The sequence below is a fragment of the Pelodiscus sinensis genome, chromosome 26 (genome assembly GCF_052426305.1).
Source record: "Pelodiscus sinensis isolate ZL-2025 chromosome 26, ASM5242630v1, whole genome shotgun sequence".
Classification (NCBI taxonomy): domain Eukaryota; kingdom Metazoa; phylum Chordata; order Testudines; family Trionychidae; genus Pelodiscus; species Pelodiscus sinensis.
Genome location: NC_143077.1, coordinates 13,510,373 through 13,571,320, shown reverse-complemented (window position 1 = coordinate 13,571,320; position 60,948 = coordinate 13,510,373). Strand labels below are relative to the sequence as shown.

The 60,948-nt window shown below is 56.1% G+C and overlaps 3 protein-coding genes across 5 annotated transcripts; 1 reads left to right on the top strand and 2 right to left on the bottom strand.

Annotated features, from left to right (window-relative positions):
• The first annotated feature begins 4,593 nt into the window (after nt 1-4,593).
• Nucleotides 4,594-14,220, top strand: IFI6 (interferon alpha inducible protein 6). Of its 3 annotated transcripts, none has more exons than XM_075909145.2 (5): nt 4,594-4,732; nt 7,821-7,919; nt 9,503-9,562; nt 10,176-10,337; nt 12,423-14,220. In XM_075909145.2, the coding sequence occupies exons 2-5, from the start codon at nt 7,853-7,855 to the stop codon at nt 12,527-12,529; spliced, it is 396 nt and encodes a 131-aa protein (XP_075765260.2). In that variant the 5' UTR covers nt 4,594-4,732; nt 7,821-7,852; the 3' UTR covers nt 12,530-14,220. The 3 variants fall into 3 exon arrangements, with proteins under 3 accessions (XP_075765260.2, XP_075765261.2, XP_089629530.1); XM_075909146.2 differs by lacking the exon at nt 4,594-4,732 and adding an exon at nt 4,859-4,894; XM_089773404.1 differs by lacking the exon at nt 4,594-4,732 and adding an exon at nt 8,271-8,466 and having other exon boundaries at nt 7,815-7,919.
• A 1-nt stretch (nt 14,221) lies between these two features.
• Nucleotides 14,222-30,571, bottom strand: LOC102456929 (ryncolin-1-like). The gene is made up of 8 exons (XM_075909142.2): nt 30,365-30,571; nt 27,771-27,908; nt 26,502-26,555; nt 26,122-26,154; nt 24,162-24,289; nt 22,647-22,776; nt 21,465-21,599; nt 14,222-16,752 (listed from the first exon to the last, which is right to left on the bottom strand). The coding sequence occupies exons 1-8, from the start codon at nt 30,465-30,467 to the stop codon at nt 16,505-16,507; spliced, it is 969 nt and encodes a 322-aa protein (XP_075765257.2). The 5' UTR covers nt 30,468-30,571; the 3' UTR covers nt 14,222-16,504.
• A 5,978-nt stretch (nt 30,572-36,549) lies between these two features.
• Nucleotides 36,550-53,289, bottom strand: LOC102458104 (digestive cysteine proteinase 1-like). Its single transcript, XM_075908780.2, has 11 exons — nt 53,158-53,289; nt 51,943-51,999; nt 48,357-48,449; nt 47,506-47,678; nt 46,651-46,891; nt 44,845-45,046; nt 43,823-44,016; nt 41,727-41,818; nt 41,065-41,226; nt 39,660-39,849; nt 36,550-37,139 (listed from the first exon to the last, which is right to left on the bottom strand). The coding sequence occupies exons 1-11, from the start codon at nt 53,228-53,230 to the stop codon at nt 36,952-36,954; spliced, it is 1,665 nt and encodes a 554-aa protein (XP_075764895.2). The 5' UTR covers nt 53,231-53,289; the 3' UTR covers nt 36,550-36,951.
• Nucleotides 53,290-60,948: the final 7,659 nt, after the last annotated feature.

The following is a 60,948-nucleotide window of genomic DNA, read 5'->3' as shown; positions in this document are numbered from 1 at the left end:
AGCCTTCTTCCTCTTCCCCCCCCCCCCCCCGCCCCATACCTGCAGGCTACATCAACACTGCAGGCTTCTTGTGCAAGAACTGTTTTGCACAAGAGTTCTTGCACAAAAGGTCTTGTGCAAGAGCACGTCCACACTGCCGTGTTTTTCTTAAAAGACTTGTGCTGCGCTGCTACACAATATATTTGCTTGCTTTGAGTGTTGGAACCTAAGATTAGGCAAAACCCTGGTTTCTTCCTATGCATTTAATAAGACTTCTTTAAAATACTGCCATCTCTCCTTCCCCTTCATGTAAGCATCCCAGGAAATCGTGCCCATCAGTTCTCTGAGGGAGTCAAAGTCCGCTCTTCTGAAGTCCAGGGTGTGTATTTTGCTACTCTCCTTTCTTCCTTTGATCAGGATCCTGAAATCTACCATCTCATGATCACTGCTTCTCACGTTGTCACCCACTTCTACTTCCCCTACTAGTTCCTCCCTGTTTGTGAGCAGCGGATCAAGCTGCGCATGGCCCCTGGTCGGATCCTTCAGCACTTGAGTCAAGAAGCTATCCCCAACGTTCTCCAAAAACTTCCTGGATTGTCTGTGTACTGCTGTATTGGTCTCCCAACAGATATCAGGGTGGCTAAAGTCGCCCATGAGAACCAGGGCCTGTGATCTGGAAGCTTCTCTCGGTTGTCCAAAGAAAGCCTCGTCTACCTCATCCACCTGATCCGGTGGTCTAGAGCAGACCCCAACCGCAACATCACCCCTGTTGCTTCCACCTCTAAACTTAACCCACAGACTCTCAACAATCTTTTCTGCCTCTAAATACTGGAGCTCCGAGCCATCATGCTGCTCTCTTACATTCAGTGCAACTCCTCCTCCTTTTCTCCCCCGCCTGTTCTTCCTGAACAGTTTATACCCTTCCATGACAGTGCTCCAGTCATGTGAGTCATCCCACCAAGTCTCCATTATTCCAATCAAATCATAGTTCTTCAACTGGGCCATGGCTTCTAATTCTTCCTCTTTGTTTCCCAGGCTTCTCGCATTTGTGTATAAACAACTTAGATAACCAGTTGATCTCCCTACTTTCTCCATCCGAATCAGGGGTCCTCCTTTGTTGCTCATTCCTCGTGTTTCTTTCTGGTGTCTGACTTCCTTACTTACCTTGGGGCTTTGGTCATGGTCCCGCAACGAACCTAGTTTAAAGTCCTCCTCACTAGGTTTGCAAGCCTGCCTGCGAAGATGCTCTTTCCTCTCTTGGGGTATGTCTACACTACCCTCCTAGTTCGAACTAGGAGGGTAATGTAGGCATACCGCACTTGCAAATGAAGCCCGGGATTTGAATTTCCTGGGCTTCATTTGCATAAGCGGGGAGCCGCCATTTTTAAAACCCCGCTGGTTCGAACCCCGTGCAGCGTGGCTACACGGGGCATGAACTAGGTAGTTCGAACTAGGCTTCCTAGTTCGAACTACCGTTACTCCTCATTTCACGTGTTCGTGCCCCATGTAGCCGTGCTGCACGGGGTTCGAACCAGCGGGGTTTTAAAAATGGCGGCTCCCCGCTTATGCAAATGAAGCCCGGGAAATTCAAATCCCGGGCTTCATTTGCAAGTGCGGTATGCCTACATTACCCTCCTAGTTCGAACCAGCGGGGTTTTAAAAATGGCGGCTCCCCGCTTATGCAAATGAAGCCCGGGAAATTCAAATCCCGGGCTTCATTTGCAAGTGCGGTATGCCTACATTACCCTCCTAGTTCGAACCAGCGGGGTTTTAAAAATGGCGGCTCCCCGCTTATGCAAATGAAGCCCGGGAAATTCAAATCCCGGGCTTCATTTGCAAGTGCGGTATGCCTACATCCCCCGCTAGTTCGAACTAGCGGGGTAGTGTAGACATACCCTTGGTTAGGTGGATCCCATCTCTTCCTAACAATCCTTGTGCCCGGAGCAGAGTGTCATGGTCGAAGAAACCAAAGCCCTCTCTCTGACACCATCTGCGCAACCACGCATTGACTTCCTCAATTCAACTGTCTCTATCTGGACCTTTTCCTTCAACTGGAAGGATGGACGAGAATACCACTTGCGCTTCTAATTCCTTGATCCTTCTTCCCAGCACTACATACTCTGCTGTGACCTGCTCAAGGTCATTCTTGGCTGTATCATTAGTTCCTACATGGAGAAGCAGGAAGGGGTAGCGATCCGAAGGTTTAATCACTTCTGGAAGACAGTTGAGCCCTTTAGAGACAACAGACACATTTGCACACAGTGCCCCAGCGCTCGGCCCTGTGGGGCTCACCTGGGTGTTTAGAACAACAGGATTAGCATTATCTGGGCTTGCTGATCCACTTGCTACTCCTGGGCACTCTCGTCTGATGTGTCCAGGTGTCGCACACAAGTGACACACAGGTGGCGGGGACCAGTGGCAGGGTAGGGGAGAGCAGGGCTTCGTGCCTCGAGGGAGAGGAGTGGACCTGGCAGTGGCCATGGGCGGCCCATGCCTATATGCAAACTAGGCAGCTGCCTAGGGCGCCAAGTTACATGGGGCGACAAATTCCAAATACCCTGCCACTTCCATTTCCTCTTCCCCTTCCGGTGCCTTACCTGGAGCAAGGCTTCCCTGCAGCCAGGAGGGGGGTAAGTCCTGGGAGAGGCGGCGTGCGGGGGGGTTTTCCTTGTGCCATGGGAGGGAGGGTCGGCCCTGGGGGGTGGAGGAATGCGAGGGTTTCCCCTGTGCCTTGGGAGGGGGAGGTGTTGGCCCTGTGGGAGGAGGAATGTGGGGGTTTCCCCTGTACCGTGGGAAGGGGGGTCGGCCCCAGGGGAGGCAGGCACTGGCTTCCCCGGCACCACGGGAGGGGGGTTCGGCCCTGAGGGAGGAGGAATGTGGGGGTTTCCCCTGTGCCATGGGGGGGTTGGCCCCGGGGGAGGAGGAATGCGGGGGCTTCCCCTGTACCGTGGGAGGGGAGGTTGGCCCCAGAGGAGGCAGGCGCCAGCTTCTCCTGTGCCGAGGGAGGGGGGGTCACCCCGGGAGAGGCACATGCCGGCTTCTCTCTGGAGGAGGGGGATCTTGGGAGGAGGCGGGTGCATGGGACTCTCTCCCCCGACTGGCCCCCAGTTCCCTCTCCCTGGCCCCCAGTCCCAGAACTCCATCCCCAGCCCCTCAGCCCCCAGCCCCCGCCCCCGCCCCCCTCTCCCCAGCACAGAACCAAAACCCTCACTGATATCTGTCCTTGGGGTTGGGGGGGGGCGCCGATTGCTTGGTTCGCCTAGGGCGCCAGTTGCAGGCAGCTAGTCTAGGGCCGCCCCTGGCAGTGGCAAGAGCAGCCCAGGGAGGAAGCAGCCGGCAGTGGGGAGGCAAAGCAGGTTCCGGCTGGACCCTTCCATGCCCAGCTGGAGCTGCAGATCCTCAGGCGGGGCATGGAGCTGTTGCATCTGGCTGCCCAGGGCTGAGTCAGAGCCGTCACCACGTGGGCCACTGGAGCAGCTGCCACTCGCAGTGCGGGCCACATGGACTGCAGCTCCATTCAGGCTAGGGCCAGGGCCGTGGGGTGGCTGCTCCTGGGATGGGGCAGGAGCTTGTCCCCTGGGAGCAGCTGGGGCTGTGGCTGTGCAGCTCTGCCGGGGGGGTGGGGCGGGACTGACATTTTTGGTGTAGGCCCACGCAGGGGGGCTCCTTACAGGGAACTCTGGTGATGGGGTGGTGGAGAAGGGGGGGCTCGGAGCATGCTGAGCGGCCAGGGAGAGGAATGGGGAGTCCTCTCTCCCCGCCACACCCCTGAGCAGCCTCACTCCAAGCCCCGCGTGCGCAGACCCATCTCAGAGCCTGCACCCCCAACTAGAGCCCCCCACCCCCCGCACGGCCAGCCTCCTCCCACACTCCAAAGCCCTTGTCCCTACCCTGGCCACACCACCTCCATATTAACCCTCATAATAAAATTCATTCCACACAGGTAGCAAGGAAAAATGAGAAGGAACTTTGGCAGGGGGGAGGCAGAGCAGGGGTGGGGAGTGGCGGGGTAGGGGGTGAGGGGAAGGGGGGATGGCAGAGTAGTGCGGGGGCTGGCCCAGGCCCCACATTCCCCTAAGAACAGCGCTGTTGGGTGCAGGGGGTGGGGGGAGAGCAGCCGATGGATGGGGGCTGGGCCACCAAGCTGCGGCTGCTTCATGTGTCCCAAATGTCATGGTGTCCTAGGCGGCTCCTTATTGGGCGTGATGACCCTGTTCCTGGCAACCAGGCTGCAGAGACAACTGGATGCTGCTGCTCTTGTGGAGACGGGAGGGACCCACTTGTTCTTGCAGCTGCGTCCGGAGCCCGAACCCGCCTCGCCCCCGCTATCAATGTGTCTAGCTGGGGGCGGGGGGCTGATGTGCAGGGTACAAGCTTGTAGGATCCGGTGCAGGTGGGGGGCTGGAGGTACCTAAAGTGCCGGCGCGTGCAAAGGGACCGGGGCGGGGGGAGCTGGCGGGGGGATGCCTTGTGCCATAGGGGGTCCGATGTTTGGGAGTTTGAACTGGGGGACGCCCCTTCGAGCATCAGTTTCAGTTTCCTGGACTCGTTCGTGCACTTCGAGCAGAAACCCAAGAGCCTGTGGATGGGAGAAATGAAACTTAAAGGGGGGGGGGGGTAATGGAGTCATCTGGGGAAGGGGTGGAGCAAAGGGATGGGGATAAAAAGGCGCGTCCGGCTCGTGTCCTGTAGCAAATCGACACCCTCCTCTCCAGGGCGGCCGCGTGTCCCGCGCCCCGTCCAGCTGGGCAAGGTAAGGAGCCAGCCAGCCCTCTGCGCAGCGCACTGGCGGGGGGGGGGGAGGCGTTGGGCTTGTAACCTCCCCGGCGGGAGGGGGGGAATTTCCCCGGTCCGATGGGCAGGGACCCTGTTTGTGGCTTCCGCTGCGGCACGGGCAGCGCAGGCTGAGCCCGGGGTAAGTGGCGGCGTCTCCGAACGTGAAGTCTTTACATCGGGAGTCGGCGCCTTTTAAACCATGAAAATCCAGATCAACAAAGAGCCGGATAAGAAGGCAGGAGGCGGGGCGGGGCGGAGGCTGGGGGGGGGGGAGGGTGGGTGCCGGACTTGGGGCAGGGATGGAGGGCTCAGGGCAAGGGGTTGTATTTATGGGGGGGGGGGGTAGCTAGGACAGGGGCAGTTGTGTCCGGAGCCCGACCCCGCCCCCGCTGTCAATGTGTCTAGCGGGGGGCCGGGGGCTGATGTGCAGGGTACAAGCTTGTGGGATCAGGTACAAGCGGGGGGGGCGGAAGTACCTAAAGTCCCGGCGCGTGCAAAGGGACCAGGGCGGGAGGAGCTGGCGGGGAGATGCCCTCTCCCAGCGCAGCGACCGCGGCTGGTGCCACAGGGGCCCGGTGTTTGGGAGCCGATCCGTGCGCGTGTGAACTGGGGGAGGCCCCTTCAAGGCTTCGTTCGTTTCCTGGACTCGTTCGTGCGCTTGGAGCAGAAACCCAATAGCCCGTGAATGGGAGAAACGAAACTTAGAGAGCGGCGGGGGGGGCGGGCTGCAGGGGGGGGGCGGGCTGCAGGGGGGGCAGGTGATCAGATGCAGGAGTCAGGGTAGGGGACGGGGGCTCATGGCAGGAGCGGTGGAGCAGGGCTGAGAGCAGGGGGGTGGGGGTGCAGGGTAGGGGGTTGGGTGTGTGGTGGGGCTTAGTACAGGGGGGCGTAGGAATTAGGGAGGAGGTGGAGGGTTAAGGGCAGGGGGCTGGGAGATCTGGGGAGGGGCTTACCAGGATTGCCCATGAAGGCGAAGATGGTACTGCTGGGGGGGGGGGGCACAGTTTCCACTCTTCCCTCTTCCCCCCCGATATCTCTTCAGGGGGGCAGTGGCTTCTGGCCCTCCCCCAGTGTGTCCTGGAGTGTGTGTGTCGGGGGTGCTGGGCTGTGGTTCCTGGTCGATTTCCCCCCCCCATCTCTGTGACCACTGTGCCATTCCCCCCCCCCCCCAGCATCTCCTGGGGGTGGAGAGGCTGCCAGGCTGCGGTTCACAACCCCTTGGTAAGAGCAGCATCACGCCGGGCAGTGCGGGACTAGCTCCCCTGGACATACGGCTACCCAGGCAGATGCTCTGGGCCAGGCACTGGGAGGTTGCTAGCTGCTGTCCGGGGGCGGATGCGGATAGACAGAACAGGCGGGAGTGGATTGCGGATCGGCTGTGAGATGTTTCCAGCCGATGTGGATGGGTGGGTTGGGGATCCACGTTGTGCTAGCCACACGGGACTCTACCTGGGAGTTCTCCAGCGGTATTGCGGGGGCATTCAAGTCCTCCAGACCAGTGTTGCTCAGCCTGGAGGATGCAGCCTGCAGGGGGTCACAGGCTGGGATCAGGAGCGCTGCAAGTGCAGGGCTGGCATTAGGGGGTGGCAAGCTGGGCAGCTGCTGGGGGTTCCATGCCAGAGGAGCCCTGCAAAGCTAAGTTCTGGGCTTCAGCCCTGCCACGCTGGGCTCAGGGGTCAGACAAGGCTCCCCAGTGGCCACACTCTTGTCTCATCCCTCCAAAAAGCAGCCCCTCCCTTTGCATATTATGGAAAACAGTCCCTTTCCTGGGACTTCGGTTCTCCTGGCACAGCCCAACCCCGACCTTGCTTTAAGTTAAGAGAAGAGGAAACTTCCTACCAAACTTGGTGGCCCGAGCTCTTGCAGTTTAGGAGGAGTTCTTGAACAAAGGGACTTGCAGACAGACACACAGACAGGTGCACTCTAAGGCTGTGTCTACATTGGCACCCTTTTCCGGAAAAGGGATGCTAATGAGATCAGTCGGAATTGCAAATGCCCTGGGGATTTAAATTTTCCCTGCGGCATTTGCAGGAACATGGCTGCCGCTTTTTTCCGGCTCGGGGCTTTGCTGGAGAAAAGCACCAGTCTAGACAGGGAACTTGCGGAAAATAAACCCTTTTCCGGAAGATCCCTTGTTCCTGATTTTAAGTAGGAATAAGGGATCTTCCGGAAAAGGCTTTATTTTCCGCAAGTTCCCTGTCTAGACTGGCACTTTTTTCCGGCAAAGCTCCGAGCCGGAAAAAAGCGGCAGCCATGTTCATGCAAATGCCGCGGGGAAAATTTAAATCCCCGGGGCATTTGCAATTCCGACTGGTCTCATTAGCATCCCTTTTCCGGAAAAGGGTGCCAATGTAGACACAGCCTAAAAGTACAGCTCCATGGATTGTGTTGAAAGTGAAAGTCGGCAATTGTTCAGTCCGTGTGCTGGGCCCCTTCTGTATTGCCATGTGCTGCGTTCTAAGCCAGCATAGGCACCAAGGCTGTGGCTTTCCTGGGACTGGAGCACCCATGTAGAAAAATATAGTGGGTGCTGCTGGGGGAGGAGAAGCAGGGTCAGAATAGCCTCGGGTGAGGGTCGAAAGGGGGCAGCAAGAGGCAGGGTGGGAGTGGATACCTGGGGGAAGAGGTGGAGTGTGGGTGGGGCCAGGAGCACAGTGGTGAGTCGTGCACCCCCTGGGGAAGCAGAATGTCAGCACACAGCAAGTCTTTTTAAGAGAGGGGTAACTTGTGGGGCCCAAATCAGCCTCCTGGAAGGGGTACAGGAACTGGGAAAGGCTGAGACCCACTGGGTCAAAAGGGACCATCTAGCCTTAACGTCCATGGGCTGGCTTATAACGCACAGCCCTGTGGAACAGGCAGCCGGTACTGCCGACGCGCGGGTGGTATGATCTGTGGACTGTCTCTGAAGGGCATGGGAATGGGACCCCTTTGGGGAAGGCTCGATCTCCGTCTCCCCTCCGGCAGAGGGGATGGCACCTCTCTCCTCCATGTCCCTGCCCCCCGTGAAACGCCAGGCAGCGGCGCGGTGCCAGGGCACAGAGATGGTTTCCCTTTTGTACCTGCAGGTGCCTCACGGGAGGAAAACTCAAGCAGAACCATGTGGCGCCAATCCCAGCTTCTCTTCCTGCTGAGTCTGCTCCTGTCCGGCGGCTCTGCGTATGCAGGTACCTGTAGTGTTGCTTATCTCCCTGGCCCCTTAAAATCAAAATGAGGTTGGTGCTGGGGCCAGGGCCTGCATGGATGGTCCTGGGGCCTGCATGGTTCTGCCGGTGTCCCTACCCTGGAGGTGAGGCCCCCTGCTCCGTGCAGTCCTTGCTCTATTCCCAGCACCCCCCTAAACTCCCAGGGGCATGGTGGCTGCTTAGGCGACAGCCACAGTGTCACAGGCTGGCAGGGTGTAGCCCGAGAGTACCCCTGAGCGCTCTAGTGAAGACACGACAACGTCTCAGGGGCTCCCAGCCTCCTGAATCTCTCCAGGCCTGGCCTCTGCCCACACATCTGTGTGCTTGTTTCAGGTGGTTTTCCTGTGGTGTGTAACGGCAGCTCGTCTCCTTCCGAGCCCTTGGGAGGGGGCAAATACTCCTAGAGCGGCGCCAAACGTGAAACCAAAGGGAGAAAACGCTGGGCACTGGGACCTGATCCTGCCACTGGGTCCCTGCACGCACGTGGCTCTGAGCACAGGACCAGGGTGTGGAAACAGCCTCGGCTTAGGTGCCCCTCTGGGTGTTTCAGGGAAATCTGGCTTTGATTGGACCCGTGTAGCAAGTACAGAAGGGGGTGGTGGGAATTATGACACAGAGAAGAGTGGGAGGGGATGGGGGCATCGTACGAGACCGTGTTGTTTGAGGAATTAAAGGCTGTGTTGTGATAAATACGCACACGCTTTATAGATTCTGAGCCTAACTTGCACCGCAGCCTTTTCTGGCTGGAAGGCCCAATGGGTCAGAATCCAGATCACTGCTTCACCTAGGACAACATAGCGACATGCTCGTTGTAGTGTATAAAGGAAGTTGCTACCCTCTGCATGCAGAGAAGGCGTGTCGGTGTTCCCACGCGTGGATCCGACTGCAGGGTTGTGGCTTAAACAAGCCTCTCTCCCCTGCCAGGATCCATTCTTAGCTTGTACTAGAAGATTTACCCAGCGTTGCTCAGGTCCTTCAGGGCAGGGGCTTGAGGATGTGGGAGGCTCAGGGCAGGGGTGGGGATGTAGGAGACAGGGCAGGGGTTGGGAGGTGTGTGGGGAGACTGAAGGGAGGGAGTCGGGTGGCCACTGGCTGCTCACTGAGGCTGTCCCAGCGTAGTAGGGGCTGGACTGCCAGCTGCCAGCTACTTTGTGGCTCTCTGGAGCTGTCGGGTGAGCGGGGGTGCTTGCTTGCTGCCCCCCAGTGGTCATTCTGGATTATAACTGTGCCTGCTATTACAACCCTCCCTCTCCGTTCGATGAGAAACAATCCCATTCCGCACACATCCCATTGCCCAGCCACAACCAAACCCTGACCTTGCTTTAAGGTATGATAAGAGGAAGCTGTCTGCCAAATGTGGCGGTCCTAGCTCTCACTGTTTAGGAGGAGTTCTTGAACCAATAGACTCACAGAGGGGTGGACGGACACGCAGACACAGACAGATGCACAAACTCTCTTCAATATATAGTAGATGTGCATAAAGCAGCAAACATTAGAAACATTTCCAGCCTTCTCTGACCCAGAAACCCCAGTAAAGACAAAACTGTCTCTGCCTGTCTCTGTAGATGAGGAAGAGGACGGCTGCGGATTCATGGATGCTCTTCCTTACATGGTGGTGGGAGGAGGTGAGTTATTAATGCCCCTCCCCAATGGAGCCTGGGCATCCAGGGACAGGGGGAAAGGTGCATGGCCCTGGAGTAGTCCCGTCCATGCAGCGCAGGGTCATAATGGTGTTGAGTTTGTTTGTTCTCTCCACAGCACAAGGCGGGGCAGAGGTGGGAACATTTTTTGGCCACTGACCCACAGAAAAATCAGTCGGGGGCCACACACAAGTGAAAAGAAATAAACCCCTCACTGATGTGCCCCCAGCTGAGGAAAGACTCCTCACATTCCCCTTGCACATCCGAGCCTGGGGGGCCCAGCCTAGTCGATTTTGTGTGCTCCAGCCCCACAGTGGGCAGTGGGGTGGCTGGAGCGCCAGCCTGGGCTCCCCAAGGCTGGAGGGGGCCCTGAACCTCGCGGGCCGGATCCAGGCACCACATGCAGCCCCCGGTCCTGAGGTTCCCCACCCCTGAGGTCGGGGGAGAGCGGCTGCTGTCTAACGCTGCAGACAGCCCTTAACTCGCTAACCGGGCTTTCCTCCTCTGTGGCGAAGCCTCGCTTGGGCCGGCCGGTGTGGGTTGTGACGGGGGCTGAAGCTGAAATGCCTCCGATCCAACCAGTCTCTCTTTGCTGCAGCTGCTCTGGTGTATGCAGGACCAGCCGTGCTGGGTGCGTTGGGCTTCCAGGCCACCGGCATAGCAGCCGAATCCCTGGCTTCCTACTTGATGAGCTGGTCCGCTGTGGCTTCGGGTGGCGGCGTGCCTGCAGGGGGAGTCGTGGCCACGCTCCAGAGCCTCGGTAGGTGGCACGTGCTGGAGGCTGCCCTGTGCAATGAGGATTTCAAACCCTGCATGGGCTTTAGCAGAGCCGGTTCCCCTTTCGCTTGCCTCCCTCGCTCAGGAGCGTTACGATGGGGGTTGGCTTGTAAGAAGAGGAGGGGGGGCTGGGAGTCATAGCACTTGGGGGGGATCTAGGGGTCCCGATGGAGACCAAATGCCCCCCTGCGACATGCAGGCAAGAGATGAGAGAACCCCTCCCCAGGGAGTTACTGTTCAAGGCCAGGGGCCGGCCCACAGCCCAGCGGGAGTATCAGGCTGCGGGGGCCATGTGTCTCTGTGCCATGGGAGGGCTTCATGCACCTCCCTGCCCCCAGCACCATCTCACAGCTCCCATTGACCGGAAACTGGCCAATGAGAGCTGCCTGGGCTGTGCTTGTAGTACAGGCAGTGCGTGGAGCCCACCTAAGGGACGTGCAGTGTGCAGAGATGTCATTTGAGTGGTTTATGGGGGTGTGGCAGGCAGGGAGCCTGTCTGAGGATCCCACAGGGCAGCTGGCTGGGAGCTGCCTAGGGTAAGCAACTCAACTCTCTGCCCCCTTTCTGAACCCATATCCTCCCCCAAACCTTGCACCAATTCCCTGCCTCTGGTCACAGCCCAAACCTGTGCATCTCCTCCTGCACCCCTGGCCCAGGTCGCAACCCTCTCTCAGACCCTGCACCCCTCTGACAGCCCTCTTCCAGGTCAGAGTCCTCACCTGCACCCAAACCCCTCCTGGAGCTCCCACCCCTTCCTGCCCCCCAATCCTCTGCCCCAGGTCACCTCTGCCCTAAGTCATCCAAACTCCCTCCAAGACCCCCACCCTGCATATCCTCTTTCCAGAGCTCCACTCTGCACTCCACTTCCATCCCAGACCCCGCGTTCCCTCTGTGCACGGTGCAACCCTGGCAGTGGGGGAGGGCTCCGTGCGCGGCACACAGATAGGGTTGCCAGGTGTCTGGTTTTGAACTGGACAGTCCGGTATTTGAGGGTTCTGTCAGGGAAACAAATTGAGAAAATGCCGGAGACAGAAAATGTCGGGTATTTTCTAATTAGGTCAGTTTTATTATTAGCAGGAGTATCAGTATCAAATTTTTATTATTTTATTATTAGCAGGAGTATCAAACCCAGGGTTGTGAGTTCAATCCTTGCGGAGGCCATTTAGGGATTTGGGGCAAAAATTCATCAGGGATGGTACTTGGTCCTGCTGAGAAGGCAGGGGACTGGACTTGATGACCTTTCAAGGTCCTTTCCAGTTCTAGGAGCTAGGCGATCTCCATTATTATTTATTTTATTTAGTACGTAGTTGCGTCCTGCCTGGCTGGTACACGCTCACACTGAATGAGTCCCACTGAGTGAGCGTGTCTACCAGCCTGGCCGCAGCTACACAGTAGAGAGGCAGGGGGTGGGGGCAGGGCCCAGGGGGGATGGAAACCCCCAGGCCGGACTCGCCTGTGCACCCCACCAGGACTGTGTGCAGGACGGGCAGCACCCCCGGATCTGCATGAGTCCTGGTCAGCTCTGCTCCCCGCCATCCGGTTCCCCCCGGCAAGCCCCGCTCCCCCTGATCCTCTCCCAGTTCTGCTTCCGGTTCTCCCCCCTCCCTCCCCGATCTCCCACAGATCCTCTCTTGGCCAGCACTACTCCCCTCCCGGCCAGTCCCCCCTCCCGTTCTGAGATCATGTATGTCCAGCATTTTTTTGAAACCCATCTGGTAACCTTATGCACAGATGGAATGAAGAGTGCGGTCGTTGACCTCTTACCAAATTCTTTGAGTGCCCCCCTCTCCCCGCCATCAAAAACTTTTACCCACCCAGGTCGAGGGTGGGAGGGAAACACAGACCAAGCGGCAGCGACTTGTTGCAGGCAGCAGAGGCAGGGACAGAAGCCAGGAGCGGGGACTCCTGCTTATGCAATGGGGAAGGTCAGCGTGGGACCGTGACTCTCCCCGTACTGAGCGTGTGCAGGCCGGCGTCTCGCCGGGACCGTGCGGGCGTTGGCTCTCCCGTGTGCCGCGGCTTGTCTGGGGTCTGCACTAGCCAGTCATCACCTTTGTCATTGCTCCAGGGGCTCAAGCAGGCAGTGTGGCGTGGGGGTCGATTGGCAGCAAGCTGGGCTACTCTGCCCACCAGAACTTCATCTGCGGCAAGAAGCAGAAGTCCAAGAAGCCGTAATCCCCCACCGGCGCCCCTCCCCTCCCCTCCCCTCCCCGCCTGAGCCCTGTCGGAGGGCTCCAGCGCTGAGCTTTGGGTGATTCCATTTCTGTTTGTAGTCTCTCCAGCCCTGCAGTGACTAATATTCTGCTTCTCCGCTGTCTGCAGGCCCTGGTTGCGGCCGCCCTCTTAGCCTCCAGGCCCACCTGTCCCCAGCCCTGCCTGGGCTCCCGCCAGAGCATGGGGCTTGCCGTGCTCTGGCAGCGTCCCTGACAGAGTGGAGCTGGGGCTTGCAAGCCGCCATGCCCTGACTCCGCTGCCCTGCGGGTGCACCAGGCAGGCAGAGCAGGGTGGCCTGATCCCCTTCCCCAGCAGGTGAAGCCCTGAGTACCGGGGGGGAGGGGTGAAGTCGATGTGGGGCGCACACCTTCGTGGGTTCACACATTTTTACCGGTGCCCCTGGCCAGAGCATCTCTCCCTCCCGCCCCTTCCAAGGCCAGCTGGGGGAGAGACGAGGCAGCCTCATTGCTCCTTCCTCCCTCCCCAGTCACTGTCCACCCATCCGTGTTCAGGGCCTGCCCACCTGTCGCTTTCTGACGGTCACTGTGGCTGCCAGATTTCGTCAGGTCCTGGGCAGGGGGGCTGGCTCTGGGCCCTGAGAAGAGGCAGGGCCGTGGGTAGAAGGGTGGGGCTGGGAGCTGGCCTCCCCTCACAGCCCTTCAGCACCAACCAGGGCTCTGGTGGAGATTTAAAGGGCCTAGAGCTTCAGTTGCTGCTGTGGCTACAGCCAGGAGCCCTGGCCCCTTTAAATCACGAGCCCCACGACAGCTGCCCCCTCTGCCCACTCACGGGCAAGTCTGCCCTTACAGCGTGTGCACGTGCCCGTTCTCCGGCCTGGCCGCTGCGCTGTTCACGGCCTGACCCTTGCGCATCCACAGGGCACAGCCCGTCGTGCAGGCTTTGTTAGCCCCCCCTTCACCAGAGGTGTCTCACTGCAGCCAGAGTCATGGGGTGCACGGAGCAGAAGCAGCGGCTGCTCAGAGGGGGGGGGGGTCTTCCAGGATCCGGCCACTGGGCAAACTGAGCACCCACCAGATCGCCGCTGCGACGCCTGGTCTCCTTTGAAACCAGAGTGCGAGTCAGCCAGAGGAACGAGGCATTTTCCCGGCAGCCCCAGCAGCTCGGGTGTTCTCTGGGGTCATCTCTGTCCACGCTGAGCCTGTATCGCCTTTGTGCTGGGACGTGCCCCGCCGGGCTCACTCCAGGCACCGTGCAGCCCTGTCAGCTGGGGAAGGCTGGTGCTTACGGTGTGATTCCCTAGTGCAGTGGTCCCCAACCTTTTGGGGCTGTCGGGCACCCGGGGGCGGAGCCGCGCATGCGCTGCACGCCCTGGGCACCATGGCAACCACGGGCACCACTGCCCTAGTGAGAATCAGTTCTCCTGACCACCTGGGGCCCTGTGCAAGTTGGAGCACAGCTGTGTAGCCTACCAACTGTTATCTGCCTTGTCTCGGCCTACTGAAATGATCTTCACTTTGTTTTAATTAATTAATAGCTTTATTTCATCTTTGTTTTTCCTTTATATAGATTTAAATATGCTGGTAATGCAAGGGGCTTGCAGCGTTCATTTTCTGTAAGATGGTTTATAGCAGTAGATAATCAGTGAAATACCTGTTTGTCTTTGTAATTTTCCATAAAGGGGTGAAGCAAGAGTTTGTGGTCGGCGCAAGAGTTTATTTTTTGAATCCTGCCCAGAATTTATGGTATAAATCTGCTAACCAAGCAATGACGGCCATTTCGAATTTCCTGCGCAGTCACACGAGATGGAGACCCGGAGACCGCAGCCTCCCGCGCGTTCTCTGTGGTTTCAGAAAATTATCCAAGAAAACATCAGTCATTCATAATAAATATTCGTAAGGTCATAAAAGATTTCTTCCAATCAAACATGGTACCCTCAGAAATCTTAGGGTGCTAGGCCAAGTTATGGAAAAGGGTGGTATATCCAGAACACTTTGGTGCCAAAGGGGGTATTTAGGCCTACGGATTTGGGAGATCGGAGCTGCTGGACCAGTGTCGCTGAAGCAGTCCACACCGGAGTGTTATCTTGTCAGAGCAGAGAAACTGAATACTTATCTCTCTCTCTCTGTATATAACTGTTTTTTCATTTCCTTAATTTTGCTCGTTTGCTTTTAGGAATCTATCACTTCCTCCTACGTCTTCCAGGGGAAGGGAAGCCACCCTTCTCCATCCAACCTTGTGGCCCTTGTGTGTAGGAAAGATAATCATTATTCCTCTTTGTATACTTAGATAAGTTTTGATTTGATTGTGTTCATGACACCTTGGGAAGGAATTCAAGTGATTTGTGTTCTTACGGGTGTTTTCATTGTGGCAAGCATTCTAATGATTCCTTTAGCAACAAAGTTGTTTTCCATTTCATTTCCTGAGTTAAAGTGTGATTGCCGTTGGTCACCTGCCAGCCCTCAAGCGAGGGACTCTTATAGTTCCACTGAACTGTAACCTGGGATAGAGGAAGAACCTAGATCTCTTTCTAATCGGATTGGCAAGCCCTACCCATCCAAATTTCACCAAAATTCCTTCTCAGGGTCTAGCTGCTACAGGAGTGACTGCTCCAAAGGCCCTTAATACGTTCTGTTTCCATAGAGAACCAATAGAACTTCTTCCTGATTCCCGTGGTGACTGTCTTTCACTGCCCCACCCTCGGATTGTGGTCAATGGAGAGTAGCTCGTTGAAACAGATGAGCTGATACAACACGCTGAACGTCGCCTTTTTTGGTGCACTTCAACCATCAGGGCCCCCTCTCACTTCATAGGATAAGCTCCTGGGGAAAGGGATGTTGGGCCAGGCTGTTTCCCTTGATGATGGTGTCACTAGGGTTACACCGTTCTAGCAGATGAGAATCCCGCCCCTTGTTTGGACCTGTAGTGGGGGAAGCAGCTCGCCAGGACACGGCTGCTACCCGGCGGCCGCTCCAGAGCCACAGAGATCTGAATAGCCAGTATTGTCTCCAGGTTCACTTGTAAGCTCCCCTGGTGTCTCTTAGGCTACATCTACACCGCAGGTTTGTTGCAGAAGAGGAAATGCAAATGGAGTGCTCATTTGCATCTCTTGAGCTCTCATTTGCATCTCTTCTTCAGATCCTTTTTGTGGAAGAGGATTTCGCAATAAAAAGCCCCGTGTAGAAGGGGCCATTTGTCGGAAAAAAAATCTTTTTGCTTAAGATCCCTTATTCCTCAAAAAATGAGGTTTATAGGCCCTTTGGCAAATAAAGAGAAGAGAAATAAAAACTTAACTACAAATCACTGTCGGTCGCAGACGGCTGGGGCTGGATTTTCAAACGCTTGGTGCCCTCCCTGGAGGGCAGATCCTCGATATCTGAGCCGCTCCCTCGACAATCCTGACAGCCGGACTTTGCACAGAGGGCTCTTGCGAATTGCACCCCCAACGGCAGAGGCTGAGCCCTGCTGGCTAATTGGGATGGTAAAATACCGGCCTTCGGTCATCAAAAGGGCCTTCGCAGCAGGAGCTTGGCAGTCCAGCTCAACTCGGCGGGAACGGGTAGAGTTGACTAAAGTATCACTTTGCATTTCTGCAGCATCCCCACCCCGGGACAGAGCTCTTTATGTATTATATCACCCGCACTTTACAGCTGGAGGAAACTGAGGCAGAGAGGCCCCAGCAACTTCCCCCCAGGGTCAGACAGCAGGTCAGTGAGAAGAGAGTCCAGACTCCCAGCTCATCTTTCCAATAGCAGGACCACTGGTCCAGCTAAGAAAACGAGAGCGCGCTGGGGGTGGGAGTAGACGGGATCAGGTGGCTAGACCCGGAAGAGGAAACAGCAGTGTACCACAGCAGCACGGGAGGTCCTGGCTCGCGGCAAGTTCAGTTTACTAGCCCTGAAGAAGGGGTGTTCAGCTGATGTAGGTTCCCAGGGACGAGTCCCTGTAGCATCAGTGCAGTGCCCAGAGAGATGCTGCCTACTGGGGCCTTATTTTCATGTCCACGTATTTGTACGAGTAGCGGTGCCCCTTCCCGGTGGACCAGTTGATGCCGTTGGCATAGGAGCTGTGTTCACCTTTGAGGTACAGCCCATTGAGGTTGGAGGAGTGGCACGCCCCATACCACCAGCCACCTTTGTAGAGGGTGGCACAGCTGCCGTCATAGTTGTCGTGGTCTTTGTCCCGCGTGGAGAACGCCAGCTTCGCGTGTCCTGAGAGAGAATCGCCTGCAAGGGGAAGAAGGCAAATACACACCGGGTTTGGCCTACGGCATCTTCCTTCCGGTCCCAAACTCACAGTGGGTGGGCACCGGCGTTCCCAAGCTGCAGGCTTAGCAGAGACTTGCCTCTTGGTCAGCGGCTCTCAACCCAAGGTACATGCACCCCCGGGGGTACGCAGAGCTCTTCCAGGGGTACATCTCCCGGAGGTTTGCCAAGCTTTACAACAGGCTACATAAAAAGCCCTGGCAAGGACAGAACAAACCCACTTGTTTAGACATGTCAGTATAGACTGTGAGAACGGGAAGGAGCCTCGAGAGGTCGGAGAGCAGGGGTGGGCAATCATTTTAAAATGGGGGCCACTTCATAAATCTCTAAAATGGGCCTGGGCTGTCTCAGAAGGGGCGGGGCCTCAGATGGAGCAGGTGGGACCAGGAGTCTTCTAGTGCTTCCTTCTCACCAACCCTGATTGGTCTCCCCCTCCCGCCTCTCTAGGCGCTGCAGCAAGAGTAGCCCTTGTGCACTCCCTGATTGGCCTGAGGGCGGGGGGAGTACACCAAGTCTCTTGCCCGCTGCCCTCGCCCTGCCAGGCGTGCGGTGGCTTGAGAGAAATGCCCTCTGTTTCAAAACAGCCGGCGTTTCTCTCTAGCCGCTGTGCCTCCATGAGGGGCATGGAGGAGACTTTGCACACTCCTCTGTCCCTAGGTCTCAACTGGCCTGGGGGCAGTGGAACAGCAGGGCAGCTGTGGGCCAGATCTGGCCTGCAGAAGCCCCTTTGCCCACCCCATCAGAGTCCAGTCCCCACCACTCATGGCAGAACCAAGCACAGGGGCGGCCCGTCCATATAGGCAAACTAGGCGGTCGCCTAGGGTCCCAAGTTAAATGGGTGCCAAATGGTTGTGCAATATCATTGAGGGGTTTGGAGGTGGAGGTGCCGATTGCATGTTTTGCCTAGGGCGCCAGTTGCTGGCAGCTAGTCTAAGGTCACCCCTGAAAGTACCATCTAGGCCATCCCTGAGGTGTTTGTCTAACCCGCTCTTAAAAACCTCCAGTGATAGAATTCTACATCCTCCCTAGGCAATTTATTTCAGGGCTTAACCACCCTGTCAGCTAGGACATTTTTCCTACAATATTTATATTCCAAGCGATTTATAATTAGAGGGTAGAAAATAAGCAATTTGTCAGAACAAATGTGTCACAGTACACAAGTGGGTCTGATTTAGTAAGCAAGTATATAAGGGGGGTGAAACTTGGAGGAGTGTAAGACAAACCTGACTTCTGAAAAAGGTACAGTAATCTGGAAAGCTTGAGAGCCACTGCTTTATGGGTTAGCCTTTGGCCATTATTTTTCAAAACTCATGGAGAGCAGTAGAGATCCTAGATAATTGGAAAAAGGGAAATGTAGTGCCCATCTTTAAGAAGGGGAAGAAAGAGAATCCAGGGAACTACAGACCAGTCAGCCTTACCTCAGTCCCTGGAAAATCATGGAGAAGATCCTTAAGGAATCTATTTTGAAGTACTTGGAAGAGGGGAAAATGATCAGGAATAGTCAACATGGATTCACGAACGGCAAGTCATGCCTGACCAATCTGATTAGCTTCTATGATGAGGTAACTGTCTCTGTGGATATGAGAGTCAGTGGATGGATCTTGACTTTAGCAAAGTTTTTGATATGGTCTCCCACAATATTCTTGCCAGCAAGTTAAGGGAGTATGGATTGGATAAATGAACTGTAAGATGGATAGAAAGCTGGCTAGACTGCCGAGCCCAATGGGTAGTAATCAATGGCTCAACGTCAGGTTGGTGGTCGGTTTCTAGCAGAGTGCCCCAAGGATCGGTTCTAGGGCTGGTTTTGTTCAACATCTTTATTAATGACCTGGACGAGGGGATGGATTGCACCCTCAGCAAGTTTGCAGAGGACATTAATGTAGGGGGAGAGGTAGATATGCTGGAGGACAGATTAGAGGATCAGGCCAAAAGAAATCTGATGAGGTTCAACAAAGACAAGTGTAGAATCCTGCACTTGGGACAGAAAAGTCCCAAGAATTGTTACAGGCTGGCTAAGTAGCAGTTATGCAGAAAAGGACCTGGGGATTACAGTGGATGAGAAGCTGGATATGAGTCAACAGTGTGCCCTCGTACCCAAGAAGGGTAATGGCACATTAGGGTACATTAGGACAGTGTTTCTTAAGCTTTTTAATACCGAGGAACACCAAACAATTTTTTTTAAAATGGGGGAACACCAAGGATTTCTTTTGAGCAAGAAAAAGCTCCCAGAGAAAAGTTGTTGAGAAAAAAAAAAAAAAAAAAAAAACCCTAAAAAAGGAGGCTTGTTCCTTTAAGGGTGGCCATTTTTAATTCTGTTCTCTCTGCAGCACACCTCCGACTCCTCACGGCACACCCGTGTGCTGCGGAACACACTTTAAAAAATGCTGCATTAGGCGGAGCATTGCCAGCAGATCTAGAGAAGTGATTATTCTGCTTTATTCGACTCTGGTGAGGCCACATCTAGAATATTATGTCCAGTTCTGGGGCCCCCCACTACAGAAAGGATGTGGACACATTGGAGAGGGTCCAGCAGAAGACGGCCAAAATGATTAGGGGGCTGGAGTGCATGACCTATGAGGACAGACTGAGGGATTTGGCTTTGTTTTGTCTGCAGAAGAGTGAGGGGGGATTTGATAGCAGCCTTCAACTTCCTGAAGGGGGGTCCAAAGAGGATGGAGAAAGGCTGTTCTCAGTAGTGACAGATGGCAGAACAAGGAGCAATGGTCTCGAGTTACAGTGTGGAGGGAAAGGGGGTGTGTCTAGGTTGGATATTTGGAAAAACTATTTCCCTAGGAGGGTGGTAAAGTACCGGATTGGGTTCCCTAGGGAGGGGGTGGAATCTCCATCCCTAGAGGTGTTTAAGTCTCGGCTTGACAAAGCCCTGGCTGGGTTGATTTAGTTGGGATTGGCCCTGCCTTGGGCAGGGGGCTGGACTTGATAACCTCTGGAGTTCTCTTCCAGCTCTATGATTCTATGACTGATTCAACCACACTCAGCCCACGTTCCTTTGCAGATTCATTAGTGGGAAGTATCACATGAGTCCCTGCTTCCCACCAAGCACAGTCCTTTACACCAGTGCAAAGCCTCACATTGGTCTGATCTGGCAGCAGTTTACACCCATTGGTGTAAATGCTTGACCCAGCATGCACAGAGAATCTAGAGTAAGGCCCTACCCCATAGTTCTTCCCCTGGCTGTCTGGTATGAAAGGAGTTGTGGGGGTGGGGGTCACAGTCTAGTTCCTAGGAGACAGTCAGTGCCCATACACCCCCGTACCTCCAACCCCACTAATGCCCTTGCTGGGACTAGCATGGGTCCAATAACATTTCTCATGGCACTTCCTAGATGGATTTTGCTACATTTTCCAGATCAAATCTAGAAATTCCTCTTCCTCAACCAGTTCTAGCTGGAAACTCTCCACTGAAAAGGCAAGGCCTAACGGATACAGGGCAGAGCTGGTCCCTCCACGTCAGGGCTGAAGCACTGTGGACGTGCATGGGGATGCTCTCACAGTCACTGCCGCGGCCGGGCCTGGTGTGTAGACATACAGGGGCTCAGGGGGACAGGCTGGGGCACTTCACCAGTGCTAACACATCACAGCGGAGGGCTGAGGAAATCTCACCCTGGCACCCAGCCTGGTGCCACTGGGATTTTTAAGCCTTTCCTAGGCGATAACCTCTCAGCCTCTCCCAATCTGAGGGGTCTCCCCACAGCGTGGGCAAGGCGCTGCACCCTGCCAGCTGTCATTGGGAGGAAGAACGTCGGGCAGCGGCTTACAGGCTCTCAGGGGACGTCCCCACAGCATCCGGGCGCTGCGATCCCCAGCACAGACAGACACGCACTAGCTCCACCTGAGGCAGCGCACTGGAAGTAGCTGTGTGGCCGCGGCAGCCCAGCCGGTCACTCAGGATCCTCACCGAGAACATACCCGGGCCTGCCGACGGGGGGCCTTTTGGGTGGCTAGCCCCCGCTGTTGGGCCACGCTGCAGTTTTTAGCGCACTCATTTGAACTAGTGCGGGTACATCCTCCTGAGCAAGGATTCACACCTCCCGCCACAGAGCAGCCGTATCCGTAGTAACCGTGAGAACCTGACACTGCTCGTAAAGTTTCGCTCACGGTCATGGGGGTGAGGGGCAGCAAAGGCCCTGACAGGATCTAGAGACAGTGATTCCCTGCCCCTCAAGCTTTGCTAATGCCTGCTCAGACCCTCCCCCTCTTCCTGCAGGGCTGCTAGGCTGGACTCCCCCAGCCCAGGCCTCTGCGGATTCTGCTCCTCTCACAGTGAGGGCTGGGGGGCTGCTTTGGTATTTCTGTGACTGGCTCTGCTCGTCCTTGCTGCTCTGCCAGAGGGTCTTGGGGAGCCTGCAGGCTCGGGCACAGATCCTCAGCCGCTGTCAATTATGGCAAGGAAAGGCTGCCCCTCGGGGATGAGCTCGCCTCCTGCATCAAGCCTTCCCAAATCAGAGATCTGGACTCAGCAGCCAGGGAGGCCTCTGGTCTGAGCTCCACCCTGCAGCCGTCAGATGGCAAAGCCCAGAGAGAGAGCTGATGTGCCAGGCTCTGCCCAGGAGAGGGCGAGGAGTGTGACAGCACAGGGGTGCTCGCCGGCCCTGGATGGCCCCCGGCCCCAGATGGCCCCCGTCAGGCCTGAGCAGAAGCCACCCGGTAACTCACCCATGGTGCCATCCAAGTAGGAGCCCAAGGCCAGCGTGTAGTTTTCCTTTTCGCTCAGCAGCTTGAAGCTGGTGTACTTGGCAAAGGTGCTGGTCTCGTTGAAGTCCCTGGCATCAATCCGCAGCTGGTAGGTGCCTGACGCCGCAAGGAGAGACACATCAACATCCCAGCATTGCGGAAGAGAGCGACCACGGCACGCGGCCTGTGCCTGGCTTTTCCTCCCTGGGAGCATGAGCTACGTTCATTGAAGGAGGATGCAGCCGCCCTGGGGGTTACTGAAGCCTGGGGACACAAGACCGGGAAATGCGGAAGGAAATGGAGGTAGGAATTCTCCCCTGGGCTGGGGCACTGAACACGAGGCGCTGGGGCCGCGGTGCCAAAGTGGGGAACTCAGCATAGGAAACACCTGATGTTTGAAGGCAACATGAGGGCAAAACATATAAAGGGCTTCCTCACTGCCCCAGACTTCCACTCAGACATGCATCCTTGTGGAGCTCCCTGGCTCATACCGAGCTCCGTCTGGGGTTTACCCTTTTCTAGAAACCCTCCCCAGCATGCTCTGTGGCTTGCTGGCCCTTTAAACTCAGGGGAGCTGGGCAGCCCCACAAATGGCCATTTGACCTCAGGCTGGACTTTGAATGCAGAGCCATAGCAGGGGTAAGTCCCACACCCGGCGCAAGCTCCGACTGAGTTGGGCTGATGGCCAGCCTGCTGAAAGTTTATGGGCAAGGTGAGGGGGGAAGTGCACATGGCCTATAGTATTAACTCATAAGCTTTGGCTAATCGGTAAATCAACTACACTTTTACATCCCTAACGCAGTCAGAACAGGCTGAGTGGGTAGCAGTGAGCAAGTTGCTGCATTGGCTTCAAAACTGACGAGGAAAAGTCTTTCTGGGATGCTCAGGGTTAACTCCCAGAGCCCGATGCCAACCCCTGCTATGCTAGCAGAGATCTGTTAAACTCAGGGATTTCACACTCTTGCAATACACCTCCCCAGTTCACTCCTCTCCCCTGGGCTATGTTCTGGTTCTCAGCCAGGGGAGATGGAAGATGGGTTATCTGGGCACCAGCCATATGCTAGACTTGCTGCAAGTCACATGCTCCTGCCTCAGCCCTGTGCCTGCCCTGGTATCTCCCTCTGGCTGCTTCTGTCCTAGCTGGGTGGGGAGACGTCTCCTTACCGCTGCTGGTGAGAAGGTGGATGTTGTCATTACCCAGCCAGAACTCAGATGCTTGGTTTCCAAACCCCTTCTTGTAGGACTCCCAGTCCCGGTAGAAATCCACAGACCCGTCCTGTCGCCGCTGGAACACCTGGAGGGTAAAGGGCAGCTCACACCCAAACTTAGCCAGCCCCATGGGCAATACGGGCAGGACATGGGGAGCTGGGCAGGCCCCGATCCTTCCCAGCATGGCCCAGGCCCATCCTTCCGATGACCTCACCAACCAGCCATCTCCCTACGGAAGGATTGACCCCGGATCTGCCTCGCTACAGACACAGGGCTCCGTGGCTGGAGGCAAAGGACCAGCACCCAGCTGCTCTCATGGTGCTGCTGAGAGCCAGAGTTTCTCAGCCTTGCTTAGCTGGGAAGGGACACACTCTAGTTCTCCGGGAGAGGAGACTAATGAGCTCTCCTGGGCTCCTTCAGCTCTAACGAGGCACATCTGTAAGAGCTGCTGTCATGATTATGAGGGTTAGCCAGCAGCCTGGGGAAGCAGGGGTTAACTACACCTAGCCAGGTGGAGTGGCCAATAGGAATGTAGGTAGGACTTTCAAACTGGGACAAAGGAACTTGGGTTTTTCCCTCCTGTGTGTCTGTGAGTTCCTCCGCAGCTCCAGAGAGAGGCAGACACACAGGAGGGAAAAACCCCAATTCCTTTATCCCAGTTTGAAAGTCCTACCTACATTCCTATTGGCCACTCCACCTGGCTAGGTGTAGTTAACTCCTTAGTCCCCAGGCTGCTGGCTAACCCTCATAATCATGACAGCTGCTGTGCCTGGAGGGGGCAGGTAGGAGCTTTCAAAGGGAAAAGAGGCCACAGGAAGGGGTGGTGAACACAGTGAAGACTGTGACCTATAGAGACAGAGCAGCCGAGAGAGAAACAGTCTCTGGCCTCGCTCATAGGTGTGGGAACTTGCGTTGTGGGGGTGCTGCAGCGCTCCTGGCCTAGTGCCTGTGGTCACAGCTGCTGCCCTGTGTGCCAGGCATTCTGCTGCTGCCCTTCATGCTGGGGTTAGATTTAAATCCCTGTACACGGGGGTCTCTGCTGCTGGCCCGACATGCTAGGCTTTGCTCCTGGCTTCATCCAGGGGTGGACCTGGCTCAGCACCCCTACTTTTAATAATGTTCCCAAGCCACCGCTGCAGGGTGCCAAGGGACAGAGTGAGAGAGGACCTCCCTTGTCTTGTCTGGAGAGCCCCTCCCGTGCAACAAACAGCCTTAATAAGAATGAGGACTGGGGTCTGGTGGGACCCCACCTCCCACAGCCGCCAGCCTGTTGAGCTCTTTGGAAAGCCTGCCTGGCTATTGCCTGGACCCGCTCTGACGGGGACCTGCAGCAGTCTGCAGCCTCGTCTATGGACCCACAGGCCCACACTGTGCAAAGTGGGGGTCCTCAAGTGGGCGGAGGCGTATTTCCTCCTGCCTCCTCCTTCCCGGCCTGCTTACCCCAGCCAGGGGAAGGGCAGAAGGACTCACCAGCCAGCCCCCGCCGTCCGTTGCCATGTCACAAAAGACGGTCAGCGTTCTCCCGGGGTGGGGGTGGATGGGGTACCAGCCGCTCAGCCCCTGCCCCTGCTCCAGCACCTCCTTGCAGTTCCTGGCACCTGCCCCCCCCAGGGAAAACTCCAGCTGGTGAGTTTGTTATGGATGAGGCAGGTAGGAAGGTTCAGTCCAAGATGGGGCGGCGTGTCACTGAGCACCCCCTGCTCTCTCTTGGATGAACCCCTGTCCCTGAGCCTTGGGAAGGAAGGAGTGACGTTGGCTGTCGCAGCCGGTTGCTGGCTGACTGATAAACACGCCGCCGGCCCAGACGCGTGGGCGGACAAATCCTTTCCCCCTCCCTCGCTGCAATGAAGCGTTTCTGGCAAACTGAAAAGCCGAGGGACGTTTCCCTTTGGGCTGAGCAGAAGGTGTGTTTGGGTTTGACGGCGAGTCCAGGCCGGGCTGGCCCTGAGTTTAGGGTCTGGCCGTATTTACACCTTGGACGGTTCTGCACAAAATGAGGAGAAATCTGGAAGCAGGAAGGTTGGGGTGAAGGGGTCAGAATGACATGTTGGGGGGGGGAGGGTTGGGGTTTGCCTGAAGCGGTTTGGCGAAAGCAGCACACACTCTGGAAACAGTCTGGCGTTCCAGAAGCTGCGTTTTTCACAGAAAATGAGCTCCCCAGCGCTAACTCAGAGCTGGCTCCTCTCAGAGGCCTGAATGGACCCCGGAGGGGAAATAAGACCTGGGGGGGAAGCAAGGGAGGGGGGGAAATTTGTGAGGAACAAACAAGCTTTGAGGTGGGTAACCTGCTGCTCACAGGCCACATGCCAGCCCATCAGGGTTCTCTGTGCGGCCCGTGCACCCCTCTCTGCCCCCTTCTCCCATGCCTCTTGCCTCCTCCTCCTCCTCCCCCCCCAGCACTTCTGGGCTATGTCTACACTCGCGGCTTCTTGAGCAAGTAATATGCAAATGAGGCTAAGCGTGGAATATCGCCGAGCCTCATTTGCATACCTAATGAGCCACCATTTTTTTTCAGAAGAGGCTCTTGTACCAGAAGGAGCGTCTACACGGCCCCTTCTTGCACAAGAAAAACCCTCTTGCGCAACACCGTTCTTCTTGAAAAGTCATAGATGTAACGGCCTTGCGCAGGAGGGGTTTTCTTGCGCAAGAAGGGGCCGTGTAGACGCGCCTTCTTGCGCAAGAGCCTCTTCTGAAAAAAATGGTGGCTCATTAGGCATGCAAATGAGGCTCGGCGATATTCCACGCTTAGCCTCATTTGCATATTACTCACACAAGAAGCCGCGAGTGTAGACATAGCCCTGGAGCACTATAAATCAGCTGATTTGCACCCTCCCTCGGCTCCTCCCACTCCCTCCCAGAGCTCGAATGCCACGAATATCGTGAGAGCCGCGCGCTCCCTCCGCTCCTTTACGTTACTTTCACTAGTCCTTTAACTGGCCCTAGCACTGGGTCCCCTTGTGCTGAAGAGGCTCAAGTGCATGGGGCCGCAGGAGAATCTTGTCTTATTCTTGGGGTCATGGTTAGTGCACGTGCCCCAGGTCAATCTGCCCCATGCCTGCTGAAACAAAGGAGGGTCACTTCTGGGGCCTGCTCACTAGCCTTGCTCGCCCATCGCTGAACTAGCTGCTGCCCGGCTGTTGCATGCTGGCCCTGATGGTGGATGTATCTGAGGTTGGACGATGCTCTGGGTTGCTGGAGGATTGAACTGCCACCAGAGCAAAGGCAGGAAAACGGCTCTCACTCAGCGGCTCCCTGCTTTCAGACGGCTGCAAATGGCAGGATTCCCTTAGCTTGGGCGGAAGCAGGCCGCGCTTTTGGGGCGAGAGCTCCCAGGGTCGATTCCCCACGGACGGCCTGTGGCATCGGTGTGTTTGTAGCCATGCTGGCCTGCTCCGTGAGGGTAGGGTCTGAGGCTGAAGGAGGCGTGTACCTTGCTGCTGAGAGCTGGCGGGACTTGCATCTCCTGTGGGGAGAGAGAGGCAGCTATTGGTGAGACAGAGCATTCAGCAACTGGCCAGCAAGGACACAGGAGAGCCCTATGTGCTCTGAGCGGCGTGGCTCTCAAATGTCACCTCAGGCTGGGGACAGGGCCTTGCAGGGGGTGCTGGCCGCCATGGGGCAGTGCAGAAGAATCTCTGTGGGGCCAGGCCTCGTCCCCAGCTGTTTGCTACTGCCCTGCCTGAGGAGAGGGACTTGGTCCCCTTCTCAGGAGCCGAGGAGGGGAAGGCGATAAGCCCTGGGAATGACGCCAAGGGGCTGACAGAGCTGTGAGGCTTCCCGGGGCCCAACCCTGCATCCCGCCAAAGTTACCTTTGTCTCCTTTGGGTCCAGCCTTCCCCACTGCCCCAGGGGAGCCCGTCTTGCCTGAAGAAAGAGACCAGAGACGTGACTGGGCCTTTCGAGCCTCCTGACAACAGCCTGTAGAAGCCCTGTGGTGCGGCTGGGGAGCTGGGGTGTGGAGGAGACGGGATGGGGATTTCTAAAGGGCCCATTTGCTTCCATGGTCCTGGGTTCACACTCAGCCCAGTGGCTACTATTTATGGGCTCCAGTGAAATGAGTGAGTGGCTCAGGGGTGGGGGTGTCTGTGCTAGAAAAAATACCAGCGGCCACGGACGGGACCAGCCACGATGGCACGTCTCTCATCCCTGGTCAGTGTCACGATTTACTTGCTCATGGGAGGAATATTGTGTCAGCCTCTTGGTGGCAGAGACGACCAGCTAAGATCTGCTGGGCATGGCCCCTCTCCAGCTCTTGCACCGTCCTGCTGCACGTGATCCTCTTTCCGCTGCCTGTCGGGCGCATTCGCAGAGTAAGCACTTGGGGGTAGATGCTGCCAGGGCAGCCCCCTCCGGCTCTGACCTATTGCAGTACGCATGATCCAGGTTAATAGTAACACCAGCCTGAGAAGGCAGACTCCTCTGGAGAACTCAAGCCTGGATTCTGCAAAACCTGTCTGTAACTTTCCCTGCCTGGCTGGAATAGAACCCACATCTAAAAGCTGTTTTTCCTGATAAGGCTTGAAATGCTCCTCAGCAGTGTTTCCTGTAAACTGAGCGCTTGGGTGGCCGCCCAGGAGAGATTCAAATGCTGCCCAGCACAGCACCCACACCTGGAAAAACATGTTTCTATTGGTGGTGCACATGCCTTGGTGCATATAACAAAATTTATTCCACGCATGGAAGAAAATTAGAGGCCTCAGACCAGCTGCTCAGGCTCCCTGATGTGTGTGTGTGTGTGTGTGTGTGTGTGTGTGTGTGTGTGTGTGTGTGTGTGTGTGTGTGTGTGTTTGAGGCTATATTCCGGCACACAGTGCGAAGGCTGCATGCATCCTCAAAGCAGTGTCCTTTTTGCTTTCCATGAGGTGGTCTCCGGCTCCCTGGTCTTTTCCTCTGGCCATCTCCTCCCCAGACTCTCTGAGCCCAGGTCCTGCCTGTTGGGTGAGTTAGTGGGGAGTCCGCCCATCCCTTTGTCTTGCCTGGGTGGGGGTGTCTGACATTAGGGCCAGGCAGAGCAAGAGCAGCCTCTGGCCTGTTTTATATTGATGCTGTGATTGCCAAGAACTGTCTGCATCATCTCACCTGGTGGCCCTTGAGGGCCTGGATCTCCTTTAGCCCCAGGCAGGCCATTGGTCCCCGGAGTGCCCGGTATTCCTGGGATCCCTGGCTGGCCCTGGAAAATGATCTTGCCTGCTCCACACTGAGATAATCCCTCCAGTCCTGAAAGAGGTGGAGAGGCAGCCTGGTGTGAGCAGAGCAGGTGCACAGCGAGGGGTGCCCTGGAGGTGACAACAGCTGCATAGCAGAGGGCCAAGAAGTGAGCATGAGGGATGCTGAGACTGTAGGATAACACTTATGGCCACTCTGTGTTACCGGCTGGTACCCAGCATACCTGGCCACCGGTGAGTCTCTTACAGGGAGCGCATCCCTTGTCTCTCTGCAATGGGAGCGCTGCAGCCTGTCTGTATCTGGTACCACAGCCTGAGCTGCTAGGAGCAGCCCTGCAACTTCCCATGCCTGAGGCTGGGGTACATGCCACTGGGACTTTGCAGGAAACAGTGCAGTCAGGGCTGGGCACGTCTGCCCAGATCTCTGTCCTCACTAGCTCAGGGTTTCATTGGCCACGGCTGCTGGAAGCACTTTGAACAACCAGGACAGCTGGCCAAGGGTGAGATTTTTTTTCATGGAGGCTAGAATGAAACATCCCCCCCAGCAGAGGGTCACAACGCACTTGGCGCACGGGACTTGAACCTGAACCCCCAATGTGCAGATTGGGGAAACTGAGGCACACAGAGGCTACGCGCCAGGCATCGGATGACACAGCAAGCTGGTGGCGCAGCCAGGAATAAATCCCAGTTCTCCAAACTCCCAGGCTGCGTTTTCACCCTCAGATATCGTGTAGCCAGGTGACAGCCCCTCTGCTCCGCTGATACCGACTGGAATATTGAGAAGCAGGCGGGAGCCCGGGCCCTGGGTCAGATTTGGGGTGGGGACCATTCCCTGCCTGTGAGGTTCCACCCATTTCCCAACTCAGGAGGCAACCTGCCCCTTTGAAAGTATGAAATAAAAATTGCTGGGGGAAGGGAGCCCCCCCCTCAAGATGTTCTGTGTCCCTCTCCGTCCAGGCAATGAGACTTTCCCTGGAGGTTCCCAAGCCACGTCTGACAGCATGGAACTGGCGAGGGTCCTAACCAGACTGAGTGTGGGGGAACGGGGAGGCAGGGCAGATGGGGCTGGGTGCTTTCACCTGGTTACACAGTCCATGTTGCCGTGCTCATTGGCTCCTTGCACTGGCGGGGATGGGCAGGTGACAAGGAGGAGGGAGAAAGGCCAAGGAGGACAATGCTGGTGTCTGACTTCAGGGAGAGAAGTATCCTTAGCCCTATTTGGCAGATAGGGAAACTGAGGCACAGAACGATTTGGTGACTTGGCCAGGGCCCCACAGAGAGTCAGAGGCCAGAGCTGGAATGGTCCCCAGGAGTCCTGACATCCTGGTTCATCCTCTGCCTGTTAGATCAGTGAGCACAGCCGACACCGCCTAGCCAGGGCAACCCGCCTCCAGATTCCCAGCTCAGTGCCTTGCTATCCAATGCAAAATGTCCCCATGCATGGTTCCCTGGAGGGAGGTGCCTATGCACCCCCAGAGCCCATCCGTCCAGGCCTCCTGCTTCTAGGGACCCCAGCCCACGGTGTCAGCCTCACCCAGAGCCCAGTGCAGTGCAACCCAGCCAGGCCGTGTCCTCTCTGCTCTGGCTGAGGCTGGGATTGCTCAGACAAATCCCTTCAGTCAGCCCCCCCCTCGCCCCCACCAATGAGGATGCAGGGTGTCTCCCTTCCCCTGCACCCATGGAGCTGGAGGGTGTCTCCCTTCCCCCCACCCATGGGGCTATGGGGTGTTTTCCTCCCCCCGCCACCCATGGAGCTATGGGGTGTCTCCCTTCCCTGCACACATGGGGCTATGGGGTGTCTCCCTTCCCCCCACCCATGGGGCTATGGGGTATCTCCCTTCCCTGCACCCATGGGGCTATGGGGTGTTTTCCTCCCCCCGCCACCCATGGAGCTATGGGGTGTCTCCCTTCCCTTCACACATGGGGCTATGGGGTGTCTCCGTTCCCCCCACCCATGGGTCTATGGGGTGTCTCCCTTCCCTGCACCCATGGGGCTATGGGGGTGTCTCCCTTCCCCGCACACATGGGGCTATGGGGTGTCTCCCTTCCCCCCACCCTGGGGGCTATGGAATGTCTCCCTTCCCCCCACCCATGGGGATGGAGGGTGTCTCCCTTCCCCCCACCCATGGGGCTATGGGGTGTCTCCCTTCCCCCCACCCTCGGGGCTACAGGTGTCTCCCCCGACCTCCTTGTCATTATCCTGATCCAAACCCCCCTCAGGTCAGCAGGAGCCCTTCCCTCACCTGTCGGGCTGAGTGAACACCCTGGCTGCCCGGTGGGGTGCTCTTCTGAAAGGCAGCTGCCCTGGCCAGGCCCTACTGCAGCCCCTCCTCAAGAGCCCGCTCCCTGCTGGAGCCCGTGAGTTTTCCCCCCAGTTTCTAGCACAACCCCCCCCCCCCAATGGATCCTGCAGGGTGCTGAGTACCCCCTCCCCTCCCTTCCCCCTCCCTGCCAGCTAACGTCAACAGGAGCCGCAGGTTCTCAGTGCTGCACTCCCCCGCTACTCACGCGCACAGCAGCTGGACTCTCTGTCCTCTGCCAGACCGGCTGTGGGGGCAGCAGCCACCACGAGGAACGCCAGAGCGAGGGGAAGGCCAGTGCAAGCCTGCATCTTGTCCTGCTGCCCCCCAGATGCCTCTGGGAGCCTGGCCTGCTCGGCCCCTTATAAACCCTGGGCAGTGGCTGTGCCTGGCTCCCACAACAGGAAAGTTTGGAAATGGTTTCTCAGAGGCTGTGGGGCAGCCAAACACTTGTCTTGCGTAACGCTGTCTCTGCCCGGGAATCAGCCTTTCTGATTGATCATGTGGTGGTGCAAGAGTTGGCTCAGAGGTTCATGACAGTCCAGGATATGACTTATTTCCAGGAATCAAACAAGTGCCCAGGTACACAGTTATCTGGCTGCCAGGGAGCCTCCTTTTGCCCTTTCCACTCAGCTAAATCTGTGCTGTTTCAGGCAGCCACAGGCTCTTCTGAACTCCCTGTCCTGCGCGGTTATGGGGCATTGATCTGTGCTGTTGAACAGTTGCTGCGCTCCACCCCAGAGGTGGCTGTATTGTGGCGGTTGCTAAGCCCATTCCTGTTTGAAAGGCAGCTTGGCTCAGAGGAATGAGCCAGTTCCCCACTGAGCCAGCACAGTAACCCCTCCAGCTGGAGATCTGTAGTGGGAATGTGAGCCACCCCTGAGCAATCTCATTAGCCGTGAGCTCCAATTTACAGCTGGGCAAACTGAGGCTTGGGGAGCTGATGTGGTTTATGCAGAATCCTGGCATGAATCAGTGGCAGAGCTGGGAGTAGAACCCTGAGGCACAAGCTAACGCTGGACTCTTGTCCCATAACCAACGTACAATGCCTGTCACTGGTGCTGGGCTGTGAAATGTCCCCCGGTACATTGGAAAAACCCAGTCTGTGTCCTGCTTCCTCCTTCGAGGTGCCTCTTGCCGCTTTGTTCTTGTTTTATTCCACTGATCCCAACGGAACGGTAAGCTGGGCTGGAGGATCCTTCCCTGTCTGCTGCCCCTGAGCAAACACTGAGTTTTTCCAAGAGCAGCAGCAACTGGCTTGCAACCCAGCTGCCTTTTGTTTTGTTCGTCTTTGCATGCACCAGCATTGTCATCAGTCTGGGCATTTGGAAAACTGGAGGGGCAGGGGACATAAGAGCAGCCAGACTGTGTCAGGCCAAAGGTCCATCTTGCCCAGTATCCTGTCTCCCAACAGTGGCCAATGCCAGGTGCCCTAGAGGGAATGGACAGACTAGGCAAACATCCTGTGTCGCCCATTCTCAGTTTCTGACGCAGAGGCTAGAGACACCATTCCTGCCCATCCTGGCTAATAGCCATTGATGAATCTACCTCCAAGATTGTATTTAGTTCTGTTTTTGAACCCTATTAAAGTCCTGGCCTTCACAAGATCCTCTGGCAAGGAGTTCCACAGGTTGGCTGTACATTGTGTAAAGAAATACTTCCTTTTGTTTGTTTTGAACTTGCTGCCTATTCATTTCACTTAATCACCACTACTTCAGCTAAGAAGTAAATAGCAATTCTTTGTCTACTTTTTCTACACCAGTCATGATTTGGTAGACCTCGTCATATCCGCCCCGTAGCTGTCTCTTTTCTAAGCTGAAAAGTCCCAGTCTTAATAATCCCCTGACGTGAAAGCTGTTCCGTACCCCTAATCAATTGTCCTGCCCTTCTCTGAACCTTTTCCAATGCCAGTACAGTAAAACCTGTGTTATCCAGCAAGCTCAGGGATTAGGGCCTTCCGGTGATCTAAAAATTCCGGTTAACCGAGGGTCCCATCAACCTAGCAAAAACCAATGGACAATCATAGTAAAACTCAAGTTTTTAATATTGGTAGTTTTGTAGTGTGAGGCAGTTGGTCTCACATTTCTGTTTTGAGTTTAAGATGATTAGTACTTCTTAAATAAAAAATTAAGACAATTATGGTAAGCCAAGGCCTGTGTGCTTGAAGATGTGACAGTAGTGTGGCTGGGGGCAATGCTGGTTAACAAAGTTTTCTGATTAACAGAGTGCCGGATAACAAAGGTTTCACTGTATTTCTTTTTTGAGATGGGGCAGCCAAATTTGCATGCAGTATTCAAGAAGTGGATTTATACCGAGGCAATATGGCATTTTCTCGGAGGCTGTGTCTACACTGGGCCACTTATTCCGGAAAAGCAGGCGCTTTTCCGGAATAACTTGCCAGCTGTCTATACTGGCTGCTTGCTTTTCTGGAAAAGCAATGATGATCTACTGTAAAATTGTCAGTGTTTTTCCAGAAAAAATGACGATCGGAGCTTTTTTCCGGAAAAGCGCGTCTAGATTGGCCACAGACGCTTTTCCGGAAAAAGTGCTTTTCCGGAAAAGCATCCTGCCAATGTAGACGCGCTTTTTCCGGAAATACTTATAACGGAAAACTGTTCCGTTTTAAGCATTTCCGGAAAAGGGTGCCAATGTAGACGTAGCCTTAGTGATTCCCTTTTTCAGTGGACTCTTCCCTGCAGCTTGCTGGTTTTCTCACTCCCCCATCACAGAGCGCTACTGCCTGTGCTCGCGCTGTTCCTTTATTACTGGAAACAGGTGAGCAACACTGCCAGGCAAAGCAGGGTTGGGGCAAAGTTCAGATGCTGGGAACAAAGAGGAATGCAGTGGGCTGAGCAGGCCAGGCTGGGGGCGGGGCTCAGGGTACAGCTAGACTGCAGGGGGTTTTCGGGATACCTCTGTCCAAGGAACGCATTTGCTCTTCCGCTTTTTTTGGCAAAAGAGCCAACACGCTCTTTCAGAAGCCCTTGTATTCCTTGTTCTACGAGGAAGAAGGGGGCTTTCAAAAGAGGTTTTTTTCTTCCAACATTTGACCCAGTCCAGATGGGCTGAATGTCAGAAAAGCCTCTTCTGACACGTGTTTTTTTCCCAACAAATAGATGTAGTCTAGATGGCCCTGAGGGTGAAAGCTTGTTTTACCCCTTCTTGTGCACGTTTGCTGCCATGCTTGGCATGGTTGCTGAATGCAACGTTCTGATCATTAGCTACTGCTTAGGCGCAGGCCAGTCAGCGGTGGGCTGAGGTCTGGGTGATACTCATCACACCCGGGCTCATGGCAGGGAGAGCCAGGGCAGGGCTAGTTTGGGTAGAACTGAAGCCAAAAAGAATGTTGTGGAGGGTTTATTCTTATGCACTTTGAATTGATCACTGGTGGGTTTCTCTTCAGGCTGGACCTGCTCCACTATTGCATCCTGGGAGCAATTACAGACCGGTAAGTCTAACGTCAGTACCGGGCAAATTAGTTGCAACAATAGTAAAGAATAAAATTGTCAGACACATAGAAGAACATAATTTGTTGGGCAGAAGTCAACATGGTTTCTGTAAAGGAAAATCATATCTTGCTAATCTATTAGAGTTCTTTGAAGGGGTTAACAAACATGTGGACAAGGGGGATCCAGTAGATATAGTGTACTTAGATTTCCAGAAAGCCTTTGACAAGGTCCCTCACCAAAGGCTCTTATGTAAATTAAGTTGTCATGGGATAAGAGGGAAGATCCTTTCATGGACTTATAACTGGTTAAAAGACAGGAAACAAAGGGTAGGAATAAATGGTAAATTTTCAGAATGGAGAGGGGTAACTAGTGGTGTTTCCCAAGGGTCAGTCCTGGGACCAATCCTATTCAACATATTTGTAAATGATCTGGAGAAAGGTGTAAACAGCAAGGTGGCAAAGTTTGCAGGTGATACTAAACTGCTCAAGGTAGTTAAGACCAAAGCAGACTGAAGAACTTCAAAAAGATCTCACCCAACTAAGTGACTGGGCAACAAAATGGCAAATGAAATTTAATGTGAATAAATGTAAAGTAATGCACATTGGAAAAGAACCCCAACTATATATATAATATGATGGGGGCTAATTTAGCTACAACGATTCAGGAAAGAGCTCTTGGAGTCATCGTGGATCGTTCTCTGAAGATGTCCACGCAGTGCGCAGCGGCAGTCAAAAAAGCAAACAGGATGTTAGGAATCATTAAAAAAGGGATAGAGAATAAGACAGACTATCTTATTGCCCTTATATACATCTATGGTACAGCCACATTTGGAATATTGCATACAGATGTAGTCTCCTCATCTCAAAAAAGATATACTGGCATTCAGGAGAGGCCCGAGGCCGGCTGCAGCGCAGCGCAATTGGCACCCCTGCCTGCATGGCCATCAATGGATGTGACATCATCACGGGGCGCCCTGGCACCCAGTGACGTCATCATTGGGCGCACGGGCCAGCGGCACCCTAGGCAGCTGCCTAGCCTGCCTAGGCTCACGGGCCGCCCCTGCTGGCATTAGAAAAGGTTCAGAGAAGGGCAACTAAAATGATTAGGGGCTTGGAAGGGGTCCCATATGAGTAGAGATTAAAGAGACTGGGACTTTTCAGCTTGGAAAAGAGGAGACTAAAGAGAGAGATGATAGACAGGGCTCACCAAACCGCAGCGAGCCCTGCTTGCCAGCTGTGCTGTCCGGTGATCTGCGCATGCACAGATCATCGCCCGAACCCGGCTCTTCCGGGTTGCAATCTACTTGCCACGGGCGAGGAGATTGCATTATTTGTCGAGCCCTGATGATAGAGGTCTATAAAATCATGAGTGGTGTGGAGAAAGTGAATAAGGAGAAGTTATTTACTTGTTCCCATAATATAAGAACTAGGGGCCACCAAATAAAACGAATGGGCAGCAGGTTTAAAACAAATAAAAGGAAGTTCTTCTTCACACAGCGCATAGACAATCTGTGGAACTCCTTGCCGGAGGAGGATGTGAAGGCTAGGACTATAACAGAGTTTAAAAAAGAACTAGATACATTCATGGAGGTTAAGTCCATAAATGGCTATTAGCCAGAATGGGTAAGGAATGGTGTCCCCAGCCTCTATTTGTCAGCGGGTGGAGATGGATGGCAGGAGAGAGATCGCTTGATCATTACCTGTTCGATTCACTCCCTCTGGGGCTTCTAGCATTGGCCACTGTGGGCAGACAGGGTACTGGGCTGGATGGACCTTTGGTCTGACCCAGTGTGGCCGTTCTTATGCTCTCAACTTGCAGTATTGTTGAGGACACTTGATCCATTCCCTCCTCCCTCCTTCAGCCCCTGCCGACGGCATCCTCCAACGCTGGAAAGTTTCCTTGAACCCAAAGTCACAGGCTGTGTCTGTTCAGGCCCCTGCTGGGCTGTTCACCCCAGAGTGCAGGTGTCCCTCCGGACCATGTTGGAGGAGATCCTGTTCAAAACCAAGAGAGGCAGGGCCCGGAGCCAGGAGGGGATGGAGAGCCCACCCTACTCAAGTCAGAGCAGGTTGTTAGCACAATTCACCTAGTAGGCAGCAACAGGGCCTGGCCAGGTTCCCCTACTGGCCCATGGGGAAGTGGCTCAGGACTTGGCCTTGGAGGGGACGCCTGTCAGGAGTGACATAGGATGGCTGCTCCAAGGGGCTCGGACGCTCCGCAAAGGGAGGAGTTTAGTGACCTGGTCAGAGGGCTGGACTATGGCGAGGAAGCCCCGAGTTCTGCCCCGGGGGCAGCACGATGCGAGGAAGTGGGCGGCAGACTCGAGTGGGGCTAATTCCCAGACACGGCCACAAGGAGGCATCACAGGGACAGAACTTCAGTGGCTGGAAGCTAGGGATGTGCAGGGTTAACTGGTAAGCATCTCCCTTACCGGGGGATGCTCACTGGTTGTGGTTCACTGTCAGGGACTGGAGCAGGCCCTCCTGCCCACTGCACTGCGGGAGGCGCTCCAGCAGCCCCAACCTGTCCTCATTTAATCCGTTAGCCACTAGAACGTAACATTTAACCAGTTAACTAATTCAACAGGATTTAACATCCCTAGTGGCAACTGGCAGAGCTCCGCTGATGGCACCAGAGCCTTCCTGACTGCCGCCAACCCACAGCATTCAGCTGTTCGGACTCCCCACTGAGCTAGGGACCCCTCCCTGCTGAGGGAGCCTGGCTGGAAGCAGGAGCTGGGCTGGGATACCCTAGGCCACAGGTAGCTTGGGTTCAAGGAGCCCTGAACTGCCAGGTCTTTCCCCCTCATCTCCCCCATGGGAGCTCCATTCCCTGCCTTGCAACTGGCCCTACAAGACAGGTACCCCGCTCTGATCCCCGTGAGGACAAGGCAAGGCGAGACCTTGCTTACCCCAGCTCCCCCCTTAAACACACAGACACGGCAAACTTCTCTCCTGGTGTTTATTGTTGTACATTGGAGGATTCAGCTGCCTTCTGTGGCACAGCGTGGCAGAGACCCTCACTGTGATGGCTTCCATCAGTGGCCCGGCTTGGCTCTCCCTATGCCCCAGTGTCCGTGGCTTGCCATCTCCCACGCACTGCTCTACACGGTTAGCGCCGTGACCATGGCAGGCATGTGTGGGGGGTAGAGATGTCAGCAGGGTCTTGATTTACCAGCCCTGTTGTGGTGCTGAAGATACGTGGGTATTAAAGTGACCTGCTATTAGGTCTCCACATAACTGGAGCGTAGCGAGAGCTCTGCCAAGGCAGCTGAGTGGGTCTCTTTCCAGGGCTAGCTTGTCTCTCGGCCAGGCTAGGGGAACAGGCCCGGCACGCGTGTCCATGGTCAGGCCAGGACGGGGTATGTGGCGGCCGTGGTCACTCCGCAGTTGTTGTCCCGCATGGACATGAGGATGTAGCCGTCGTTCCCCCAGTAGGTGGACCAGGAGTTTTTGATGAGCCAGTAGCTCTCCCCTTGGAGGACCCCGTAGCCCACGGCTAGCACCGCATGATCCAGCTCGTTGCTCTTGTTTCCTAGGAGAAAGGAGAAGAATGGCCATCAGAACTTTCTTGCACAAGAGCGTCCATGCAGTGTGAACTCTTGCGCAAAAGCACATTGATTTTTCTGAGGTGTGGACGCGCTTTTGCGCAAGAAGTTTTAGCGGAAGATCTCCTCCACAAAAAGCTTCTTGTGCAAAAACCCTGCAGTGTAGACAAAGCCCTAGAGTTCTTTGAGGGGGTCAACATATATGTGGACAAGACCGACCCAGCAGATTCAGTATACTTAGATTTCCAGAAAGCCTTTGACAAGCTCTTAAGTAAAGTAAGTTGACATGGGATAAGAGGGAAGGTCCTTTCATGGACTGATAACTGGTTGAAAGGCAGGAAACAAAGGGTAGGAATAAATGGTAAGTTTTCAGAGTGGAGAAAGGTAACTAGTGGGATCACCCAAGGTCTGTCCTGGGACACATTCGATTCAACTTATTCATAAATGATCTAGAGAAAGGGGTAAACAGTGAGGTGGCAGAATTTGCAGATGATACCAAACTGCTCAAGATAGCTAAGACCAAAACAGACTGTGAAGAGCTTCAAAAAGATCTCACCAAACTAAGTGTTTGGGCATCAAAATGGCAAACGAAATGTACTGTTAATAAATGTAAAGTAATGCACATTGGAAAAAATCATCCCAACTATACATATAACTAGCCAATTAGCCCGTCCTAAGAAGGGATTTTCAGGTCTCTCCTCCACCTTGGTCTCTCCTGAGCCTCCAGTCTCTCGCTCCCTCTCTCTCGCTCTCCTCCTACTGCCTCCCCCTCTCTCTCAGCTCTCCTCTGCCTCCTGCCTCTCTCTCCGTCTCTTTCTTTCTCTTCTCCTCCTCCTGCCTCTCTCCCCTCCATCTCTCCTCACCCCCCTTCCCCTTCTCCTCCCGCTGTGGAGCTCGGCTGAGTGCTGCCTGCTCAGCCAGGCCGCCTCGGGGGAGGAGAGGCGGGGTGGTGATGTACATGGCCAGGGGTTGGGGCTGTCTACATCACCGCCCCTCCTTCCCCTCCCCTGCAGCGGCATCACTGAGGGGTGCAGCACTCAGCGCCATGGTGGGCGGGAGAAGGGGGGGCAGTGATGTACACGGCCACGCCCCCGGCCGTGCATGTCAGCACCCTGCCCCCCTTCCCCTCCCACCGGGGCTCAGCTGAGCGGCACAGCACTCGGCCGAGCCGCCACGGAGGGAGGGGAAGGGGGGCAGGGCGCTGACGTACACGGCCAGGGGGCGTGGCCGTGTACATCAGCATTACAGACACTGGGCTACTCTATATGATATGATAGGGACTAATTTAGCTACAACTACTCAAGAGAGAGATCTTGGAGTCATTGTGGATAGTTCTCTGAAAACATCCACTCAGTGTCCAGTGGCCGTCAAAAAAGCAAATAGAATGTTAGGAATCATAAAAAGGGGATAGAGAATAAGACAGAGAATATTTTATTGCAGTGTTTCTTAAACTTTAAGACCAAGGAACACCAAACAATATTAAAAAAAAGGGGTCGGGGGAAAAGGGTCGGGGGGAAAGTTGAGTAAAAAAAGTCGCCCCTTTAAGGGCGGCCATTTTTTAATTCTGTTGTTCTCCGTGGCACACTGGTATACCCCGGAACACAGTTTAAAAAACACCGCTTTATTGCCTTTATATAAAACCATGGTTCACCCACATCTTGAATACTGTGCACAGATGTGGTTGCCTCATCTTAAAAAAGATATATTGGCATTGGAAAAGGTTCAGAAAAGGGCAACAAAAATGATGAGGGGTTTGGAACGGGTCCCATATGAAGAGAGATTAAAGAGACTTGGGCTTTTCATTTTAGAAAAGAGGAGACTCAGAGGGGATCTGATAGAAGTCTATAAAACCATGAGTGCTGTGGAAAAAGTGAATATTGAAAAGTTATTTACTTATTCCCATAATATAAGAACTAGGGGTCACCAAATGAAATGAATAGGCAGCAGGTTTAAAACAAACAAAAGGAAGCTTTTCTTCACTCAACCCACAGTCAACCTGTAGAACTTATAGCCAGAGGATGTGGTGAAAGCTAGGACTTCAACAGGGTTCAAAAAAGAGCTAGATAGATTCTTGGAGGTTAGGTCCATCAATGGCTGTTAGCCAGGATGGGTAGGAATGGTGTCCCTAGCCTCTGTCTGGAAATGGATGACAGGAGAGGGATCACGTGAGGATTACCTGTTGAGTTCCCTCCTTCTGGGGCACCTGGTATTGGCCACTGTGGGCAGACAGGACACTGAGCTAGATGGATCTTTGGTCTGACCCAGTCTGGCCGTTCTATGTTCTTATCTCTGTTAGCGCCGGAGCTCACGGGAACAGGACAGCCAAAGGAAATGCCAAGCACCAAGTGGTTAATTAACAGGATCCTAGACACGATGCCCATTGGTCTGACCTGGCTGTGGCAGGATCCAGCAGCTGCCTCTGCTTGTCCCAGGGGGGGCTGCTTTGTCCAACTGGAGACAAGCAAAGTCCCCGCCCAGCGGAGACCCTCGCGCTGCCCAAGACTCACCGCAGGAGGGCTCGTAGTAGACGCCATTGGCGTAGAATGCAAAGGACTTGGGAGAGGCGTCGATGTTCACAGCCAGGGGGCCGTGCTTGTAGAGAGCCGCTTTCAGGGCTGTGACGTTACCGGGGTCTACGTTGATGTAGCCGGCGACACTGGCGATTAGCTCAGACTGGTTGTAGTGACAGTAGCCGTTCTGCAGGGGAAAGCCGGGGCGGGAACTGGGTGACAAGGCTACTGCAGCCAAACCCACAGCCTTGCCCACCAGCCAGATCTCTCCTCTGCAGAGCAGAGAAGGCAGCCAAGGGGCGGGCAGGCAGTGCTGAGCTGTTAACACGCCCCTGGCTAAGGAGGAAGTTTCATTGCTGGAGACCCCAAATTCTCCTCCCCACCCTGGCACCCAGCTGAACTACTCAGGGACTGGATCAAACACCCAAGTTTCCACAGACCCACAATGTCCTTTCCAGCCACCGCCAGGCTCTGAGGAGCTAGTGACAGCTGTCAGCAAGCCCTGGCCGTGCAAGGTGCAATGGAGCAGCTCACGAGTGAGAAGTCACGCTCATGCACAAGGCGGGAGCTCTGGCCTCGCGGCTCTCCTGCCTAGACACTTGCACAGCTCCCCCCCATCCCATGCTGGATCATCTCAGGGTGCATCTAAACTACATGGCTCCGTCGACGGGATGAGGCATAAGGGGGAGGTCGATAAAGGGCTTTCATGTGGACAGGGGAGTGTCCAGACTGCCCTGATCTGCCAACAAACAGCTGATCATCAGCTGATCGGCAGAGTGCGGCAGCCATTTAAATTTAAATGAAGCCGCGATTATTTAAATCGCGGCTTCATTTCCCTCTGCTGATCAGCCTAATCTACATGGCTCCGTCGATGGAGCCATGTAGTTTAGACGCACCCTCAGCGTCCTGCAGCCCCCCGCACGATGCAGAGCAGGGCTGAGTCTGTTTGACGGTGACAGAGGTGAGACACAGGCAGCGTCAGGACACAGTTCTGCTTTGCAGAGCTCCTCAGCACCCCCATTCACGCTGGAGAGTGGTGGGTGCAGCAGCTGCTCAGCACCAGGGCTGGATTTGCACCTTTACGCAGCTCATGGAGGATCACCTTGAATGCCCCCTCCCTCATCAGCCGACCTTCCTGTGGCACACAGTGCGGGAGAGGTCAGGCACCCCTAGGCACACGCCTTCGGGGCCTAATTGGAAACCCGGGGCACTTTGCCTGCGTCGCAGAAGGAGCCCGGCTTAGCTGGGGATTGGACTCAGGTCACAATCCATGGCTCTAACCACAAGGCCACCTTGCCTCTGGCAGGCCTGGAGTCTCTGAAGTGGCGTGTGCATGCCCCGGATAGGGTACAGTGCACCTCCTCCACCCTCTGTTCTCCTCTGGTGCCAGCCCAGCACTCACCTGGCCCATGTACGGCCCGTAGGACTCAGTGCTGGCAATGCCACCGTGCTTCATCATCCACTCGTACGCCAGCCACTCCTCGCCGCCGTCGCAGGCGTGGTTCCCGAAGCCCCAGGAGCAGTCGATCAGGACTTGCTGGGACAGCGGGGTCAGCACGCCGGTCTGGGGAGAGCCGGGAGAAAGTCAGCGTCCCAGCCAAGAGCTCCAGAATCCCTTGGGTAACGCGCAAAGCCCAGAGGAGAGGGAGGATGGGACTTTCCCTGATCTGAGAGGGGTCTGTTGTCTGCCTGCGCCAGCCAAATATGCCAAAGGAGGGGGGGTCACTGGGGTGTGCCCAGCTGCCCGCTGTCCCATTCCAGGATTACCCCGCCCTTTGCTTCCTCTCCCCGAGCGAGGGGAGGCCTCTGCTTCCCAGGCGTGTTGTGTCTAGCAGGACCACACAGCACACTCCATCTCTACCCGCTGCTCTTTAGCAGCAGCCAGAAGCTAGCCCTGGATTCAGGCCACGTTCCCCTTCAGTGCCCCGACCTTAATGCCCAGCCCTGGCAGCTCCAGCAGCAGCCGCTCCGTGGTGCCAGGCGCCGTCTGGGGCTCAGGTGCACCAGCTGCCTTGGAGATTGAGCTACCCCCTCCCTAGACGCACACAGCAGCCGGGCTCTCACCTTGAGGAACAGAGCGCCCTCCATCGCCCCGGTGACAGCAAAGCTCCAGCAGGAGCCGCACACGGCCTGGTCCTTCACTGGGGTCACGGCGCCTGGGGAGGGTTGCAGTGAGGTAGTTTAGGGGGTTTAAAGCCAAGAGGGCTAATGGCATATTAGGGGGCATTAGGAGGAGCATTGCCGGCAGATCCAGAGAAGGGATTATTCCCCTTTATTCAGTTCTTGTGAGGCCACATCTGGAGTATTGTGACCAGTTCTGGGCCCCCCACTACAAAAAGGATGTGGACACATTGGAGAGGGTCCAGCGGAGGGCAAGCAAAATGACTAGGGGGCTGGAGCATATGACCTATGAGGAGAGACTGAGGGATTTGGGTTTGTTTAGTCTGCAGAAGAGGAGAGTGAGGGGGGATTTGATAGCAGCCTTCAACTTCCGGAAGGGGGGTTCCAAAGAGGATGGAGAGAGGCTGTTCTCAGTAGTGAGGGATGGCAGAATAAAGAGCAATGGGCTCATGTTGCAGTGGGGGAGGTCTAGGTTGGATATTCGGAAAAACTATTTCACTAGGAGGGTGGGGAAGCGCTGGGCTGGGTTCCCTAGGGAGGGGGTGGAGTCTCCATCCCTAGAGGTTTTTAAGTTTCGGCTTGACAAAGCCCTGGCTGGGTTCATTTAGTTGGGATTGGCCCTGCCTTGGGCAGGGGGCTGGACTTGATGACTCCTGAGGTCTCTTCCTATGATTCTAGGAAAGCCTCCCACATTCTTCCAAAGGAAAGTGTCCATTTTGCAGAAAAGCTCCTTTTTACGGAGAGTAACAGATCCTACTTCGGCCCTCTATGGGGCTTAAACCTGGAACCCCCTGCCATGGTCTACATTAGGATTGTATTTCAAAATAACCCCCCCAGGTCGAATTTATAAGCAGAGCATCCATACTACCACACCTGTTATTTTGAAATAAACTGCAGAATTCGAAAACTGTACTCCTGCTTTTCATCAGGAGTAACGCTAATTCCAAAACAGTTATTTCAAAATAACAGCTGTGTGGACGGTCAGGTGCTGCTATTTCTAAATAACTACTCCTCAGAGTAATTTGAAATAATGACTCTCCAGTGCTTCCTGAGGTTCTACGTCCGAGGTAGCGCGTCCACATGAACGGAGCCTGCCTCGGACTCATTTCGAGGCTTCCCAGTTGTGTGAACATGCTAGTTTGATTTTGTACAATCGGGAGTTAAGTTGAATTTACCAATTTTGAAGGAGTTTCCTAGTGTAGACGCGGCCTCAGAGCTGAAAGCTGCTGCCGCCGCCTGAGCTAAAGGCTTGCTCCAGTAGGTGGAGGCAGAATGAGACTCAAAACTCCTCCATGGTCTAGCTGCTAGAGTGGGAGGTGGGCTCCACAGATGGCGAGTTATATGGGCCTGTGGGGTCCATGTCCCACCCATAGTCCGGAACATGGGCCTGTCTTCATGGGCACCGGATTATGGGCAAGATGCTTGGGCTGTTCAAAGCCATCCCGCCCATGAACCTGGGGAGCATGGTGCCGGCAGCAGTGAGCGACGTGGCTCCAACCTGCTCTGCTCTGCCCCCAAGCCCCCACCCTGCCCTGCCTCTTTCCAACTTCTGCCTCCTCACTGCCAGGAGCTAGCAACACAGGGCAGAGCACCGTGGGCTGGGGCTGGGTCGCTCGCTGCTGCCGGTGCCAGGCCCCCACTAACTCCCCAGGCTGCCCTGGGCCCTGTGAGTCCCTGGCGTACGGGGCCCCCAAGGCACAGGGCTTGGGGTGGTGACCCCAATCAGTCCTCTAGACGGACAGCTCTGCTGGGCACCACCAAAAATTATGCACACTCGGCCCCCAGGGTAGGCCCATGTCCTTGAAATGTGGTAGCCGAGCTCAGCTCAGGAAACCCTTCAGCCCGGCTGCTAGAGAGGAAGCTCTGCCCTTCGAATGGGTTACACTAGCTCGTCAGGCGAAGGCAGGGAACCCTCAGTGCATCACAGCAATGGGACCCACTCCCTTCCAGAGGAGAGCCCCTCGGCAGGGCCTGGACTCCCCGCTGCTCCAGCGAGACCAGGTTAGAATGGGCGGCGGAGCACCGCAAGCCTCACTCACCAGACAGCCTCCAGTCCAGGCTCTCCGGGAGGACGAGGCTCTCGTACCCCTTGGACGGGAAGGGCTGCCCGTTGTTGGGAGCCCCGCTCTTGAGCCGCCCCCGCAGCACGGCCATCTCCTCCGGGGTGCGGTCGGCCAGGTGGTTCAGCACCAGCTTGTAGGGCAGGTTGGCCCGATTCTTGGAGTGGACGTACCTGGGTGGGGAGGGAGGCATAGAGGAGGGAACTGGGCCGCAGGCAGCATGGGCTTGTGGGCACCCTGCCTGCAGCCAGAAACCCCAAAACCAAACTGTCACAACTGGCCCGGGAGGCCCCTCGCCATGTCAGGGCGCTTGGGCGAAGCCACCCCAGAAGGAGCTGTTTCCTCCTTCCACCGGCTGATCAGAGGCCCCTAGTCTGGAGCCTGGAGAAGCTCAGCCCTGCAAAGCAAGGGAAGGGCATGGGGCAGATCTGGGTCAGCTTCCATGGGCCATGATGGAGGCTGTAGAGCAGTCATCCTTAGCACTTAGTGCTGGCCCTCAAAGCTGCACGTGGGGTGGTGGGTGCAGGAATGTCATGCAAGAGATTCCACCTGCTTTGGGGTGGGAGAGGGCAGGGGTTTGCAGGCAAACTTTCCAGCCCCCAGCCCCTTTGGTTTTTTGGGCGTCCAGCTGGAGACGCCTGGGGCTGGATTTTCAATGTGGGCCAAGTATCCACGAGCTACAGTTGCTCGGCTCTGCTGAAAAAAAACGGAGCTTGATGGCTCTTGAGCTGGACATTCAAAGATCCGCACCCAAACATCACACTCCGAAACAGTGTCCCGGGTTTGTTCCAGGCACAGGGTGCAGTGAAACCCGTACCTGAGCGTATCCTCCCTTTTGAAAGAGTTCCCCAGCGCAGCCATATGCAAACAAGTCACTTCCGTCATTTTTAGAAGACACCTCTAGCAAGCAACCAGTTTGTTTTGCTGGTGCCTTGGGTCATCCCTTGAGATGCTTCATCAAACCCTCTTATCCCTCCTTTCCATTCCTGGGCACCCCCTACCTCATGTTGTGGATGAAAGTGTGTTTCCTGTGCTCCCTCTCCTTCTCGCTGCGGTACGTCTTCCTGAACTTCTCCTTGTAGTGGTGGAACAGCCGGTGATGGACCGTGTCTGTCTCTCTAATCCTCCCGACAAACTCCTGCATCGGATTGGCCATGATCCGGTGCTCTGGCCCCGCTCCAGGCCAATGCTCGCACGTTAGACCTAGGAGGGACCGTAGGATTGCCAGATAGTTTAACAAAAAAATACTGAACACTGTCTCCCCCCAAAAATGGGAAAAAATTTTGTTGAGGCGAAAAAAATGGGGGAGACCAAAGTTGATAAGAAAAAAAAGCACCCCCCAGAACAGAACTGTGGAACACACACAAAAAAATAGTTATATTTTTTAAAGGAAGCTGCCCCTTTAAGACGGCCACCATCTCTGCTGGTCACGCGGGCCAGAGCAGTATGCACTCCGCTCCCACACCAGCCCGGCGCCACCCTAGCATGGCGCCCAGCAAATGCCCCCCATGCCCTCTTTGCTACAACTCTGCTGCACTCTTCACTCTCCCGCCAAATGTGGAGGGGAAAATGGTCCCCGCGGGCTTCCATCCAAGGGAAACAGTGGACATTTCACATGTCTGGTATTTCCTGGGTTTTTTTTTAACTGGAAGGAGCCCACAAATACCGGACTGTCCGGGTGAATACTGGACAACTGGCAACTCCAAGGGACCGGGGCAGAAGAAACCGTCTGAGACAAGTTTGTGGCAAATCCAGATTATCCCAGGAACAGACAGGCAGGGCAAAGACTGTAAAGAGCAGGACCTACTTTCTCAGATCAATCATAAATCAAGCAGGGTCTTCCCCAGGTCACTTCTTGCCACACCAAAAGTTGTGCTTGGCCTAGAGGCAGTGACTAGGCCAGATTTTGCTATTACAGGGCTGTTAATCTGGAGTAGCTCCCTCACGGTTGGGGCAGGGGTTTACATCCGGCCCTGCACCAATTGCAGAGGGCCCTCCCCATGTCGCCGGCTGGATTCGGAGCTAAGGGATGAAAGCTCTTTTGTACTACTCATCCCGTTACGTTTCAAACCCGAAGATCTTGATCCTCTCTGAAATTCCTTGGGCTTGAGTTTCTCAAAACCCTCCGCAACAGAAGCCAATGGTGCTGCCCATGCCAACGGCACCTAACCTGAACCGTGGGGTGACACCGGAGTGTAGGCTGGGCCAGGGCAGTGTCACTTTTCCCGTTGGGTGTGGCTTCAGTCCATCGGGGGCCAGAAAATTTGAGGCCCATGGAGCCTGGCAAGTTAGCCAGCCTGGTTCGGGAAGGGCGGGGAATGGCTGTTCACGGGCGTAAACAAGCTCCAGCAGAACTACACCTCTGTACACCAGCCGAGGGGCCGTGTGGGATGTTGACACTTCTCTGCGCAGTGCGAGGTTTGCCAGCGCCAGCGTTCACCACAGCCATCCCCACAGGCACGAGTGGGTTTCCAAGCACAGGCCCCAGAGTCACCAAGCCCCATGAGCGTCTGGTGGCTTAGGTGGGAGAAGGTTCTGCCTTCCCAAATCACCAGTCTGGCCCTGCCCACGCTCCGCCACCTACTGTGGGCGTCCCGGGGCAGAGTGTTGCTGCCCCAAAGTGCCCGTCCTCCGGGGCGGCTCAGGTCACGCCGCCGCCTCCCTCCCCGGTGCTCTGGGGGCTGGAGCCATGTGGCCTCATCTCTCCCCGCTGCTCCCTGGCATGGGCCTCACAGCCACCTCCTTTCCCACTACTCTGGGGTGGGGAGGCTGGAGCCTCCCACAGACCAGGGCAGTGGTGCACTTACCACGTGGCAGCCTGAAGACGCTGGCCGGGAAGCGGCGGGCGAAGCCGCTGTAGTCAATTTCGTACTTGTCGTAGTGGGAGCCCAGCAGGCTGTTGAAGCCCCGCATCTCGTAGTGGACGGGCACGGGGCCGCCGGCGGAGCTGGCCACCCACAAGGTGTAGACGTTCTTCTTCCGGCCCCAGTAGGACACGTTCTGCCACACGGCGCAGAGCTGCCCGTTGTAGGACTCCTCCCGCACGGGCTGGGGAGGCAGCGGGCGTTAGGGGCACATTTCCGCACGAGACAGGACAGCTAAATGCCGGTGCAAGAGGGGGTCTCTATGGTGCACATACAAGGTCCTGCCCGCGGTGCTCCGGCAGCAGCTGTGCAAGCTGTGAGCAACGGGATGGGGGCGGCGGTCAGGCCTAACTCGCATCTCCCCCCTTGGGGGACGTACCCCCTGGAGTGCACATAGGGAGAAACCCCCACCCTCTGCAGTGAATTATCCCTGGCAGGGTGCACGAGGGGGAGAGGGACCCCTCTTCACTTGCGCACCCACGGAAGGGTCACTCGGGCCCACCTTCAGCCCTGGCACAAGCTTCATGGTTTCCGTGGCGATGCACCTCTCTCAGGGCGGGGCTGGATCTGCCTCGGAACATCACTGCCAGGGGAAGGGATGCGCTGGCTCCGTTACCCATCATGCACTGTGCCGCCGAGCCCCGGGCCATGTGCACTTTGCAAGGCTGCAGCACCATGGCCAGCGGCCCGGGGGTATGGAGCAGGGCGAGGAAGCTGGAGGGAAGCAGCCCAGACCCTGAGCAGGAGGCCTGCTCTCTGGGGCCCTTCCTTGGCAGGAGCCCCGAGACAGGGGCTCACCTTGAAGCCGTCCAGAGTGGGGAAGACGCTCTGTGGGCTGATGAGATCCCCGGCTGTGCCGTTGACCCGGAAGCACTTCCGGACGTTCACCTGGGTTTCCGTGGTTTCTGGGGTCACCTTGAAACTGGCGCCAAATGGCTTCAGGGAGCCAAGCTGGTATGTGATGACTTGGCCTGCAGAGAGGCGCCCAGGGCAAGCAGTTACCGTGGAGGGCTTCAGCCCTCCAGGGGAGCCATGCTGGGCGCACTAAGCTCTCCCGCGGGGCCAGGAGAAGCGGAATGGAGGAAACCTTCACTCTGTGCTGAGCAACGGGGCTTTGGGAGACGCAGGCCTTGCCAGGGGCTGTGCTCCCTAGGACAGGATCAGGTCCCCACACTCAGCACTGGTTCACCAGAGGACTTGCCCTGCTACGCTGCTGGCAGGAGAGGCGAGGAGAAGCAGGCTGGCTGGACAGAAGAGGCTGGGCCGTGCCATTGCAGCAGCTGTGACCTGAAGCCATTAGCTGCTTTGCAGCAAAGAACCAGGGAACTCACCGGAGCGGTGCGCACGGTGGCTCTACCCCCGAGTGCCCTGGCGTGGATTTCCCTCTCCGGCAGACCCAGCCTGCCAGAGTCAGGACCCCAGCTCCATGCTTAGGGGTAATACTAGAAGCTCATTTATTCGTCCCACAGAGCATAAACTGACCTCGCCTCCGGGACCTGGGCCCAGGTGCTGTATCTTGAGGCACGTCCCAACCCCAGAGGACATCCCAACCTCAGAGGAGAGAGCCTGGCTGTGCAGCCAGACGTGGGCAAGGGGAGAAGGATGCTGCCTCCCTGGACTGCTACCCCCACGGCACTCAGGTGACCTACCGTGGTAGTACTGGATCCGGCTCTGGCCTCCGGTCAGGTTGTACCAGGCTTCAAAGGGCTCCTCGATTTCAGCATAGGGAAGCCTGATAACACCTGCAGGACCACACGGTGACAGAAGCCAGGTTAAACTGAGTCCATCCCATAGAGACAAGGTCACATTTTTGCCCTAGGGACGCTGTCCCTAGATCAGTGGTCTCCAACCTTTTTACACCCAAGATCACTTTTTAAATGTCGGGGCAAGCCAAGATCTACCCCATCCCTTCCTCCAGGCCCCACCTTCTCCACTCCCCTCCTCTCCATTATGTACTGCCCCCAGCCCTGACTCACTCTCACTGGGTTGAGACAGGAGGTGCGGGCTCTGGAGAGGGATTAGGGTGCAGGAGGAGGTGGAGAAGGGGATGCTGGCTCAGGGAGGGGGCTCCAGGCTGGAGAGTGTTGGGGTCAGATGGAGGGTTGAGGTGCTGAGCAAGCCACAGGCTTGTGGATGTGGGGTGCAGGAGTTTGGGTTGGGGTGTGTGAGGGGCTCAGGGTAGGGGGGGTGGGAGTATGATGGGCTCAGGACAGATTTGCAGTGTGTGGATGGTGCAGGAGTGTTGCGGCAGAAGACTAATGATGTAGGGGCTCAAGACGGGGTTCAGGGGTTTGTTGGGCTCAGGATTCTGGTTGGGGGGAGGGGTGCAGAAATGTTATGATGCTGCGGCCAGATGGGGACTTGGCCCCAATTGGGGGCTAGTTGGCCAGGCTTCATTTTTAAATACAATATTATGTCCAACACAAAATGTTTCAGCATTGTCTTTATTTATGGGAGGAGTGGGGAACCGGTTTTGGGTTGGGGGTCGCTGACCCACAGAAAAATCAGTCGGGGACCATGTAAGTGACATGCAAAAAACAACCCCTCCAAACCCTCCCAAGCCTCACTGATGTGGCCCCAGCTGAGACCCCCGGCACTCCAGCCCTGGGGGGAGGGCAAGTAGGTCTGAGATTCAAGGCCTCAGGCCAGATTAACTCTTCTGGGGTTCCAGGGTCAGTGGATTTTGTGGACCCCTTTATGCTCTGAGGTCGGGCCAAAAACGAGGGATCTAGTACATGGGACAGGAGTGCCAGCGAATGAGATAGGGATGGGGGTGCAGAATCTGGGTGGAAGTAGGGTACAGGAACAAGCTGGGGATAGGTGTCTGGCCAGTGGGCAGGAGGCAGGGTGCTGGTGAGGGTCTGGCTAGGGGCAGGAGGCAGGGTGCTGGTGAGGGTCTGGCTAGGGGCAGGAGGCAGGGTGCTGGTGAGGCTCTGGCTAGGGGCAGGAGGCAGGGTGCTGGTGAGGGTCTGGCTAGGGGCAGGAGGCAGGGTGCTGGTGAGGCTCTGGCTAGGGGCAGGAGGCAGGGTGCTGGTGAGGCTCTGGCTAGGGGCAGGAGGCAGGGTGCTGGTGAGGCTCTGGCTAGGGGCAGGAGGCAGGGTGCTGGTGAGGCTCTGGCTAGGGGCAGGAGGCAGGGTGCTGGTGAGGCTCTGGCTAGGGGCAGGAGGCAGGTTGCTGGTGAGGCTCTGGCTAGGGGCAGGAGGCAGGGTGCTGGTGAGGCTCTGGCTAGGGGCAGGAGGCAGGGTGCTGGTGAGGCTCTGGCTAGGGGCAGGAGGCAGGGTGCTGGTGAGGCTCTGGCTAGGGGCAGGAGGCAGGGTGCTGGTGAGGGGTCAGGCCAAGGAGAAGGGTGCTGGTGGGGGGGTCTTTTCGGGGTAAGGGAGCAGGGGTGCTAGTGAGAGGTCTGGCCAGGAGAGGGGGGCAGGAGCAGCTCAGCTGGTACCTGGGGGTCTCCAGGGACGAGGATCTCTGGGGCAGGGTCTGTGGCAATGCTGGAAGAAGCGGACATGCGGCTCCTTTAAGATATCCAGCCGCTCCGGATCCTGCACCACCATCTTAACTACCCCCCCCCCCCGCCTCCCCAGAGCACGGGGAAGGAAGGGAAGACAAGAAAGCGTGTGCACTGTTGTGGGCCGGGGAGCAGCGTGCGCTTTCTTCTCTCCCCCCGTCACGCCGCAGGAAGGAAGGAAGGAAGGAAGGCAGCACAGGGAAGGAAGAGAAGTCCAAAGGCTCTGCTCCAGATCTGGCACTGGATCTGACGCGGAGCCGTGGGACTTTCTTCCCATGCTGCAGAAGCCGGAGCTAGATCTATTTTTGCAGAAGGCTACAGCGCCAGCGTGGGCTCCTCGCTAGCGGTGGAGGGGAGTAAAGTGGGGGCCGGGAACACTGCCTCACGCTCGACTGGCCATGCCCCCACAATCATCCAGTCGATTGTGATCGACTGGTTGGTGGCCACAGCCCTAGACCGTACACTCAGACAGGCTGCCCAGCTGCTGGCTGACTGCAGGGGGAGCTAAGAATGACCCAACAGCTGATTTTAATCTGGGGACGGCCTAATCCTGAGCCCTGGCTTGCTCTGCACCCAGGCAAACTCCCTGAAGCCAGCGGGAGGGTGCAGAAGCCAAGTAAGGGCTTGCCCCGTGCTCTCTAGCCTGGTTTCACGGTCCAGCATTTTCAGCGCAAATCATTTTTCATGGCTGCAGATTCATGATGGATTGGGGTTGGGGACATGGGGCAGCACAGAGGTAAATTTCAGCTACTGGAATCTTCCCTTCTAGGGAGAACTCGCTGGGTCCTACTGTAATTTTTTCAGGCCAATACAAACTTCTAACATGGGCCCCCTCCCACACAAAGCACAATTTGCAGCCTGGGCCAGGCCCGGTAAAGTGTATCCCTCTCCCTGCCCCCAGGTGCGGGCCCTGAGAGCTGGTCATGATGGGTCCAGGGCATTAGCCCAGCTAGGAGGAGAGTGTAAGTTTCAGTTGTGTCTTGTCCCAATAGGGAGCCTAAGCAAACCACTTCAGAGGTAAAAAAGCTCCTTTGCCAGGGTCTGAAAGGGGCTAGAGGAGGGGAAGGGAAGGGGTGGGGTGGGGTGGGGTGGGGGGTAAATTGAAGGTTGTTTAAAGATGTGATTGAACAAATCATATGGCACCTTTTGCATGGGGGACAAACCCTGCACCCCAGTGTTCCAACAGGTGGGGGCCAGGGGCTCTAAATCTGCCCTCCTTTGCATTTTGTGCCAGTTCCAGATGCAGCCCCACAGCTTTGGTGGCTGGAACGCACCCCAGACCGGGAGGGGACCGATTTCTGAGTCAGACCTGGCTGGCATCACAGGAGAAGCGCTACCCCCTCCACACCCAACCCTTGTGCTCAGACCCCCGGCTACCCTGGACTTGCAGCTGGCACCACTTCTGCCCTGCCAAAGTGCTTTGGGCCACACTTGCAAAGGTATTTAGGCGCCTAGCGCTGCCAATAAGCACCCAACACCCCTTGATTTCCAGGGGGATTTAAGTGCTCAGCCTACCGCGGTGTTTTGGAAATCTTACTAGCATCCTTAAGCACTACAGAATGCCTGTGAAAATCTGTCCCTGGGGGAGCCTGAGGAGGAGGAGGGGGTTCAACAGCACCTTCCAGACACGGCTCTCCAGGCACTGGCAAATATTAATTAAGCCTCAGAAGTCCCCTCTTTGAGACGCCAGCCCCACACGCACAGGGCCAAGCACACTCCTGGCGCATTACCTGTAACGTGATAGACATCTCCGAACCTGGGGACTGGCGGTAGGTTAGCCTTGGCTCCTGGAAGAGAAGGATCATCTTATCGCCAGGTGCAGCTCCTCCCCTCCAAGACCAGCCCCTGGAAGCTGAATGGATGTGAAGCCTTCACAGCCTTCCAGGACACAGCACTGTGTCTGTAACCCCAGCCAGGTGCAAAGAGCAGCCCAGCTGGTGGCGAGTTAGATGAACGGGAAGGGCCGGGGCTGTGACCTCCTGATTCCCAGACCCCCAGGGCTCACATGCAGAGAGTGGGGCTGGAAACATTTTTGTAATGGGGGTGGGGAGCTGAGGGCCATACCCATGGATTTGGGTTGCGATTGCAACTTCAACCCAAGGGGGTGCTGCAGTGTCACACCCCTCGTGCCAGCGCCTAGGCACGCCAGCAAGGGAAGAGAAGAGCATGGCCTGGCCGGGGTACTAGTGCTCTGTAAGGGCACCCCTCCCCCCATACATCCTTCGATGGCACAGGACCCCAGCGGCTCTACCCCAGAGTTACTACTTTACACTAAGCCTCTGCATCCCACTCCCCCAGACCAAGTCCGAGGGCAGTAGGGGACCAGTGCCACCGATCTCATGCTCCCGCAACTCCCAGAGAGTCCAGAGAGTGTCCAGGGTGCAGGATCTGCCCTTGGTGGATAAAGGCTGCCTCATGCCAGCACTCACTGGCCCAGCAAGCAATTGCACCTACTGTGAACTGCAATATCCCCGTCCAGGCCAGAACCAGGGGCCCCCCAATACATCTATGGACTGTCACTTCCTACCCTTGTTCCCCTCCTTTCTGCCAGGGAAAACTCCCACCAGACCTGAGAGCCAGAGCTCAGCTCTAGACCCATCGCACCAGGGCAGGCCATTGAAAGTGGGTGCAATAGCCCTTGGGGCAGGGAAGAGACAGGACTTGGTGGACAAGGTTATAAAGGGGGATTCTCTACCAAGGCTGCTGGAGGCAGACAGCCCCATGGGACTCCCCGCCACTAGCTCCCAGACTGACAGACAAAGGCAGCGACCCCACCACCTCCCTCCGTCTGGGCCTGGCCTCTGGAGCCACGGAAGGGCCAGCAAGGACTGTGAATGCTGCGAGCCCAGGGCTAGGCTAGCAGAGCCCACCCACTCGCTGCCTTTTCAGTACCCCCCCCCCCCCATATACAGGGTGTGGCAGAATTAGCAGGGAGATAAACTCACCCAGGGAACCGCTCCACAAGAGAAGGATCAGCGTCCACCGGAGGGTCGCCACAGGTGCAGCCCGCAGAGCCATGGTGCTCCCTCCCTTGCTCCCGCTTTGCCAGCCGAACCTCCCAGGAGCCCCCTAAAAGGGAGGCTGGATGCCAATCACTGGTACCCTGTCAGCCAATGGGAAAAGTCAGCCCTTCCCCATGGGCGGGATAACAAAATGCTGCTGAATTCAAGAAGAGGCTGGGTTCTTTGCAACCTGCCTATTGGCTCCTGCAGGTCCGGGGTTGGGCGCAGAGGCTCAGCATGGGCACATTGAAACACGATCGTTGCGGGCCAGGTCAAGGCCGAAAGATGCCAGGCTTGGGATGGAGATCGTTGAATCCTGGGAAACATCCGTGGATGGGGCATGAACAGGCTCTAGAAGTGGGCCGTGCTGTATCATTTTTGCTTTAGTCTCTGCCAGCCACAGTGCCCACGTGGGTCCCACAGTGCAGCCCTGCCCTGGCCTACAGCGAGGGGAGCCCAGGACAAATCGATTGTGGGGCCAGACTCCACCTCACGCCTCTCCTCCGCACCATTTGTTTCCATCGGCTCTTGGGACCCGTCTCCAGCTATGGAGGAGAATGCACTTTGTCTTTCTGTAGCCTGGCCGTATCCACTTAGCCAGCCTTGAAGACTAATACTGGGAAGAGCAGACTTTTGGGGGATGTCAGCGGGCAGGAGGGGGCACAGTGAGATATCACAGGTTCTCAGAGGTGCTGGGCACCTGCAGCTCCAACCGAAGTCCATGTGGGTGCCAAAAAGCAGCCCACGTGGTCCCTCGTGGCAGCGTGGCTCTGGGCTGCGTGAGGTCCCACCCAGGATGTGAAGAATCTCTGTTAGAAAGATCTAGGTTGAATCCCATGCCCCACAAGCCCGGATCTTGGAGAGATGCTGAACACTTTGAGTCTGACTCATCCCTGAGTTTTCAGCCAGGATGCCCTTTGTCAGGCAATTGTGCCTGTGTCTGTGTTTTTAATAAATAAAAAAGAACAAATGAAGAATGCAGAAAAGGAAAAACACTCAGTAACTAATTCTCAGGTCGCCTTCGCTCCCTCCACTTGCTTCAGCTGGCTTCCTTTTCAAGGCCACCAGCAAACCCTGTCTCAGCCAGCTGTGTCAGCATGCTCTTGGGAACCCCAAACAAAGCCGATAAGAACCCTGCTCCCTCGACTAGCTCCTCCCGGCTCATGCCTATGCGCGTCAGCAAGTCAGGCCAAATTCTGCTCTTTCCCCAGGGTGAAGCTGGAATGAATCCGCTGAGGTCCATGGAGTCAGGCGGTGAAAGTGAAAGCAGAATTTGAGCTGAGGACTTGAAGAGCATCCTCAGGAGTGGATAGTGATAGAAATGTAGCCGTGTTAGTCTGGTGTAGCTGAAACAAAATACAGGACTATGTAGCACTTTAAAGACTAACAAGATGGTTTATTAGATGATGAGCTTTCGTGGGCCAGACCCACTTCCTCAGATCAAAATGAAGTGGAAGTGGGTCTGGCCCACGAAAGCTCATCATCTAATAAACCATCTTGTTAGTCTTTAAAGTGCTACATAGTCCTGTATTTTGTTTCAGGAGTGGATACTAATATATTTGTATTGTGGGACCACCTGGCCACCATGCAAGGACCTAGCTTGGGCTAGGCGCTGTACGCCCCTAACGACGGTCTATCTCCAAAGAGTTTGTGATCTAAGTGCAAGGCGAGAGATGATAAGCGGGTGAGTGGGGAGAACAGACGCCCAGAGTCTCCTTCAGTAACTGATCTGCTGGGAGGAAGCCTCCCACGGGATCTGAATCCAGGTCGCCTTCCCTCCGGCAGGCTGGAAGCTGCAGGGCTCCCTGCATTAGCGTGTGTTGCCCGTTTCCTCTGACGGTATTTGCCAGGGTTGCTCAAGGGAACTGGCTCTGATGGAGGAGGCAGGGCCAGGCTCATCGGTTTGTTAATGGGAGGTCTAAAATGGCTGCAGTAAGCCTCCAGAGTGTTTCCGGGGAAATCCTACCAGGGTTGTTTATCAGCAAGAGCCGCGCTGCTGGACCATGCAAAGGAAGAGGCGCCGCCGCCCCCGGCCGTGGGGCCTGGTGCGTGGAAGGCGAGAGATGGGCGCGGGGGAGAATGGGGCCAAAGGCGAAGCTGGCGTCGGCTTCTCTCTGTGCAACGGTCACGCGCTGCTACCGCAGGGCCTTGCAGTGGGTTCCGTAGTCACAACACTCGTGCCAGGGTCAGGTGGCCAAGAGAAACACGGAGAATAGGCCAGAGGCTGGATTCTTCTTCCACTTGGTGTGTTAATGAGCCGCAGCGGAATTTGTGTGGCTTGTTTTTTCTGCTCCTCGCTCCAACTCCTAGAATACAGAGAAAGAAAAGATCTTTGCGGTCCCCAGGCAGCCCTCTGGCCTGAGTTTCTTCCTTAAAGCTCATTTTCCAGCATGTGACTCAGTCTAGTGTGAACAATTTGCCAGGCCTCAGCACAGAGGTGTCCGTTTCCGATGGAGGGGGGAGTGAGGGAGCTGAGGGGGAGAAGGGATGGGCTGGTTGAATTTGAGGAAGCAAAAGAGGCTGAAATGAGGGGGTGGTTGGGTTGGGGGGGCTGAAGTGATAGTTTCGGAGGGTGGGGGCTGGGCAGATCTGGGAGTGGGGGATGGGATGAATCAGGGGACAGAATTGATGTAGAGGTTGGGGACAGGGTTAACTGCTTGGCAGGGGGTGGGGGGGGGGGGAAGAACACCTGCAGTGAAGGCTGAATCCCTTCCCCGATAAGTGTATTCACACACATTGTTACAGACAGATCAAGGGGAAACAGGGGGGATGTGAGCAGCCAAAAATCAGACTAAACCCCCATAACATCCTCTCTAGAAATCTCACGCTTGTTTGGGCCATTGGCCTTTGAGGTTAGCACTAGTGAAGCAGGAGGGATACCACCCTTCCCCCTCAGCTGTCCCTGCCGGTCTCGGCTTAAAGCCCCTCCCTCCTGAAGGAGAGGCGCTCTGGTGTCGGTGGAAGGGGTAGCCCCAGGAGCAGCGTCTGGGCTAACTCTTCAATGTGGATGTAAGAGCTAAAGTCCAGTTTACAAAACTCACCCAGGAGCCCTGAGTCCCACTGAGGGTCAATCAGAGTTAGGCTCCTAAGTCACAGGGGAACATGACAATCTGGCTCCTAATTCCCCTGGGTGCAATTCTCTAGGTACTGGATCCGCCCCTCCAGCTGGCTCCCTCAGGGGTGAAAAGAACCTAAATATCTTATAGGTCCTGTTCTATGGCAACCCAGGTCCCTGCCTGCTCTTTCAACAGCCCCCTGCTGGCTTTTGCCACTGCTCAGCCAGCTCTTGCCGGGGCTGCACACCAGGGCGACCCGCGTCCTTTCACCTCTGCTCCCTGGTGACTCCCGGTGGCGATTTGCTCAGCAGCCCAGCCGGGAGGTGATTCTGCCAGGCGTACAGGGCCGGGTGGAGAATGGTCCGGCAAGATTTGCTGCTTCTCCAAGTGTCTGTGGTCAGGACGGGGCAGAGATGCTCCCAGCAGGCCCCTTTCTGAACGAATCAGCTCCCTCCCAGCACGGCTGGTTCTGGTGCACAACACACACAGACCCATGCACTCTCTGCAGGGCTCATCTTCTCCAGCCCTTCCCTAGGAGACTTGATCTCCTACCTGTGCTGCCTGGCACGTCCCCCCACCCCCGGGCTTCCTATTTCTACTCCCCTCCGCCCACCAGTCACGCCGTTCCCTCTGAGCCTCATCTGCACGTTCTCCAGCCTCCCCTCCGGCACACGGGAAGGGAGTGGGCCGAGCTGAAACATCTGGACCCAGACCCGCCAATGCAGGGGGGGGGGGGAGAGACAAAGGGACAATTGCCCAGGGCATCCAGCCGTTGCAGCACAAGGGGCCTGAGACAGGCTTCCAGGCTCTCCTTGCTCCTGGAAGTGTCTCGCTGAAGCCCTGGGAGGGGCCACCGTGTGCTCTGGGAAAGGCAGCTAATGGGAGCTGCGGGGGCGGTGCTTGCGGGCAGTGGCACCTGGAGATCCCCTGAATCCAGCCTTGGCTCTGCTGTCAGAGGGATGTGCTGGCCACTCATGGGAGCTGCCCAACCCCCTGTCCTAGCCCAGATCCTGCACCTCACCCCCGTCCCAGCTCAGAGCCTGCACCCCGCACCCAACCCCCCCAGAGTCCACATCCACCCACACCCCAACCCCATGTCCCAGCCCAGATCCTGCACCTCACCCCCGTCCCAGCTCAGAGCCTGCACCCAACCCCCCCAGAGTCTACATCCACCCACACCCCAACCCCATGTCCCAGCTCTCAGAGGCTGCACCCCGCACTCAACCCCCCCACCAGAACCCACACCCAGCCATGCCCCAACCCCCTGTCCCAGGTACTCCCCCCCCCCCATTTCGGCCCTGTTCTCTATATCTACACTGTTTTGGGGGGGGGGGGAACGGTTTCCAAACAGCTATACAAATAGCACTCCACATTTGCATAGCTTCTTCCAATTTTTTCCCCCCGGAAGAGGCTTTTCCGCCATTTGGCTCCGCCTACATGGGGCCAAGTGTCGGGAAAACCTCCTCTTTCAAAAGCCCCTGTACCTGATACTTTACATACGCACTTCTTTTCTGACCGGTTCTAATGCTGAGTCTTTTGCCTTTAGATATCAGCCATCAGATGAAGAGACCCACAGGCTGTGGGGGTGCAAAGATCCCTGTCTACTAGCCAGGCATTACCTGTCAGGCCGAGATGACCCCACGCAGCTGCTCTAGTTGCTTTCTGAGCCACAGAACATGATGAGCGACCGGGAGGCTCACAGACCATTTAAAGTGATGCCAGCCAAATCCCACGTACAATCACGAACTAGAACATGGTAGGCACCCAGTTCCTCTTTTCCTTTGTATGGATCGTTCCTCTGTTCAATTAGCATCATGACTGCCAGGACTAACCCGCGTAAAGGCGAATCTGTGAACTTTATCTGCCATTCAACCCACAGTGATCTTTCTAACGCTGCCTGTGCCCGGCACATGGGTAACACCCGCCTGGGGCTGTCCCAGCAGGAGCTGGTGTTTGAGAACATCGCAGCAAAGCTTGCTGGGGAATATCACAGTGAGGTTCAGGTCACAGCTAGGACATCCTGGCCCTCCTGTGTCACCCTGACTGCCCCGGAGAAGTGCCCAGGGCAGCGGAGTCTCGGCATCCTCGAGAGGATGGCTGGGCATCCCCAGACATCAGGATGGCAAACCCTCAAAGCACAGGGTCTGATCCCATTGGGTCCCATGCCATCCTTGTCTGGCGGAAAGGCTGAGTCCCACACCCTGTGCTGGGGCTACTGGCACTGGAGATGCTAGGTCCAACTGCCCCTCATGGCACTGCCCACCCCCCTTCCCAATTGGGCAGGAAACACACAGACCCTCCATTGGGCCTAAAGGAACCCACTGAGATCACCCAAGATCCCAACCATCTAGGGTCCCCGCTGTGCTGCTGGCCCTCTAAACACAGAGGGGCCCCATCGCTTAGTCTGCCAGACGCTCATCTGGTGAAAATCATCCCAAGCTCCATTGGAGTGAATGGGGCCAGACACTAAGCCTCTGTGAATCGGCCATAGCTCCACTGGAGTGAATGGGGCCGGATACGCAGCCCGCGTGAATCGGCCATAGCTCCATTGGAGTGAATGGGGCCAGACACTAAGCCTCTGTGAATCGGCCATAGCTCCACTGGAGTGAATGGGGCCGGATACGCAGCCCGCGTGAATCGGCCATAGCTCCATTGGAGTGAATGGGGCCAGACACTAAGCCTCTGTGAATCGGCCATAGCTCCACTGGAGTGAATGGGGCCGGATACGCAGCCCGCGTGAATCGGCCATAGCTCCATTGGAGTGAATGGGGCCAGACACTAAGCCTCTGTGAATCGGCCATAGCTCCACTGGAGTGAATGGGGCCGGATACCCAGCCCGCGTGAATCGGCCATAGCTCCACTGGGGTGAATGGGGCCGGATACGCAGCCCGCGTGAATCGGCCATAGCTCCACTGGAGTGAATGGGGCCGGATACGCAGCCCGCGTGAATCGGCCATAGCTCCACTGGGGTGAATGGGGCCGGATCCGCAGCCCGCGTGAATCGGCCATAGCTCCACTGGGGTGAATGAGGCCAGATACTCAGCTGCTGTGAGTCGGCTCCATTTTACTTTGTCTGGAAATTACTGACCATTTCTCATCCCGAACTCCTGTTTAACCTTCTTGTTTGAGAATTAGCTGGCTAAAGCCCTGGCCTTGTAAACAGGAGATCCTGGGTTCAATTCCCAGTGGTGCATTTCTACCTTGGGCAGGGGGCTGGACTTGATGACCTTCTGAGGTCTCTTCCAGCTCTATGGTTCTATGAATTTCCTTATTGTTTTCTCAGTAGCAAAGTTCTGTTAAAAGTAACAGCGGTGTATGTTGCAAAGCAGGCAGAGCTGGACTAAGAGCAACTCTGCAGCATGCCTTCTCCAGCCCTTTAAGTCACAGGAAAAGTGGGGGCTGTTATTAACAGGTCCCAAATTCTCCCTATGGGGTGGCTATTAGAGGGCACCATTAATCTGTCAATCCCCTACATGCAGCTAGACACACAGAACTTGGCCTGTGGGAGCAGAGCACCCCCAAAATTCAGCCCCAAGCTGGTGACTTGCTCCCCACAATGAGTCAGGATGCCTGGGTTCCATCTGTGGCTCTGGGAAGTGAATGGCTTGGCGACATGGGTCTCCCATGTTCTCTTCTCAGCTTTGCTCATAGTTCACCCTGGCCGGGGGTGGGCACACGTAGGCAGCTGGGGTAAGCACGTCTCTGGAAATTGCTCTCACCCCACTGTGCAGTTGATGCCTCCCCTCCCTGGGGCATTTTAAATTGCCCTGGGATGGCAGGTGGGGCCAAGGGACACGTGGGGGGAGGCACACAAGTTGTTGCAGGGGCACATGTGACACTGGAGAGAAGGAGCACAGGTAGGCAGGCTGGTGCAAGTTTTGAATGGAGCCTCATATTTTATGGAATATTCCTGGAACCGGGGCTACCTAGGCTCCCCCCCATACAACGCGCTGCCAACGTGCCAGGGGCAGCTGTTTTGCTCTGTTCTCTGACCTCAGCAAAAGCCCTGTGGACCTTCCCCGGAAGCCAAAAGCCTCCAGTTCCATGGGCTGATTATAATGAGGAGGGAGATGCTTGTTCTCATTAACCCCTTAATGCCAAGCAACTGCCCTGCCAAATGGGCTGCCGGACGAGGAGCTAAGAGGTCTGCAAGAGGGGGTGGCTCTGAGGCCCTAGGGAAGGGATGAAGCTTTGTCCTGTGGTAGCACCATCCAGTTGGGATCTCACAGCATCTCAGCCTTCGGGAGAGAGGAGGGTCCCGGTAAGAGAACTGAGGAGACCTAATTCCCAGCCCTCCTACTCCTCCCCACTCCCCTCCCCGAGCTGGGGCTAGAACCCAGGAGTCCTGACTCCTAGTCATTCTAACCCTTGATTCTTATTGCCGTCTAAGCAGCAAGCATGTTGCCTTCAAGAGCCCGGAAGTCACTATCATGGTTCCCTTTCCTCTCCTGAGCCACCAGCCACTCACAGTGCTGAGGCTATTGCCACAGATATAGAGGAGTAGGACTGATAGCTATCTGCCATATCCTCTCTGGCCTGCTGGTTAGTGGCAGCGGTGGGATCAGATCACCAACCTTAGCCCAGGTAAGAGCCACTCATCTTTATTTGAAAAGGGGGGGGGGGGGGGGCTTGCTCGGCACTGGCCCTTTAAGGGTTAAAACCCAGCCCTGGGAGAGGA

What these genes read in the sequence shown, in the direction of transcription:
- IFI6 (XM_089773404.1), top strand. An exon ending in TGGAAACAGCCTCGGCTTAG is followed by an intron (nt 8,467 to 9,502) that starts GTGCCCCTCTGG and finishes CTGTCTCTGTAG; the next exon opens with ATGAGGAAGAGGACGGCTGC. An exon ending in TTACATGGTGGTGGGAGGAG is followed by an intron (nt 9,563 to 10,175) that starts GTGAGTTATTAA and finishes TCTTTGCTGCAG; the next exon opens with CTGCTCTGGTGTATGCAGGA.
- LOC102456929 (XM_075909142.2), bottom strand. Translation starts at nt 30,467, where the DNA reads ATGCAGGCTTGCACTGGCCTTCCCCTCGCTCTGGCGTTCCTCGTGGTG. An exon ending in AGGCCCTCAAGGGCCACCAG is followed by an intron (nt 26,556 to 27,770) that starts GTGAGATGATGC and finishes CTCTTTCTTCAG; the next exon opens with GCAAGACGGGCTCCCCTGGG. An exon ending in CTACTTGGATGGCACCATGG is followed by an intron (nt 16,753 to 21,464) that starts GTGAGTTACCGG and finishes TTCCCCTTGCAG; the next exon opens with GCGATTCTCTCTCAGGACAC.
- LOC102458104 (XM_075908780.2), bottom strand. Translation starts at nt 53,230, where the DNA reads ATGGCTCTGCGGGCTGCACCTGTGGCGACCCTCCGGTGGACGCTGATC. An exon ending in AGATGTCTATCACGTTACAG is followed by an intron (nt 48,450 to 51,942) that starts GTAATGCGCCAG and finishes GTGGTCCTGCAG; the next exon opens with GTGTTATCAGGCTTCCCTAT. An exon ending in CGTCTTCAGGCTGCCACGTG is followed by an intron (nt 45,047 to 46,650) that starts GTAAGTGCACCA and finishes GGTCCCTCCTAG; the next exon opens with GTCTAACGTGCGAGCATTGG.